At 32.9% G+C, this 72089-nt stretch overlaps 4 protein-coding genes across 4 annotated transcripts; all 4 read right to left on the bottom strand.

The window, feature by feature from the left end:
- Positions 1 to 12864: 12864 nt before the first annotated feature.
- LOC100810924 (shaggy-related protein kinase eta) lies at positions 12865 to 18233 on the bottom strand. Its single transcript, XM_003539953.5, has 12 exons — positions 17852 to 18233; positions 16553 to 16645; positions 15811 to 15870; positions 15425 to 15697; positions 15265 to 15339; positions 15127 to 15183; positions 14601 to 14741; positions 14439 to 14489; positions 14263 to 14358; positions 13907 to 13990; positions 13617 to 13718; positions 12865 to 13386 (listed from the first exon to the last, which is right to left on the bottom strand). Exons 1-12 carry the CDS (start codon positions 17984 to 17986, stop codon positions 13291 to 13293), a joined length of 1263 nt encoding a protein of 420 aa, XP_003540001.1. The 5' UTR covers positions 17987 to 18233; the 3' UTR covers positions 12865 to 13290.
- A 4026-nt stretch (positions 18234 to 22259) lies between these two features.
- On the bottom strand, positions 22260 to 25778 carry LOC100810392 (peroxidase P7). Its single transcript, XM_003539952.4, has 3 exons — positions 25468 to 25778; positions 24711 to 24902; positions 22260 to 23042 (listed from the first exon to the last, which is right to left on the bottom strand). The coding sequence occupies exons 1-3, from the start codon at positions 25681 to 25683 to the stop codon at positions 22491 to 22493; spliced, it is 960 nt and encodes a 319-aa protein (XP_003540000.1). The 5' UTR covers positions 25684 to 25778; the 3' UTR covers positions 22260 to 22490.
- An 8480-nt stretch (positions 25779 to 34258) lies between these two features.
- On the bottom strand, positions 34259 to 43479 carry LOC100809322 (50S ribosomal protein L1). Its single transcript, XM_003539950.5, has 10 exons — positions 42762 to 43479; positions 40760 to 40837; positions 39936 to 39977; positions 39766 to 39868; positions 39346 to 39413; positions 39185 to 39229; positions 38980 to 39087; positions 38798 to 38885; positions 38474 to 38520; positions 34259 to 34607 (listed from the first exon to the last, which is right to left on the bottom strand). The coding sequence occupies exons 1-10, from the start codon at positions 43329 to 43331 to the stop codon at positions 34530 to 34532; spliced, it is 1227 nt and encodes a 408-aa protein (XP_003539998.1). The 5' UTR covers positions 43332 to 43479; the 3' UTR covers positions 34259 to 34529.
- A 1600-nt stretch (positions 43480 to 45079) lies between these two features.
- Positions 45080 to 52793, bottom strand: LOC100808775 (sec1 family domain-containing protein MIP3). Its single transcript, XM_003539949.5, has 7 exons — positions 52476 to 52793; positions 51393 to 51536; positions 49266 to 49415; positions 47695 to 48183; positions 45721 to 47238; positions 45530 to 45598; positions 45080 to 45335 (listed from the first exon to the last, which is right to left on the bottom strand). The coding sequence occupies exons 1-7, from the start codon at positions 52521 to 52523 to the stop codon at positions 45207 to 45209; spliced, it is 2547 nt and encodes an 848-aa protein (XP_003539997.1). The 5' UTR covers positions 52524 to 52793; the 3' UTR covers positions 45080 to 45206.
- Between the last annotated feature and the right edge of the window lie 19296 nt (positions 52794 to 72089).

Genomic DNA, 72089 nt, shown 5'->3' with positions numbered 1-72089 from the left:
TCAAGATAAACATGATAAGCAAGAAGAAAGTATTACGAAATAACAAGATAAGCTAGGTGTGACTAGTAAAGAAAATAAGCTATGAAAGTAAGCAACAAATTAAAGTGAAAGAAATGTAAAGTAGGCGGTTCCTAAGAGTGTTTGGATGACCTCATTTAAGGTTTCCAACAAAACACTCACTAGCCTAAGAAAAAATTGCCTAAAATTATTACACACAAATGGAAGTAGGGTGACCTATTGGAGGCTCCCAACTTACTTCCAATGAAAGACCTTTTTGTTACAAAATTTGAAAGCAATGAAGGTAAGTAAATTGTCAATTACAAAATTACAAAAAAGTCCTCAATTTTGGTGGTTGTTCTCTCTTTGGTGATTCACTCAATTTGGAGTGCTTCTTAGTCCAATATCTCTTAAGGTGTTTGGCCCCTTGCTTCTTGACTCAAATTCTTAAAGGGATGGTACCAATCCTCCTTTGCAATTCCCTATATGACAACTCACAAACAAGGAAGCAAAGAGACAAGCATTAACCAAAGACAAAAAAAAAATAATTGAAAGTTAAACTAATAGAGTTATATCAAGACAAATTTGCAAGAATTATTCAACAATTAAAGCAATGGCAAGAACATAAAAGCAAGCTAGGACTCAAAGAGAAACCTAGAATGACTCTAGAGTAGAGTAAAAAAAACTAAAAAAATAAGACTCAAAAAACCTCTAGTTTTGGAACTTGTTTCCAGACTAATTTTAAATTAAAATTCCAGAACTATGATTGGTATAAAATAGGCACAAATTATATAACAAATTTCGAGCCAAAACAACAAGCACACTTCCTTTTCACTTTTTTTTTCTGAACACTGATTTTCCTGCCAATTTGTGTGATTTTTCGTATTTTTTACTTTTATCCAAATCACTTGGTTCTTCTTTTTTAATTTGTTTCCAGATGCCTTGAAAATTCAGTAAAAATTTCAGCTCAAAATTCCTAGTGACCAATTCCCAGTAATTTTTACAAGTACGTATGTTCAAGCTGCCAGCACCAGCGATTTCAACCTAGAAATCAAGAGTAGTGTTTATGTTGCTTAAGGTTTGGATAATTACAATTTGTGTTTGCCTATGCTCAAATGTCTTGAGTAACCCAATTCAATAGAGCTTAAGACTTATTTTGATTCACATATCCAGCCACAACTCAACTTCTTCATAGGCATCATGTAGGAAACTTAGAAAACAAAAAAAAAGTTCAATAAGACTACTTCTAGAAATTGATTTAGAATATGTTATGAACTAAATAACATGCATGAATTAGACTCAAAATTCAAAAGATATGCTAATAATTATAAGAATACATGAACAAATATATCTAGAATTCAATCAACAAAATCAAAATTCAACACAAACTTCAAACATAATGTGATAATTATTATGACTAAACATGACTCTAAGACAACATGGATTAAGTGATTTACACTTATATTTTTGTGTTTTTTTTTCTAATCAATATTTTGAAATAAAACATAGATCTAAAGGTTCAGCACAAGAAGATTATGACTGAAAAATGATAGAACCTAAAATCAACACAAAAATATGATTCAAGAGTAGATCTATAAAATTTCAACCATTGAAATGCAATAACAAGTGTAGATCTAAGATTTAATTAGTTTATTTTTTGAATCTACTTTTAACAACACCAAACCACAAGATAATGGAGGATATACATGGAGAATAAAATGAAGAACAAGGAATTAAAATGAATTGACGGAACAAAAAGATAGAGGAAGCAAAAGGGTAGAAGCAAGCTTCATGATGATGAATCAAGATTGATTCAAGGAGTTTTGATGATAACAAAGATGATGACAAAAAGCCCAAGAGAATGAGTTCAAGATTGAGTCAAGAACAAATTCAAGAATCAAGAGAAATTTATTTCAAGATTCAAGAATCAAGTTTCAAGTTTCAAGAATCAAGAATAATCAAGATCAAGATTCAAGAATCAAGAAAAGACTCAATCAAGATAAGTATTAAAATGTTTTTCAAAACATTGAGTAGCACATGAAGTTTTCACAAAATCTTTTACCAAAAAGTTTTTACTCTCTGATAATCGATTACCAGTAGCAAAATTTGTTTTCAAGAACTTTCAACTGAATTTACAACGTTCCAATTAATTTCAAAATGGTGTAATCGATTACAATATATTGGTAATCGATTACCAGTGTGTTTGAACGTTGAAATTCAAGTTCAATTGTGAAGAGTCACATCCTTTCACAAAAATGCTTTGTATAATCGATTACAATGATTTGATAATCGATTACCAGTGACAAGTTTTTAACAAAAATCAAAAGATGTAACTCTTCCAATGGTTTTCAAGTTTTTTTAAAGGTTATAACTCTTCCAATGGTTTTCAGGTTTTTTTAATGGTTTTCATTGACCAGACATGAAGAGTCTATAAAAGCAACAGCTTGACTTGCATTTTTAATAACTTTTTAAAAATTCTTTAGAACCACTTTTGAGAAACCTTTGCTACTTATTCATCTTCTTCTTCTTCCTTTGTCAAAAGCTTTCTTAAGTTTTCTGGTTTTCCAAACCTTGAAAACAAAAGTGTGCTATTCATTTTTCTTTCTCTTCTCACTTTGCCAAAAAGAATTTGCCAAGGACTAACCGCCTGAATTCTTTTTGTGTCTCTCTTCTCCCTTTTCCAAAAGAACAAAGGACTAACTGCCTAAATTCTTTTGTGTCTCCCTTCTCCCTTGTCAAAGAATTCAAAACGACATAGTCTGAGAATTCTTTTGATTCTTTTCTTTCCCATAAACAAAAGACTTCAAAGGACTAACCGCCTGAGAATTCTTTTGTTTCCCCATTCACAAAGTTTCAAAGGACTAACCGCCTAAGAAATTTGTCTTAACACATTGGAGGATACATCCTTTGTGGTACAAGTAGATGATACATCTACTTGAGTTGTTGTAACTGAGAACAAGAGAGGGTACATCTCTTGTGGATCAGTTCTAGTGGAGGGTACATCCACTAGGTTGTTCAAAGAGAAAAGGGGAGGATACATCCCTTGTGGATCTTTGCTTGTAAAGGAATTTACAAGGTTGAAAAGAAATCTCAAGGATCGTATGTCGCTTGGGGACTGGATGTAGGCACGGGTTGTTGCTGAACCAGTATAAAACTCTTGTGTGTTTATCTTTTTCTTCCCTACTCTTTTAATTTCCACTGTGCACTTTAATTACCGCTTTTACTTTTGGTTAAGTTTATATTTTTGTTCTTTACTTTCTTAACAACCTAGTAAAAGCCTAAGAAGGATTAGATTTTTTAAATAGTAAAGGTTCGTTAATAATTAATTCAACCCCCCCTTCTTAATTATTCCGAGGCCACTTGATCCAACAAAAAGAAGATCACCTAGATGAAGATGCTCTGATACCACATGACATAGCTCCATGTGGAGCTTGTAAGCCTTGGATCTTTTTCATCAATGAAGTCTTTTGCTTCTTGAAGATGAATAGTGGTGGAATGGAGAAGGAAGAAAGATGATTGGAGACGCCACTTCAAGGAAAAGATGAGTCAAAAAGAATTTCACCACCATAGGAAGCCATGGATAAGAGCTTGAAGGTAGGAGAAGATGAGTGGAGGGAGAGGAAGAGAAGGAGTACAAAATTTTGTGCCTCAAATGAGGTCTGAACTTTGAAGTGTAATTCTCAAATGATCAAAGTTGAAAAAATGCACACACATGACCTCTATTTATAGCCTAAGTGTCACACAAAATTGGAGGAAAATTTGAATTTCTCTATTCAAATTTCACTTGAATTTGAAATTGAATTTGTGGAGCCAAAATTTCACTAATTATGATTAATAAATTTTAGCTATGGTTCAACTCACTAATCCAAGATCAAGTCCAAGATTCTCCACCAAGTGTGCTTAGGTGTCATGAGACATGTAAAGCACGAAGGACATGCACAAAGTGTGACTATATGAGTGGCAATGGGGTGTAGCAAGCAAATGCTCACCTCCCCCTCTAAAATTTAATTGGATTGGGCTTATCCCAATTCAATTGAATTTATTTTCCAACACACACATCAAATATTCACTTTATGCATGTGAAATTACAAAACTACCCCTAATACAAAAACTAGTCTAGGTGCCCTAAAATATAAGGGCTAAAAAATCCTACATTTCTAAGGTACCCTACCTACATTATGGAGCCCTAAATACAAGGCTAAAAAATAATGACATCCTAATCTAATATGTACAAAGATAAGTGGACTCAACCTTGGCCCATGTGCTCATAAATCTACAATGAGGTTCATGAGAACCCTAGGGCTTTCTTCAACAGCTCTAGTGCAATCCTCTTGGAGCCTCTTGTTCATGGCTCTGGTGACTGGTTCCATCCTAGGGAGGATTACATCACTATTTATCGGAGCTCTTCTATTGTACCTCTATGCAAGTTTGATGTAATTGAATGTAATTGATTTTCAAATGTCATCAAAAATAATTTCTTTAAACTAATCCATTTAGTTGGTAATAGGTAATAATTTGGCATTTTAACATGTTACCGATGGGAGATCAAGGCTCATAGAAAAACATCCAAGAGTCGTTGAGGTGTATTTTGCAGGTAAAAAATTTGAGAAAGAATATAATATGTTTTTATTACCCCTTTGGCCAAGATCAAGCACCTTTTCCGCCATGATATTATGAGAATGATGCTTAAAAAGTAGCAAAACAATCATTAATATTCTATTAACAATTAATAACATAGGGAATTGTTGTTTCCACTTCCCCGTATTACTAATACATTTCCCTTTCAATTTTTCTCCCAGCAATACCCTACAAAATACCGTCCCTTTTTATTTATCAATGTTTTTTCTTCACCACCAGAATTATACACTCTCACATGGTCACATCCTTTTGTTACTTCGCAATCTACATTAAGTGGTGCCAATTGGCAAATGCACATTTAATCACAACATCACCAATCCTTTTCAATAGCACAAAGAGGGATTCACAACAACAACAACAACTGTAGCACCCTCTACCCCGACATATAAATAAATAAAATATATAAAAAATATCGGTAACCAAATTCACACGGGTAAAAGGTTCACATTCACTTCACTATTATCAATTAAAACTTATTAAAAATATATTCGGCTCGAAACAAGGCCGTCAAAATTTACAAAAATATTTTGTTAAATAAGTTAGATAAAATAAAATAGACTAACATTATGCAATTAATATAAAACTTATGCCCCACTGTCACATCTTATCAGAGCATTGTGTCCCGACGTCCTTCAGCACAAGGTTCCTTTAAGCACTTCACCTAGCCATCTGCTCCCCCGAACACAAGGTTCAAGATCATCACAGGATCCAAACACAAACAGCAAACCGGGAGTGAGTTATCACATTCCTAACTACTAGAGAGAAACAAAACAACATATAGTAGTCAAATACAATTTACTTAGCATATCTCACATTATTTCATCACTTTGTCATTCAAAATTCACTTTTCATCCATCAATCACACTTTTCAATCATCAATCACATTATACAAGAATCACACGTTCTGATCAAGACATAATAACACCTCAATTTCATGATAAACAATTAGTAAGCGCATGAGACAATTATGCTAAGACTCAAGCCTACATGCAATGTGGTACCATGTCAGTGAAAAACCACCCTGGGGCGCTTAGGAGTACATAACAAGACACACCACACAATGGATTTGCCAGGTCACTCTCACTAAGTAAGATCATAAGGAGACCAGTCAGGGTCACGATGTTTTGCGAGAATGCTCCAACCATATGGGATCAACATAAGCTTAAAGGAGCACTCAAACCCGGTGACCCCCAAGGCCTACACTCCGAAGAGTCCGTCAAGGCCTCTCCCTTCTAATTCAGGTCCAACCCCTAAAATCATTTTAGCACACAGACACTACTAGTGAATTATACAATACCCACGACCTCACACTCGTGTCTTAAGCACGTACAACATATTGCGCTACAATTTAACACTGGTTCCTAAATAGGAACCTACACTTTCTCTTTAACACTGATTCCTAAATAGGAAACCTACACTTTCTCTTTAACACTGCGCATTTACACTTTTCTCAAGATAACACTGGTCGGGTTATTGTACAATTCACAGCTTACAACACAAATAATGTCACATCAAGAGTTAATCACACACTTATTCACAACCAAAAATCATTCATAATTTCACATCTCATAATGTCACAATCCACCATCACATGTTTTCACGTATTTCACAATTCAACACCTGTTCTACTTTACATTTTTACTCAATCTCAATAACAATATTATAATCTCAAGGGAACATATCATTCCATAATTCATCACATATTTCATTTATAAGCACTGCTCATGAATTATACAATACCATGACCTCACACTCATGTTGCAAACATGTTTAACACAATTACGCTACAATTTAACATTGGTTCCTAACTAGGAACCTATACTTTCTCTTTAACACTGCGCATAAACACTGGTCGGGTTATTGTATAATTCATAGCTCACGATATAATTAATGTAACATCAAGTGTTAACACATCTACTTATTCACAATCGAATATCATGTCCACACTTTAACATCTCATAACATCACATCAACCATCTCATAACATTTCCAATGATATTCATAAGGTACAACATACACATGTTCATCAAATTTAACCATAATATTCTCAAACTCCAACACTTAATAATTTTTGGAATCATACTATAACACTCTACAATATTATTTACATAAATTGTTAATATAAATAACTACCTCTATATATATATAAACTAGCATACATCATATTGAATTACAAGTTACAAAGTAAGCTTTCAATGCACAAATTCTAAATAATTATATGAACACTTTGGTCAATTTCAATTATGATATTAATTTTTTAAATTATATATAAAAACCTAAACAGCAAGAAAAAGAGAAAATACAAAATCAATATCTCTCTAAATTTCTCCTTACTTTATTTCATCAATTCATATTAATTAGAAAAAAATACTCGATTTATAGGGTTCACGCTCAACACAATAGCATATCAATTTCACAACAATTGGTCTGTCAAACATATATAATTCACTGTAATAATTATAAGGATAAAATGAAAATTGCAAAAACACCCCAAAACCCATTCCAATTGATATCTCTAAGGATCCCTACACATGTTCTCACTAATTCCCAATTGTGAATAATTCATCCCTTACCTCTAAGCGAGCTCACGTGTCTTCAGCCAGAGATAGTAGCATCTCTAGCGGTTCCCTGAGATTCCTCCAATTTTTTTCCTCTAACTGTTCTGATAGAGTTCCCAAACGTCAAAGAAACAAAGAAGGGATTGAAGCCTCCACTTGTATTGTCATCATGCGATTTATTTTTCTCCATTCACAAATATTATCTCAAAAATCCCAACGGTGAAATCGTGCTAAACTGAATTTCGAACAACATATCCAAATTTCATGAAAATCCAACGGTTAACGAAACCGAGATCGTAGTTTTTCCGAGACAGCTCTGGGTTTCTTCGGGAAAGAAAAATGTTACAATGTGAGGGGCATTTCTCTTAACTCAGACAAAATATCGAAATTTCCAACGATTAAAATTCTCGAAATTTGGTTGCGAACGTGGTGCTCAAATTTCATGACGATCGAACGGTGAATGATTCCGAGATCGTCATTTTTCTGAGACATGTTAGGTGGCCTACAGGAAAAAGAGAGGATTTTGGGAGAAGAGAGAAAAAACGAAATTGTGAGGCAGAGGAGGCTGAGGAGTCAGAAAACTGACCTATCATGTTGCTATTTATAGCTAGGGGCATTTTTGACCTATTATTTACTCTATTTATTTATTATTTTATAAAAATAAACTTTATTTTATTCTCTATCAAACAAATAAATAAAATACCTTTTTTATTTTCTCTCAAATCATTATTTTAATTAATAATTATATCTCCTTATTTATTTATTTATAAAATCTCATCATTATTTTTTAAATTCTATTTATTTATAAATAACAATTCTTTTTAATCTAGTTTACGAAAATTGGAAAGTTACAACAACAACTACCATCTCTCGTCCACAGAGAACTAATTGAATCAAACAACGCCACAACGGGTTTTAAGCAATGGTTAGCTATTTAGATGTTTAATTATTTGGTTCTTCCTTTCTTAAGTGTGTCACTTTTTTTGGGTAAAATGATTATGTTTTGGGTTGGGTTATTGAGTCTTTTTATGATGAGGATAAATGTATTTATGATGATGACGACCTTTGCTCCGAGGTTGACTATATGTCACGATAGGTAGTAGGTAAAGATAGAGATTGAAGGTTTTTTTTATATGACTATTGTGACATATCTATTGGAATGGAGCCTATATGGGGGTTTGCTTTATATTTTTATCTTCTTTGTATCACATTGATGTCAGAGGGGCACATCATGGATCCAGGCTATTTTTGTAAAATACAAATTAAAAGGGAGTGTAATAGAAATATAGGGAGTAGAAATAGAAATTCCCATAACATATTAGTACTATCATTAGCCACAAAGGTAAGGCCCACAAAATTCAAGCCCATCAATATATGTATATAAAAGGTGAAATTCTCGAGATAAAAAACTATTTGTTCTCATTTATTACTTTCATTTCCTATATTAGGGAAAGTCCTGACTTAACTCTCGGATTCCCTTTGCATGAGTCCCACCACCGCTGCATTGAAGGAGTCCACATAGTAGAGTTTAAAAGAGACACCACATCTGAAAGGAGGAGATCATTCTAGTATGCTCATGTAATACACTTATAAAAACTACTAAAAAATCCATATGAAACTAAGTGAAGCCCAAGCGTGATTTCTTAAAATCAAAGATATATTTTCATTTATATTAACATGTGTTAACAAAATGTAATTAGATAACAAAACATTTAGTAGTGGATAATTGTAATTTAATAAAGAAAAATGCTTAATATTTTTATAGTTTTTCATAAAGGTACTCAATCATTAATTCAAACTACCATAATTGAGAAAAACTAATTAACTATTAATGCTAAATTTGTTAATATATTATCAACAACTAATTTAATATGTTTTTACAATTTTTAACTAATTGTTTTTTATTTGGGTTATCTTGTCATAATAAAATGTATTGTAGGTTATTATGAATTCATATAATAATATAAAAATAATATAATTATTTTGTTAAATTGTATACATTTCATGCTACAACAACCACAATGTGTAATACACATAACTACAAAAACCTTAACATGACAATGACTATAACCCCAATTTAAAATTGGAAGGAATATTATTCTCAATGTGTTTGACTTTGGAGATTGCTTAGAATTCATCTTCTAATGTATGCTCAATTGTATATGTTTGGAATGGTTTTGAAATTATGCTTCCATTTAAGAGTTTTGTTCACTGCCTCCAACACAAGGCATGGTCAAAGGAGAAAAAAAATGAAAAGGGTTTGGATGTTATTATCACATGTGATAGGTTGGACAAAATGGAGTAAGAGAAATAATATTATTTTATTTTTTACTACACTCATTTTAACATTTTAACTTTGCAATGTTGATAGATTATGTTAAAGCTATCATGTAGGGGTGTACACGTAGGGGTGTTCGCGAGCTAGTTTTGATCAAATTTAGGACTCAATCCAATCAAATTTGATCAGTTTGGTTTGGTTTGGTTTTCACAATTTTTTTTGAAACCCAATTCATTCATGAACGGTTTGGTTTAGTTCGGTCCAACAGGTTATCCATTTAAATTTGATCTTTTTTTTCTTAGAACTATTATTTTACATCACGATTCATCCAAATATCCAATACAATTAATTTAATATTATTAAATGTCTGAAAGTAATAAAATTGATTCATTCAATATCATCAACATAATTTTTTAAAATAGACTAATACAAATTAAAACATAACATTCTTCAACAAGATTTACCATAATAGTATGAATCACCGTTATTTCCTACAAACTAATTTCTAGCAATAAGTTTTGCTGCAACCATATTTGCTAAAACAAATGAACAAAATATGATCCATTAATATTATAAACATGGCAGAAAAAAAAAATATGAAAAAAGGTGAAACAAATAATAATGTACCTGACATTAATACCTTAAGAAGTTTCAACACTAGTAGTCCCAACACTTACAGTTCCAACACTTGGAGTCTCAATATTAGCAATATTTAAAGTCAAACCAAACAACTCTAAAAAATTTGATCGATTTTGATCGGTTCAGTTCGATTTTGATCGAATCTATAAATCTAAACCCATGACCAAACCCATACATGAACGATTTTGATCAGTTTGGTTCGATTTTGATCTAAATAAATAAATGATGATCCAACCCAAACTGTTCAGATCGGTTTTGGTCAATTCGGATTTGTGGGTGACCCGTACCTGTGAACACCCCTATGCACACGGTTGAGTTTGACTAAACCTGTCACCGAATCCTATAAAAAAAATTCAGGTTGGGTTGGATTTTAGAAATTTTCTATCATACTAACAACATAAGAGTCACCCTGACATCCTTTCCCAAGAGTAATAGTTTTTTGTTTCTTATCAATATACCTCTTAGGGTTTTTTCCTATTAATCTCTCGTATGTTTTATCAAATTAGTTGTTCCATATTTAGAACTATTAGCCTTATATGATTTGCGACAATAAATGTAAAAAACATCCTATCAAAGTGAACCCAAACACAATGGGTTTTCTTCTTAGCACCTTTGCTTGTGAAGATGGAGCTGGCATCTCAATCAAACAGAGATATAATCCAAAATCTTATAGGGTTATTATTGTTATAACACCAAAACAAATGTGAATACAACCAAAACTCTATAATATAATCTTTATGGAATATATTTAGTCAATTTTTTGATTGGTACAATAACACATTAAAGGCTCATGACCCATGGTATAACGAAAATCATTTAGTAGTGTTCATTGTCTCGAAAGATTTAAAATACAAAACTTGTTATCCAATCCATTTAGTAGCAGGATTAATTGGATTTGTCCCAAACACTTAAAAACCCAACCCAATTTGTTTGGGTCAAGTTGGTTTAGTGGGTCACCGAACACCCCTACTATCATGGACATGGTTAGAGTAAAAACACGGAATGTGAATATCTTACTATTGAATTTGTATGCTAATCCCTTGGAATAGGGACAAATCCAAAAACTTACTAAAGGAGTTGATTTTTTTAATTGTTTAAATGTGTCTTTTAATAAATATATTTTTAAAAAAAATATTTACTATTTTTATACATAAAATGATACTAATTTTTATTTTAAATGATAATAACCTTAACAATTATCAATACACAATTAGTTTTACAAAATTTTAGACTAGTTAACAACTTAATCATTGTAGTAATAACAACAAACATAGCTAACTTTACACACTAGCTAACCTTAACCATTATTGTAATAACAACATACATACTTAATTTTACACTAGTTTACATTAACCAAGTTTTATATATATATATATATATATATATATATATATAATGCCAAGGGAGGGAGGCTAGGGCTCTTGCCAGTCCCAACAACATGTGTCCCTAACCATGGAGAATGATGTCATGTAATCCTATGTGAGTGACCTCGTTTAGTGGAACGATACTTTATTATTGTTATTGTTAGTTTCTTAAATTACCAAAAGTTATGTGATTTTTGTCTATCATGAGAGACTAAAACATGTTTATGTTAAAATATAGAGACTAGAAGCATATTAAATTTTTATAGACAAATCGATATTCAAGTTATTTTTTGAGAAAAAAAAATCATTTTATCCATAAACAAAACACCAAAATCAATTATGAGGCAGGGGATGTGAATGCTAACATGACATACCCAAAAACTGAAAAACTGAAAATTGTCACCAGCCTACAAAAGAGGAAAAGAACACTACCAAGTACTAATTTGAGCATATGACTCACTAATGTGACAGTTCATTTTTATGTTGTGTTTGTTATTTTGCAGGGCAGTACCATGTTTTTCATGTTTAGTATAGTAGTTATATCGCGGGTTCCATATTTTGCTATAGGTTTGTGTTACAAGAAGTCATGTAAAACATATGTATTCATTTTCTTTGTGGTGCATGGATGAACACTCCTTCTGAGTCTTTTGTTAGCATCTTTGTAAATAAATTTAGTTACTTGAGAAAAAAGGTTAATTAATTGAAATTTAATTTAAAATCAAATCAAACCAATTTAATCAGTTTTTTTTCTAAATTCAAACTAAATCAACTCATAATTATGTTAATACCCTAGTATCTTTGATTGATAGTAATTTTATTTCGTTGATTACATTATATTATACGTTCAGAAACAACATTGTTTAACAGAATTTACCATTAGAGCGGATAACATAGCATTTAAGAATTGCTGCTTAACCAAATTTTTTTATAAAAAAAAAAAAACATCTTTTAAGTTCATTTAAACAATTCATTTAATGTTATCATCGGAGGAAAAAAAAACTTTTAAATCTGAGGTGAAGTGTAGGACCACCGAAAAAGCTTCTAAACAATTCAATATGCATAGTGGATGATCTTAAAGCGTTAGGTTTGTGATTCTTTTTCACTTATATATTTTGCTCCCAAGTCCTAACCATATGTGACTTCAAATTCTGACTTAGACTTCAACACAAATAGAAATGAAATATAATTGAATATATAGCAACGAAGTATATTAACCCTCATCTCAACGTATGTTGTTAACAAGTCACCCTAAGTGCACACACCCTTGTCATCAACATAAAGAATTCATATTTTTTTCTTCCGTAACCAACTTTTTGATTGAATCCTTTCTTCTTGTCCACATATGACAAACAAAATCTTCTTGGGTAGAAGGAACGGGGTTACTAGAGTATTAAACAACGAGAAAATTTCTTGTTTTGAATCAAGAGATTGTTATAAACATAATATAAACGACATCCTGAATTTAATCTCATAAAAAGCAAGCCAAACTACTATAGGGGCCCCTCAATTCAGCTGGGCCCCTCTACCTATGAAGACATGATTGCTATCATTTTATACTCCTAGCTTTCTGAAATCTGACCAAAACAATATACAGATGCAGGGATAAGTATGCTTTAACTTGAATGAAATACTACACAGAATCACCAACTTTCAAGCTTTACCGAGCAACCAACACATGTATACATCTTCACAAGGGGGAGGAAAAACTGCATATTATGTTGGGACTCCCAGTTATACATAGGCCTCAAACAGCCCTTCTGTTGATTCACATCGATCACTATGTAGGTTGACTCATCGTTTCATTATCCCTTTACATCTATGTACCGGCAGAATGCGGGAAGCTGAGACCCATCTGCCGCCTAATATGCTCTGGGATGAGCCTATTGATCAGTTCAGGTGATGCTCCAGCTAACTGTAGTTAAGTTTTCATTGCAGAATGATTAAGATAATATTCTGGTGTTAAATACTGTTCACAATTTTGATATAAGAGAAATTGTTAATTGGATTCCCTTGTGTTTGGTTTGGATCATGCAGAACAGATGGTAAAGTAAGTAGTCATACAGATATACATAATGAACAGTGGACAAAGCAACAGCCTTGACACGTCACATTTAATAAAAAAAATACGACTAAGATATATACCTCCTGTTTGAAGTTGAAAAGTGGGGGCAGTGGACGGCCATTAGGTAGCCGGGCATTTGGTTCGCGAAGCTCATCAAAGAAAGGATGTGCACATGCTTCCAGCTGAAATAATAAAAGCCACCAGTGAAAATTAAGCCAATTGAGTTAACTAAATTAAAAAACATGCCATAAGGAATATAGATATAATATCACAGCAAGAAGGTTAAAATAAGCAAACTTTTTCCTGTGTATGTTTTCCTTTTATTTAAAGGGGAAAAGTGAAGGGAGGTATCATAGTTCATCCTACTCACCGCAGTGCAGCGGAGACTAGGTGAATATTGGAGAAGCCTTGATGCAAGGTCAATTGCTTCAGGAGGCATTCGCTTGTGGAAAACCTGAAACATAGAGCACCAAAATAAATGCATAATTCACTAGCCAATGCTTTATCCTATTAGTGAGGTAGTAGGTTACATCAATCAATGCTATCATGCTCATCAATTACAAAACAAAGAATATGGAAAGCAACCTCAAAAACCTAGTTGTAACTTGTAACGCATGCTATTGAATTTGATTTTGACAACTATTTTTTCATCTTTTTAATCCCCATTTTAAAGTCCAATGGCAAGTGATGAATATCAAAAGGAGGATGGATGAGAAATGTCATTACCTTGTGCCAAGGATGAGCTTTAATCTGAGGGAATCTAAACTCTGTATAATTTGGGTTCATACAACGGATTTCCTCGCGTGTTGGAGTACCAAGAACCTACAAGAAGACATCTAAATAATTATCTCTGCAGATATATTCTGCAATCCATGGAGACACTCATATAGAAGGGACATCACCTTGATAATTTCCACAAGTTGGTCCACTTGGTTTTCTCCAGGAAATAATGGCTATACAAACATTAGAAACTACGTGAAGTCAATATAACATATCCCAGAAAGAAAGCAAAAAAATCTTAAGTATCAACAACATTAATGCATAGATTTCCAGAAATTTATAACCTGTCCTAGAAGAAGTTCAGCAAGAACACAACCAGCTGACCAGATATCAATAGAAGCTGTGTATTCTGTTGCACCAAATATTAGTTCTGGAGCCCGATAGTAACGTGAACATATGTATGAAATGTTTGATTCACCCTTGACCTGATATAAATTTTTTGTGGAAAAATAATATCATAACTATATCCTACCAAGTGGTGAACATGAGAAGCTTCATGAAATTGATAATTGAATAAAAAATCCACATGATGCCAATCGATAACTTTTCTTCTATTTATTTTTCATATAATAGGAAAAAATGGGTCAGAGTCAAGATTCTTGGCATCATTTTCACTTCAATTGCTATTTACTAATAACAAATCATCACATAAACAGGTTAAATCAATATTGCATTTATGGAAAGATCTTATACAAGTTTTAGCATAGCTATGTCCGGTAGGAAGAATTTGATTTTAGTAGTCCTCCATTATCATGGTGGCATATGTACATGAAGCAATGATGTGTACAAGAACAATGCAGACCAACATACCAGAACTTTGGCACTCCCAAAATCACATAGCTTAACTTGGTGAGTAAGAGGATGAACCTGTAGTCATATATGCAAAAGGTTAAGATTTAGAATAAATGAATACAACTCATAGAGGAAAAGCATTGAAAGAAAGCATACCAAAAGATTTTGAGGCTTCACATCCCTATGGCAAACTCCCAGTGCGGTATGGATATATGCTAATCCCCTAAAGATCTAAACATCATATCCAAACTCGATTGTTACAATGTTATAAAACAACACATGAGCTAAATTCCAAACAGAATAGAAAAGTTCATACTTGATATGTATACAGTTTCACATAGATGAGAGGCATTCTCTGGTTCATAGTAGTGTAGTGCTTTATAACTCGGTACATTGATTCGGGAACATATTCCATTACCAAGTTTAGAAAAAGTTCATCTCTGCTTGTTGTGGAGAAGAAACAGTGCTTCAGGGAAATTACATTAGGGTGATCCATTAAGCGCATTAACTGCAATTCACGATTTTTGTACCGCCTGTCTTGCAAGACCTTTTTAATAGCCACTGCTTCTCCAGTCTCCAAGCACTTTGCCTATATTTTAGGTAAAAGAGGAATGCCATCCAGGGGTGGAAAACAATGAGATATGTGACAGCAGAGAAAGCTTAATAGGAATATTTGTCATCTAGGTGATTGTTCATCCATACCTGAAAAACAACTCCAAATGATCCAGTGCCAACAACACGTTCTGCCATGTAACTGATGGTCTGCAGGTGGTATCATGGAAGTAATCATAACAAATAAGTTATTTACGAAGAATAAATTTTATTTTTTTTTGGACTCCAAAGATAATATATATTAATGCATGAAAAGTACCAGTAGTACTAAAAGATACATAGAATATAATACTTCTGTAAAAACATAACAAACATCTCAAGAACAAACCACAAACCCTGCCCTTCCAAGAAGCATTAAATAAAAGCTAAGGACATTGCTGAGGACCACTGGAGAAAAGGGACATTGAAATCCCTTTCCCACCCCTTCAACCAAGCCCACATAAGGAAACTCAGATAAATATCACCAATTTTAAGCATAAATTTATTGAACCATCATAATTAAATTCTTCAAAATTATACATCTTGTAAGAGCTAATATATTGTTGGCGAATAAAAATTATCAGATGAGGTAAGCACTGGGGAAATAAGCCAAACTCTGATTGACAACCAGTATTATATCTTTGGAAGGCCTTGAATATAATAGGCAATTTATTAATTTAGATTCCCCAACCACTAACTCTACTTCCACTCTATCCCCATAAGGAAGTGAACCATTATCAAAACAATAATCAGTATATACAATAACATATATTTATGAGGGTATGAAATGAATTTTTTAATAAAAATTGTAAGTTCAGGAGGAAAGGGGTTGGGAGTTAGAACACATTCTCACCTCTTTAGGTTCCCCATTTTTGCCTCCAATTGTGGTGGAGATTATGTGGCCAGTGACAGCATCATTCCCCTCAATGACAGTAGCTGACATATCCTGCAACTTATAACAAGAATTAGATATTTAATGCAGTAAAGCAAATCTCCTAATACAGTACTTGAATGTCAGATTTTTATTGATACAATATCAATCATATTTAAATTTAGCTTTACAGATATTGTCATCAATAATTTTGTTTAGCAACGTCCACAAAATATGGCAACAACATGTGCCTATCAACTATCAAACGCATGCCGTGCCAGACATGGCAACAAACATGCATATAGACAGTGAAGTTAATTTGAGAAGATGCAAATATAAGGAAAGGGGGTATCTCATGACAGTTTACTGGTTGAAACAAGTGTTATGAGAAGAAAATTGCATGGCAATGAAACATATGAACCAGAGGGTTACCAGAAGAAATCAGACAAAGTTCAGAATGTGAAGTTGAAGAAAGGCAAAGTGTAAAGAGCTCAAAGAGCACACACATAAACTAAAGTTAAATCAGGTAACCGCAGCTCACAAGAAAGCATAAAGAAAAACTTCAACGCTATAACTTAAGACACAATACAGAGAGAATCTAAGGACACTAATTCCCTGAAGCAAAGCAAATTATAACCGTTTGAACTTTTGAACAACAATCCACCACAAGGGAAGTAAAGGAAATCACACACACAAACCCCAAAAAATGTAAACAAAAACTATACCCCCATAATAGACCATATAATAGCACAGAATTAACATAGCTAAAGAAAATTAACAGTAGATTAGAGATAAGTGAAAGAAACATAAAAATGTTAGAATGTGAAATAAGAATGTTAACTCAGGTCAGCTAAGTACACCTAATCAGAATCTCTCTCCTTGAATTAAAGGAAACAAAAAATCAAAGCACAGGATTCCACATTTTCACATTGATTCCTTTCCTTTTCTCCGACACCTAAAACAGAAAATTCTAATTTTTTCTTCAGTGTTAAGATCCCTACCAAAAAAGCATCAACCAAAACACACTCCAAAAAAGTAAAACCTAATTTTCTTTTCTATTTTTGGAGTTCGTCAACGAGAATCAACATCGCTCTCGAAGAAAACAATAACCATTCCGATCAGCGGCGTCGCCGGAGAAAATCTCTGGCGAGCACGGAAAACCGGTAGATCGGTCGAAACTCCGGCGACGCCGGAGCTTCGAGGCGAATCGACGGAGATCGGAGCTCCGGAAAGTCGGAAACCACTCCGAGGGTTCGTGAAGAGTACAATGAGCGGAAGTACCTTATCTGTCTCCATATCGGAGCTCCGGCGAGGAACTTCGGGTTGCGGCTGAGACTGCGGCGGTTGCGACGGATGTATAGCCGCCGCCGCCGGTTTGTGGTGGTGGTGGTGGTGCCCCAAGGGCAAGGAGGCCATGTGATGTGAGAAACACTCTTCTTCTTCGTTTCTCTCTCCTCTTCCCTTTCTCTCTCTATTACCTTTCTTCGTTTTTCTTCTCTCTCTCTTGCCCTGTTTTTGTTCAAGAAGAGAGAAAGAGTGAGTTCACGCGAGTTTAGGGAGATTGAGAGCACGCGCGAATCAGGGTCGTGATGAAAGGGAGCAGTGATCTGGTGCCGTAAGGGGCAGGAGAACCGAAGCAAATTCGATGTTCGTATAATGTTACGTACTTGCATGCAATATTTTGTAAAACAGTTTATCTAGAGAATTTAAAACGAAAGGTAGTGCTTCATAACTCAAGTCCAAATTGATGATAAATTTACATTTTTATATTTAATCTTCTTAATAAATATTTTGATTTTTTATGATAAATATATATATATATATATATATATATATATATTTAACGTTTGATGACGTTAAAAGACATTTTGATATTTTCTTTATTTATTAATTAAATATTCATTAAAAATCATTGTGAACACGAAACATCCGATGCATGGTTCACGCAGTTAATATAGTATGAACATCTTTGAAAACCTCTTACAAAAGAAAGAAAGAAATGTAATTAAAATAAACACATCTTAAAGAAAATTGATTCATTCAAAATGAAAACGCTGTCCTACATATATGCATTTATGACTTTGTTATGAATTGTCAACTTAAGAAATAAAATAAGAATGAACATTAAATCAAATGTACAGTTTGATCTATTTAAAATTGAATGAGTCTTTTTAACAAGTGATCATAAGATTATATGTATATTATACAGTTATATTAAATATTTTAATTAGTTGAAAAATAAAATATTTCATAACAATATACTAAGTACTTTTTAACCAAAATTTTTAAAATATTCACTAATAAAACTCATGCATACTATTTTTTTCAATTAATTAATCTTTTACTTAGATATTTATTTATTGGGAAATACTTTGAAAATAAAATAAAAAATTACAGCTCCTTCTCATAAGTACTTTCCATTGGGTTTAATAAATTATATTACTGATATATATATATATATATATATATATATATATATATATATATATATATATATATATATAAGTATATAATTTCTATATGCATATCCAAATAATGTAAAAAATATTTTAATTTTCATTTATTATAATTGTAACTATGTAGTATATTCTAATAATTTGCTCGGTTTCATCTCATTAGTGCACAGCACTCCGTAACTTCATGAAAAATAATATTTTTTAAAATTTAATTGGAATATATTTGAGTGTAGGATTTTTGACACTACTATTTAATTAGTACTAATTATAAGACTATATTTGAATAAAGGTTGAGAATAAATTTTAAAAATTTTAATGTACGAAATAATGAAGAAAAAAAAACTACTACTTTGAGACAAAATATTTTAAACTCTTCCAACTGCAATCTAAACATACATTAAATTTATAGATTAGAAATTAACCTCTTTTATTTTTAACCTGGCCAATTTTCCAATTTTAGATTTTATTTTATTTTTCAGCATTAGTTGTTTTCAGTTTTTACCCGATTCAATAGTTAAAACCTAAAACAGGTAGTTATATATTGTATTCTAAACTATCCTTTATGTTATAGAAAAAGAAATATCCTAAAGGAAGAGAAGGGACGTTCAATTGAATTTATTATCACTTCACATAAGCCCCAAAATGTAACATTTGGCAATCATATATATATATATATATATATAGAGAGAGAGAGAGAGAGAGAGAGAAGCTGGGAATTCCAGAAACCTCTGGTAACTGCTTTTGCTTCTTGCTAGCTATGGATGCGATTAAGAATCATAATCTTGACCTTGACGTGATCATGTAAAAGTAATTGAACAGTGTAAACTCCCCCTTATGGAAGGAGTGGTGTTCAAAACATGCATAACAAACAATTATGAAATATTTTATATTTAAATTATATTAAATCAGACTAGCTAGAATCCAAAACATATTAAATGTGTATAATGAGCTCTTAAAGTCACAAATTTTTTTCTTCAGTAATGTAAAAATTATACACTGAAACTAATTTTTTACTATCAATTTTGTGATAAGTGAAACTCTGAGTAAATTTTCTTTTTTACTTTTCAAATTTAAAATTAGACATTCTAAATTGTTTAACACTTTATGTTCAGGTAGATAATTCTATTTATAATGTTTAAAAAATGTGAATTTGGACCTAATTTATAAATAGATATCTTACTTAAAATAATTTCATATTTTTTATCTTTATATTTGAAAATAAAAATTATTTTATATCTATTTATTTTAAGAAACTTTATGATATAAGATCAAGATAATTTTCAAATAATCACATGATCTGATGTAACAATAGATCTTATTCTTATTTTATGGATAACTTTTACATTTATAAAATAATATTCTGTTTGATATTAATTATATTCTTGGTGCTATCAAAGAATATAATAATATTTCATTAAAATATTTATTTGATTGAATTAAAGTCTTTAACTTAATTATCAAATAAATTATTTTCTTTTGCAAAGATTTGAGCACTTGTTTATGTGTGACCTCATAGGTTCAATACTAAACCGGTAATAATTAATCATGATTAAATTACTAATCAAGGTAAGTGTCTATATAGCAACACTTCTTAACGTCGAATCAACATCTTCTACCTTCAAGAACCAATAAGAATAATGTAATATTTTCTTCCATCATTCATAGCTCAAGGTTAACTCTAGAGTATAGTATCATTGTTAAACTCTAATAACTTAACACATTATATTTAATCAATGAATGACTTCCATTGCTTTATCAAAATCTTAATTTTATCATAGAACTTAAACTCATTACCTAGAGATGATGTACTCTTTCTTGATTAATCATTAATTTTATAAGTATTTAATCATATCAAATATTCATTCAACTAGTCCCCTAAGGTATTAGGTGCCCAAAATCAATATATAACAAATAACTTGCTAATTAATATGATAGTCTCATGTAAAAAGAAATTATTATTATTATTTTTTGAAAACTTCTTATTGACATATTAAGGTAATATTAACTATTAGAAATTCTCAATTGAGTCAGCTTAAGGATGACATTCACATATATATCATTTATGTAATTTAATAAATGAAATATATTAATTTTTATTCAATAAAAAATATTACACATATATTAATATATTTGGATTATTAATGTCTTATTCACAATAATTCTACAATCAAGAATAATTTAGATTAAAATTATAAAAAAATTGTTTCTTATTATCATAATCTTTATCATGATAATAAATCTTTAATTTTAATTAAAAATTTATTAAATTAATAATTTAATAAAATAATAAATATGATAATAAAATAAAACAACAATTCTTTAGTATGATAATATGATAAATTAGATCTTACATATTTATCAACCAACAAATATATCATTTAAAAGCAACCAAAGTGAAAAGCATTTACTTTGAAATCATATGAAGTCAACAAAGTACGAATTGAAAGCTGACCGTAACCTGTATTATAACTTAGTCTTGGAGGGAGTCTTCTATGGTCACAATTTGAAGCGAATACTATTAACGTTGCAAAATTTGCGCTGTGTAGTTCAAAATAATATTGAAGCGAATACCATTCAGAGTTGAATTTTGATATATTATTGGTACTGAATTTTTTACATTGTATATCAATCAAATGTCACTTCAAATATATATAACTTCTAAAGGTGATTAATACAAAATTTAACAATTTTACTATACATATGTATATAGCAGCTTCTGGGTCTTTTAGTTATTTGATGTTATTTGTTGAGCAGGAAGTGTGTTTCCAAACACCTTTAATGAGACGTTTTATATTAAAGAAGTGTCCATCAACATTATTCAAAACAAAGTTCTACCATAATTATATTATTTTTCAAAGCAAATTAATTCTTTTAGTTCTTTAATTTTCAATAAAATAACACATACACACGCAACTCATGGACTACATATATGTCTCTTACTAGAAATCAACATGCTGATAGGATGTGCTAGCTAGGTTCAAAACTTTTATAAAGTAGGTAATTTAAATATTATTTAGTTTTATTTTAATTTCCTAATATACTGGATAATGATAAATGTATGATTGTTATCCATTAGGATAATTATATTTTATAAAATTTAGTTTTATTAAATGTATGATAATTTAAAAATAAAATTTACTTTTATTAGTTTCAATGGTAGATTTTAGGAGTGTAATGATAGAATAGTCGCTTTGAGTCTATCACATGCCCTAAAACTAGAAAGCAACACAAAATTACCAACTGAAAAATACTAACATTAATATAACCCAAGATCTAGTCAAACTTATATGACCATGACCTTGCAATACACTAATCTCTCATGAGTCATGACCTCTAACACGTCGCTACTACTACCACCTGCTGATACTCTTGTTATTATTGCCATCACCAGCTACACAAAAAGCCAACACACAAACATGAATTAAATGCCAATGCATGCATCATTATTACAAAATACATCATGATCAATTCACAACCCTGCAATTCCTTCTGATCTCCCCACTGGACCCAGTGAGGGGACTAATGTTGCCCAACTTCACCATGGCAGCAGCAAAGTCCCTAAAGAATGCAGCATTGTTGCCACTGTAGGTCCTCACAAGGGCATCCTGAGACCCACCATTGAAGAGAACTTGGTCGGAGTGGAGAAGGCCGCGGCCGTTAACGAGGTCGGAGAAGTAATTGTTGTCGAAGCGGTTGGGGGTGAGGGTGTCGAGAGGGGCCAGGTTGGTGTTCCCACCGGTGGCAGGGCAATTGGCTTTTCTGGTGGTGGCGAAGTTGGTGTCTATGTTGGTTTCGTTGTATATGCGGTTCCTGAAGAACTGGCATTGTGCTTGGCCTATTGTGTGGCCTCCAGAGAGCACGGTTAAGTCACTTGAGGTTAGGCCTTTGGCTGCAAACATTGATGTTAGGGTTGAGAGGTCCGAGGATGGTCCTGGGATTTGGCTGTTGGCTGCACTCTGGCTTGCTGTTCTTGCATCTCTTCTTCCAAGTGGGACGCTCCACGAGGGTCCTCCTAGCTGCAAATCACAATGGGTTAAATAAATTTTTAGTCATAAAGTAGTGAAAACAAGACATAATTATTGTAACAAATTTTTAATGTATTATAAATATTTATAGTTTTTTATTTATTTATCGATGTTTGTTGTTAATTATTATTTTTTTATTAACGAGAAAAATTGAATCTATCAACTTTTTTCTCCTTCTCTTCTCCTCCAATTTACTAAAAAATACTTATAGTTTCAATCAATTAAAAACTATCATCAGTAGTGTCAGCGTGTTTGGCTTATCATATCGGGTGTTTTTGTAAAAAAAAAAAAAAAAAAAAAACCCACGCACATCAATTTTATAAAACAACGTGAAAGAAATATATATCTTTTACTAAGATAATTATAATAAAAATTAATAAATTTATTATATATATATATATATATATATATATATATATATATATATATATATATATATATGAGTTTATGATTAGATGATAATATAGAAGGTTTTTACATTGTTAAGCAAATAGTTTATTTTGTGTGCGCGAAGATAGATGAAAAAAAAAGTTTCAATATCAAAATCTTTAAATTTCTTAGGTATACCATTAAATTTCTCTTGATTATCTTATTTGTTTATGTAGAGATGCATGATAATGTGGAATTTTCTTCATAAAGAGATAAGATATAGGCATGACACATGAACCTTGGTGTGTGTGTGCTTTTTTTTAATTATTTTTTAAAATTATTTTGTTTAATGTGTGTGTTTTGCGTGATATTATTGGATACCCCACTACATTGCATGATGGTCGATTATGCTAGAAAAGTGAAACCGAAAGTGGGGGACAAGGTTTGAAAATAGGATATATTCATGCCGAAGAAAATGGAAATAAAGAAAGCAACATCAAGTTAGCTACTTTCTGAGAGTGACTTTTAGCTACTTTCTGAGAGTGACTTCACGTTGAAATCTCAGTGAGAACAGCACACGGTCTCAATGGGAGAAGGAAAAAGCCTGCACACTACTTCTTATTTTTTATTTTATTTTAATTTAATGTTATAAAAAATATTTTATTTTAATTTTCATTTTATGTGCACAGTAACGGTGAGTATGGATTCGCTAATTACTGATGCTAAATACATTATTCTAATTGATCAATTCCTTACTCAATGTAATCGATTATTTACAATGTTAAAACTTCAAAAGTTTTATGCATCCTAAATGCCCTTCTTATTAGAATACTGTCCCTAAAATCTTGTGCCTAACTTTTCCACACTGAGATCTACTTCCCCACACGGGAAAGAATTTAGACTCATTCCCCTACGTGACGTGAGTATGTGCAAATTTGACCACCAATAATGCCTTCCACCCCCTTTTAATTCCCTTATTATTCCTTCTCTTTCTTTTTCTTGTAAGACCTATAATAAAAAACATCTTGACCCATTTTTAAGCCTCTTTAATTAGACCCCTACTTAAGTGTATTCTAGACCCATTTTATTATTGTTTAAAATTCATTAAACTTATAAAATAAAAAAAATAGGACATGTAATATTTTATAGTTTCTAATAAATTTCAATCAATAATAAAAAATAAATTAAAAAAGTAGTTAGATATTGCTAATTCTTGTGATACACTATGCATATCATTCAGTTTGTTATAGATGAAGAATTTGCCAAAGAAATTATGGATAGTTGGCTCACCAGCACAACTCCGTCTCTTGTGGCAAGTGCTAGGATATCAGCACAAGAAACGGTGGCATTGCAAGAAGCTTCAACGTTGGTTTTAATGGTATCAATAACTTCGAAGCCCCTCGCTGAATTTCTGTTAGGTCCTGCATTTTTCTCGCCAGTGAAGGTGGCAGTGTCGTCCAATAAGATTGATCCATCACAGCCCTGCGCATATGATTCAAAGAAATAATTAAAATTAAAAATAGAATCTTTTGAGGGCACCTTCAAAAAAATTGATAACTTGAACCTAAAACCCTTTGTGCAAATTGCTAAGATCAGGTCTTGGCTAGTTATGAACTGAAAATAAAATACTTAATTATAATAACTTAGACAATCCAGTTAACAACTTAAAACTAATTTTTGGGTTGAATGAAGCTATTTTCTTACTCCTAACCACCTATACAAACTTGCATTTTACAATGCCATACATGCTTCGAGGTCATACTAGTTTACATAACAATATTACAAAATAATTCAAATGAAATCCATTTTTTAATGTATTAAAAAGTTTTGAGATGCAACCAAAAAAAAATTGAAAAGGTAAACAAAAGAAGGTATGAGATTGAAAATCCAGAGGTTAAAAGTGTAAATTTGGTTTCCATTTGGACATAGTTGATCCTAGCTAGCTAGCCTATATTATACGGAATAAGATGTGAGCTTATTAGCTTAATTTAGTATCTAAGAATTTTGTGAGCCATAGATGCAAAGAGGGGGTAGCTAGAGGCTTTACATTTACAAAGCAATCATGAAAGAACAAGCGAAGAATAGAGGCACCAATCCTGGCTTCTTTAGCAACAGCTTGCCTCATTGCACTGCGCACAATGGTTTGAAGGTTGGGGCAAGTTTTGGCATAGAAGGTGGGAGATAGTTGTGCATTGCTAGAAAAGGCTAAGAGAGAAAGAATAGATACTACAACAAACAGGTGGTTATTAAGGGAATTGGCCATATCTATAGCTAGTTTCAATTTGAGGCACAAATTGACACACTAACTAATTAAGACTATTTTTTGTGTTGAGTAGTGGATGTGTGAGTTGTGAAGTTGCTTTTAGAAGAATCGAACATGCATGGTATTTATAAAAGGGTTTAGGGCAAAGGTGCTTATCCACGCAAGACAGATAAGGGTACGTAGGGACAGAGTTAGATATCAAAAAGAAATATAGAAAGTAGAAAATTATATTTGCTCAAATTTTCAAACTTGTCTGCTGCTACTACTAACGCGCTTTTCTTTTCTTTTTGGGAAGAAAATTTGCAAAATAAAGACAAAAAAGAGCAGTGTTGACTTGCTCTAAATTAAATAAATCATGCAAAACAAAGGGAAAAAAGATGGTAAGGAACTAGTTCTGGGTAAATGCTTTAAGGGGAAAAGCATATGGTTTTCAGTATAACATCGAGATGCCATCTCCCTTGAACATGTTAGAGATGTGACTAGAAGTTCAATTTTCATGTCCGTGTTTATTATGGTAATTGTTAAGAGAGATTAACTTTTTAAATAAATTTTAGTAACTCAAAATCATCTTTAACTTTTAATTAAGGGATATATATATATATATATATATATATATATATATATATATATATATAGAATTTTTAAAAAAAAAGTATAACATTATTTAATTTGGCTAGAGAGGATTTAATGTGATTCTAAGCGTTAGATTATGTGGTTTTAGCTAATAATGATGTATATAAAAGTTTAATATAATTTAAGCATTTGTAATTATGTAATTTAACAGGAATTGTTTATTTTTATTTTAAATAAAAATTTAAACATTTAAATATAGTGATAGTAATAAAATAATTTTGAAATTTTATGAAATTTTATGAATATGATTTATTTCATAAATAATTTAATATTAATGGAAGTATATTTATAAAATTTATTTTCTTAAAATATCATTGAAGTTATAATTTTAGAATTTAATATTAAATTATTTTAAGATAATTATTTTAAAAGTTAAAAAATTTATTATAGATGATAAATTGTGGTGAGATCACTTGTTAAAATTTTTACAGTATAACCTTTTTCTCATAATTTTATAAAAATTATATTAATCTTATATATGTTACTCTTGATTTTACACACAACCTGTCTCATTAATTAAAGAGTTAGATGACGTGCTGTTCCAAGTGTCTCAGAAGAAGTTTCGTGTTCAAATACTATTTAAGCTGTCATTCTTCGCCATATAATAAGTAAAGGAGATCACTTTGAACCCTTCACTTCAGAACAAATCATTTTCAGGGGAACTTTTCTACACTCCTATTAATTTTTAAATTATTGACATGATTAACAATAAATAAATAAATAACAGTTTAATTGCATGGAAGTGACAATAAAACGCATGTCAGTCACAGAAACGTACACTCCCCAATATTAGAGATTCACAATTTATTTATTTCAATACGAGAAAAATACTTCGATTGAGTGCTAGGTGTCTTCAATATCTTTTCAACCAAGAAAAAAAGAAAGAGGATTTCAACCTCTTCGATCTTAGAACGAGAAAATGTTAAAAGTAAAATAAGATTTAATTTTATGCCAGTACATATGTGAAAATTTTATTAATTTAACCCAGAAAAAATCATTTATCTCATTTAAAGTTTACTTTTCATTAATTAACTACTGATTAATTTAAATGATTTATATATTTATTTTAAATAAAATTTCAAGTTTAAACTAAAGATATAGTATATTTTTTTCTTGACCAAAATACCTTAACTTTTAATATTTTGAAAGAAAAAAAAAAAAAGAAACATATTACATGAGTTGGAGATAAGATAAATGTATATATCTATCGTACAAGTAATAAAGAGTAAATATGACTATATATATGAGTATCATCTTTATAAGAATTGCGGTTTAATAACTTATGTATTCAATTAATTACACTTTTGAATAAGAAAACAAGAAATAAATGATTATTATTTTGGTTTTAAATTTTAATTAAGATAAAAAGAGATCAATAAAAAAATGGGTAGGCTAAAATCTTCTCAACCATCTCATTCAATCCTAAATTTCTTTTAATCATGCAATAAAACTATTAGATACTTTTAATTTGATTCAATGTAACTTTTAGATACTAAAATAAAAAAAAATTATATACATAATAAAAACTTTTAATTCAGCAGTAAATTATAAGGCAAATAAAAATTATATTATTATATTCAATATAAAAATATTTAATATTTTTAAATAATTTAAACTTTTTAAATAAATGTATTTAATATTTTATATTATGTATTCATGAACAAATAATAAAAGTTACATTATTATTTTAAAATACTAATAATATCTTTAAATACTTTAAAATTAAAAATCTATAAAACTATTATTAATATATTTTTATTGTAGTTTTTAATACAATCGTATCGTAATTTTAGATGCAAAAGTAGACTTCTACCAAACTAACGAAAATTGCTGACTTTTAATCATTAACTATCGTTTCTTTTTAAACAGCCCATGTGGTGATCAGTTTGACTTGCTTTTACCATGCAAGTTGCATGCTCAGGGATGTGACAACTTCTTCAATATAAGAGGACTTAGATTGGTATAAAATGAATTTTAAACTAATTAAAATAAAAAGAAAGACAAAAAAAATGATTTTAGTATATATATTTTTTTGACATAGGTTTTGAGATCATTATGAATGACAAATTCTTCCTTCAAGTATTTAACCTAATTATATATTCAAGACTTAAACTCAAGATCATATTAAGGGATATGACAACTTCTACCATATTAAAAGAATTTAGATTTGTATAAAAGGAACTTCAAACGAATTAAAATAAAAAAGAAGACAAGAAAAAAATGATTTTAATATATATTGAAGTTTTTTTGTATAGGTTGTGGGATCACTATGGTCGAAAAACTCTCCCTCCGAGTATTTAAGGCAGATGTATACTTAAGACTCAAACTCAAGATTATGTCGAGAGATGTGACAACTTCTACTGTATTAGAGGAACTTAGATTGGTATAAAAGGAATTTCAAACAAATTAAAATAAAAAGGAAGACAAGAAAAAAATGATTTTCACATATGTTGAAGTTTTTTTGGTATAAGTTGTGGGACCATTATCGATGTCAAAACAAGCTTTCTACATGGAAGATTGGAGGAATACATTTTGATGCAACAACCTAAAGGTTTTGAGGTGCAAGGGAAGGAAAATTATGTCTGTAAGTTGTTGAAAATGTCTCTTATGGGTTAAAGCAATCTCTAAGACAGTGGTACAAGAGATTTGATGAGTTCATTGTTTTTTATGTGTACAACAAAAGTTCCTATAAGTGGAAGATGGTTCCCACATCTATATGCTACTATATGCAAGCAACATGCTTATAGCATCTAAAGATAAGTCTGAAATTCAAAATCTGAAGTCATTACTCAATAATGAATTTGAGATGAAAGATATAGGAGCTCCAGGAAATATTTTGGGCATGGAGATTAAGAGGGATTGAGTCTAGAATACATTTTTCTTATGTTAGAAGGAATACATTCATAAAGTATTGAATTGTTTTGGGATCACATCCACAAAATCAATTTGTAATCCTTTGACAACGTCCATTCGTCTCACTAAACTCAATGTCACTTAGTCAAAATCAAAAAGGGAATACATGTATTGTGTTCCTTATGCAAGTGTTTTAGGTAGTCTCATGTATGTAATGGTGTGCAAAAGATCAGACCTAGTACAAGTAGTCAGCGTGGTGAGTAGGTACATGGGTAATCCTGGGGAGGAACATTAACATACTATGAAATGTATATTCAGACACCTTAAGGATACAATTGATATTGGACTAATCTATCAAGGTGACATATCTAGTGTCCTTGTTGGATATTTAGATTTGACTACGCTGTAGATTTGGATGCAAGACGATCTATGATAGGGTATGCATTCACAATTGACAATTCTCTTGTTAGTTGGAAGGCTACACTTCAACCCACAATTGCCTCGTCCACTACAAAAGCATAGTACATGGCTCTAGTAGAAGCAACAAAGGAATCAAAGGTATTTGATTGAAAGGTCTTATTAGAAACCTCGAGTTTTCACGGGATAAAGCTACCATTTTTTGTGACAGATTGAGTGCAATTTGTTTAGCCAAGGATTAAGTCCATCATGAGATGACTAAACATATTGACATTAGATATCACTTCATTCATACTAAGAAGAGGATTGCAGTCCCGAAAATTAATACGAAAGAGAATCCGATTGATATGTTCACAAAACTTGTTCCTCGAAGCAAGTTCATACACTTCCTGGATCTACTTAATGTAGATTGTTGGGAACAAAAAAATTTACATCTGATTTAAAATTATTATTAGACCAAGATGGAGATGGTTGGAAGATGGAATAGACAACATTAAAAGAGATGACTAGACGACAATGCTCTGTATGGTTCAGTCTAGTTCTTTATGTTGGAATTTATCTTTTGTCTAGTGGAACGTCCAAGAGAGTCTATCAATGTATCATCCAGCCGTTTAGTTAGTCTGTTAGATGATTTATTAACAATTTTCTATGATGTAAATGTTTTATTCTTTCTTCTGAATCAATCTTCATTGTAGTTTTATTCTGTTTAATGTAACAAAACTTTCATTGTTGTATTATCTATTTTCTCCCTCTATCATATGCTTCTCTATCTGTTTTTTAATTTTTCAGTCTTAAATCAAATAGGACACAAATCTTTATCTATTATGCGAATCAATGTCGGTTATTCTCTCCCACACATAGTAACCTAGAGATCGACATCTTAATCATATCTTAAAAACACTCGTTTTCATTTAGTCTAGATAGATTGACTTTGTAGAACGTTTAGGGAGCGGTATAGTTTATATGTGAGAATTTTGTTTCCGGAAATGCGGATCCAATTTGATTAGATTGAATTGGTTTAGTCAAAGACATAGTTGGCATAAACAGTTGCCTTAAAAGTTTGCTGCGTCCTTTTGCTTTTATCATCAATAACTTGATTTGATGAGAATTGCATTATCCACGTTCTTTGAATTTAGTCGTGACCCGACAAAGGAATTGATGAAAATTTAATTATTTGATTCTATATATCTTATATTTTATTTTAAAATAATTGCCATTACAAAATTAAACACAAGAAAAAAAAAGACTTAAAGTTAAATAGGTTTTTTTAGTCTTTTAAAGGTTTTTTAGTCGATTAATTTTTTTTAGTATTTATTATCAAGTAATAACGTTAATTAATAATATAATAATCACGTTTGCAATTCATTGACTTATTAAATTGTAATTTTAAATATTTCATCAGTCTGAAATCAATTATTTCATGAAGATTTAAAAACACATTTTATTAGTAAAAAAATACACATAATTATCATATAAGACTCTTTGATCTTACAAGTTAATGAACAATCAGTATTATTGCGTTGTTATTGATATATGATACAGACTGAAACAAAAAATAATCTTTACGAAATAAAATCAAAAGAGAAATCTTTAAAGAAATAAAATAATTTTATTTTATTTTATAGGGACTAAGATTATTTAAGCCAAAAAAAATATCAGAGATTTTTTTTGGCTACAAAATAAATGTATCTTTTGATATTTTTTTAGGCTACAAAATACATGTATCTTTTAAGGGGCAGTATTTTTGTTTAAGTTTAGACTACTAGTCTATATACGATATATTGCTGAGTTTTTTTTTTTTAAATAAAGCATAACTTTTTTTTACAGAAAAAATAAAATATAACTGTTCCTTGCCCTATTAGTTTTTTTAACAACCCTTGCCCTATTAGTTAATATGAAAAAAATGAATAAAGTTAGAAAAAATAATATTTCCTTAAATTTTTCAACCATAAATAAAATGAAACAAATTACAGATTCCAAGGTGATAAGTATTAATTTTTTTTTAAAAAAAAGGATATATTTTTTTTATATGCAATAAGGGTATATTTCACAAACAAAAACTAACTCTTTCAAATTATAGAAATTAATCACCAAAAAAAAAAAAAAAGATTTATCGTTCTTAATAAAATCTTTCTTATATACATTACTAAAAATTAAAGTCTGATTAACATGTTTGAAGAATTCAATTATTTATCAACTGTCTCTAGACTTTAATAAAAGATTACATGATTTGACAAAAAACTTTCAACCCCGATTATAGTGGTTGATAATAAAGCAATATGTAGCACTTGGATAAGGATACGTCATGGTCGTGGCTCCCATGCATGCCTGGGATTAATTAATGACTTTGAAGATTTGGTTTAATGACAAAAAGAAAAAGGTATATACTACTCACAGAAAAAATAAAAATCTTATCATGCTTTGCTCCCTTGGATATTTTTATTAAATAAAAATAATCTTTTTAATATAAATATTATGGTTTTATGATGCCAAATAGGAAAATACTATAAGCTTTAAATATATATCATAAGTATTTTATTCTGGAAACAATCCTACACAAATTGAATAAAATTAGTATAAGTGATAAGTTTTTTCTTTCTAATTTTTAATATAATTGTGTAGTTAAATTAAAACAATTTTATATTAATTAATCTATCGACTGAATAATATATTATTACACTATATAATAATAATAATAATAATAATAATAATAATAATAATAATAATATGATACGTTAATCGTATACAAATCATGAAAACAAGTTCAATGATTGACATTTTCTTTTTTCTGTTGGTATATATTATTTTCTTAGGGAACACATATGAACTTGTCAGCGGCCAAAAGCGATAAATTAACAATTGAAATTTGAAACATGCGTGGATCCTCCTCATTGACTTACGTTAATCCGAAATGGGATTTAATATTTAAGATTCTCATACATTTTTCATGAGATTTCACCGATCACATATATTTGCGTATTTAAACAAGCATTATAGTTAACTATCATCTGCATGGTTGTGAATCATGATATGCTTAGTTGAGTACCAAAGGTAGAATAGTCTCCTTCCGCGTTTTATTCGGTCGCGGACCTTTAATCAGTAATAGTCACGTTGACTAACAACATGAAGCTTGCAGAGAAAAAGGTATGCACCAACCAAAAATTGGAGGGAAATAATCGATTCAGTATAAAATCATTAATGGGACGATGCCGAAATACAATAAGGTGGCGTTATTGAAATTGAATTGGGTACTTTTTGCGAATATTTTTCTTTGCCATTTGCCTTGAGGAATTCAATAATTGAATTTTTAGAACCGTAATTGCTGCATGTAGGAGTGGGGCATGGACTTGGTGCTGGGTATTTTTTCCTCATTTTTATTAAAAAATAAAATCAATTTTTGAAATTAAAAGTCAACCACTACAACAAGTCTCTTAAAACATCTTTAGTATCAGATCTTGAGTAAAGATTTTAACCTCAAGATCTAGTATTGTATAAATCTTACAATAAAAGTGTTGCAGAGATCTCTAAGGTGGAAAATGTGTTCTTGCATAATAACTCTAAAGATATCTGCATGAACTTAAAAAAATATAAAAATTACTTAAAAAAACCAAACCCATGGGAAGGGAGAGGACAAAAGAAAGAAGAGGATGGAGAAAAAATTGAAAAAAAGAGGGAAAGTGAACCTTGGAAAAAGGAAGAAGTGGGATGTTGGGAAAGAAAAAAGTGATCACTATGTACAAAGTCATGTTCGAAAAATTAAACGAACGAAACGTGAACAGTCAGAAAGAATTGAAAAGCACACTACAACGGATCTAAAAAAAATCAATTTTCTTATTTTTTAATATTTATAAAAAAATTCAATGTTGCATGAAATTAATTATATTTAATTTAATAAATAATTAAATAAAATATTTAAAAGTAAGATTCATGTGAGACTTATAAAAAATTATCTAAAATCTCAAAATGAGATCTACCACTACAAAAATAAAACAGATCTTAAGAGATCTTTAATCTTAACATGACACTTAAAATCTACCAAAATAATCTAAAATCTCATTTTGTGATCTACCTTACTCTTACAATCTTATTTCACGGAGCTTGTTTTGCAACCTAATATAACAAGTCTCTTAAATTAATCTTATCTTTTTTTTTATATATATATATCAAATTAGTCTTATTCTACCTAGCTTGTTTTGCGACCTAATCTTACCATCAACCCACTTTGATAGTTTCAACTCTTGAGCATGTCTGACTCAAACGCTTCAGTACTAACAAAACATACAATCAACAATAAAAATTGATTAGATGTATTTGCATTTATATATATTCATCTCATGATCAAATTCTAGAAATATCTATCAGTAATTACATGCAAGTGAATCAACATTCTTCACTTGTTAATTGTTAGTCAATTATTTTCTTTGCATAATTCTTTTTAAAAATTGTTTAAAATCAATGACAATCGTTTTCCATAAATTATTTAAAAATAAAAAATAAAACTTCACGAGTGTTTAAAAAATCACATGCACTGACCACTGCAAATTATATACGCAAAGAAGCAACCCCAAAAAGCATTGGCATATACATTTTAACACATCAACCCCAAAAGATCATTGTCATATAAAATCAGTTTGCAGGTGATCAGTAAACAATAAACCATTAAATCCAGATATCAAAAGGTTAGTATCTATTGCTTTAAAATAATAAACTTAGTAATGGCATAATTTTCTGTGGTGCAATGAGGAACATGATACACCATTAAGGTGACCAGAAAATTCAACAAGCTTACACAAAAAAATGTCAAAACTTTCGCTTATTGCCACATATATCACTAAACAAAGCTTACATAATCAATGACAATGAACAAAAACCTACGACAACAACATATGTTCATCTAAGCTTGGATTCATGTTGAAAGCCCACATTTGCCATATCCACATGATTCATACCACATGCATTTTCTTGTAGTTATCTGCTGCTTTGGATATTGATTGTATTGATACAGGTAATCCTGGGCCCATCTGCATCAATACGATAGAACCAAATAACTTGAAACGTTACAAGAGTGAGACATAATGCACCATACTGCAATTAATGATATTAGCAAATTTAAGTCTTCGCTTCTCCCATTTTACAACTCCCTCCCTTTTGTTTCACTTGCCCTGTCATTGCTCACTCTTAATAAATAATAATCTCAAACAAGATTACGCTTAAGTTAACTGCTTATCCCGACCCTATTCTTCACATTTTCTTAATAATCTCAAACAAGATTAAACTATACCTTTTTTCTACACAGCTTATATTCTTATGTATCCCTTCATCCTATACCATGTGTTATTCATATAGTCTATCAGATGCTATAAATCAGAGCAACTACATGCATCCTGAACGAGCCAACAATGAGAGACTCATAAATGACTTGGGAGAAACAATTTACAAATCAAATTCCATGATGTTATATTCACATGCAATATTAACAACTAAGCCGTAGTAGGTGGAGATGATGTTAAATTCCATGATTCATTTTTACAAAAATGAAACCCGATCAATGATCATCATTATCACATTGATTATATTAAATTAAGAGAATAAGAGAATTATGCTTGCATGATTCTTCTTCAATGATTCAAGAATTTACACTGATGTGATTATACCCAAAGCTCATCCAAGGTAAAGTTAATAAAAAAAAAAAAAAATCTGCCTATCCTATTATCCACCCTACCTTGAAATAATATTAATAAGGAATAAAAGTAACTAGACCATAAAAGATTGTAGTGAGAAGTTCATTCCTTTTGCCAATATGAGATACTTAGTGCACAAGGTGGCAACAAGAAAAACACAGCCATCATTTTCTAAATTCATGATTCCTCACAAGTATTGAATAGACTGATGTCAAGAAGACATCAGAAAAAAGGTGTATCATTTATGTTCATATATTCTACAGATATATAAAAGACCAAAACATGGTTGCAATTATGTATTTTGTGTGCTTTATTATCAGTGTACTTTTTACTCTTTTTCTCCCTTTTTGTACTTGTTGACCCTTGGTCTGTATATATATAAAATGTCTTCAGCCGAGCGAATAACTCAGTTAAGTATTATCCCCAAATATTGTGTCTCAACTTGGTATCAGAGCGGGTCAATCCCGCTCTGTGCTTCCGTCAACTATTTGTCACAAGCGCCACGGTCTGCCATCACCGGTCTTTTCACTGATGACACCTAGATCTGGTGCGTTTTCCGAATCGCGATTGACCCCTGCAAGTTTCGAGGTCAGAATCCTGCTCACGCTCTCAAGCATCACTTCTTCACATGACCCAGTCAGACACGTTCTGTCCACACGTTGGTCTCCGATGATCGGAAAGTCACTTGACCACCACAGAACGGTTTTTCGACACTTCCTGGACCCATTCCAAGCCTTTTTCTTATTTTGTTGCCCACATTCGAGTAGTGGGTCAGTTCTCTCAAAGGTTTCATCCCGGTTTTTCATTGTGGTCCTAGTTAGTTTTGGTCCTCTTTTCTTCAGATATGACTTATTTTGGAAACCGAGTAAGAAATGGAAGTTGTGGCCGCCCTTGGTGTTCACATTGTAAAAGGAAAGGTCATACTCAACTATCCTATTAGAACTTGCATGGCTTCCCTTAGAAAACAACAAATGTCTCCAAGGAAGGAATTTCTAAACGACTGTTATCTGAAGCTGAGTATCAGGAATATCTTTGGTTGAAGTCCAACAGCCAGACCCAATCATCTTCAACCTCTAGTTTTTCAATTGCTTGATTTTCTCAATACATGTACAGTCAAGGTCCATGGGTGATTGATTCAGGTGCTTCTGACCATATTTCTGGTAATGCCTCTTTGTTTACCTCTATGTCTTCCCAAAAATTCCCTCACCTCATAACCTTAGCCAATGACTCCAAGGTAGGTTCCAAAGGTGTTGGTCAAATTCCACTACCTTCTTCCTTAAACTTAGAATCTGTCCTTTTTGTTCCTAATTGTCCCTTTAATCTAATCTCTCTAAGTCAATTAACCAAGTCTCTAAATTGTTCTGTAACATTCTGTGCTGATTCTTTTGTTATACAGGAACATGGTACAAGACGAACAATTGGAGTAGGACATAAATCAAGAGGACTCTACTATCTAGAAACTAATTCCTCTGTCCTGTTTGGCAACCCCATCTCCCAAACTTATTCGTGATCACTTAGGTCATCCAAATTTGTCAAAGTTGAACCAAATGGTTCCTAGTCTTGGTAAATTACAAGCGTTAGAATGTGAATCATGTCAATTAGGTAAACATGTTAGGTCTTCCTTTCCTAAGCAAACTGAAACAAGATGTAATTCTCCTTTTTCCACTATTCATTTAGATATTTGGGATCCAAGTTGTGTCACATCCTTTGGATTCAGATATTGTCACCTTTATTGATGAGTATTCTTGGTGTACTTGGGTTTATTTGATGAAAGATAGATCTGAACTTTCACCTATCTTTGTATCCTTCCTCAATGAAATCAAGAACCAATTTGGTAAAATAATTGAAGTCCTCAAGAATGACAATGCTAAAGAATACTTTTCTTCTGCTCTCTCTTCCTTTTTATCCTCACAAGGCATTTTGCAACAATCTACTTGCTCCATACACCACAACAAAATGGAATAGCAGAAAGGAAAAATAGACATCTAGTTGAGACTGCATACACCTTATTGCTTAATGCAAATGTCCCTGTTCATCATTAGGGTGATGCAGTTCTCACTACTTGTTTTCTAATAAACAAAATGCCTTCTTCCACACTTGATAATAGAATTCCCCTTCCCATTATCTCTCCACATGAACCTTTATATCATGTTTCTCCTCGTGTATTTGGTTGCACTTGTTTTGTCCATGATGTTACTCCAGGTTTGGACAAGCTCACTGCAAAGGCAATCAAATGTGTTTTTCTTGGGTATTCTCATCTTCAGAAAGGGTATAGGTGTTATTCTTCAGCTACTAGAAGGTACTACATGTCTGTTGATGTTATCTTTTTTGAAGATATCCCCTTCTTCTCATCATCCATTCAAGATTTCAACTCTATCCAATAGGTCTTACCTATCTCATCCTTCAGTCTAGTTGTGTCTTCTACCTATAAGACTTCCCACCAAGAAGAAAATTTGTCTCTCTCTCGAACCAATAGTTTAGCTGAACTATCTTCACCTCCTTCTATGGCATGCCAACACAGGATGCAAGGAACTAGTCCAACATGACATGAAGATTCTTCTGGTTCATGTCCTTTTCCATTGGCTTCCCCTACATCACATCCTTCTCCTTCATCACCTCCTCATATATTCTACAGATATATAAAAGACCAAAACATGGTTGCAATTATGTATTTTGTGTGCTTTATTATCAGTGTACAGTTTACTCTTTTTCTCCCTTTTTGTACTTGTTGACCCTTGGTCTGTATATGTATAAAATGTCTTTAGCTGAGTGAATAATTCAGTTAAGTATTATCCCCAAATATTGTCCCAACTGTTTACAATATCTAATATGCCATTTAACCAATAAATAATCATAAATAACTATCCTCCACAGAAGATTATTACCAAACAGAAGTCCTTTCTAATAATTTCCTCCTTTTTCTCTGTCATAATGGAGTGTTTTGATAGTTAAAACTTGTCCCCTAAACTAATTTTTGCCAGCAAACTGTTTACAGATGTTCCATCATTTCAAAATTCAATGTCCATTAACATCTTTCTGTTTTTCGAAGAGAATAAGAATAGGGGAGGAAGGAGGAATTGTATGTACACCTAAAGTTTGTTTTAGTATCATTAATGTGAAATGCAAGAATAAAATGGTAACTTTCAATCTTAAATACATTTAATGGACATAAAAGAATGAAACAAGAATGAGATGTAAGAGCTTACCGTGCTGCTTACATGGACAGACAGCACATACCCAGCATATTTGGAAGCTAACAACAAAGAAGAGAATTGTAAGATAATAGAAGTAACCTTAGCACATAAAATTTGTGATCATGGTACACCAAGTGAAAGGGGAAATTGAGCCCCCAAAATTGCACCTCCAAAGCTTTTGTTGTAAATAAGATTTCGTGTTATGGCATTTGTTGTAAATATAGGTCGAGGGGGAGGGGAGGGGAAGGGAGGGAAGGTTATCAGCTGTGATCTGACATTTCATCTATTTTTTTCTCCAAACAGAGAGGAGAGCATAAGGATTTGTGTGCTACTTACTCTTCTTTAAGCCAGCAGGCTTTGCAAGCAATACAGCATTCATAAACGCACTAATATTCTCCCGTAAAGCCTCCTCTTTGTAGCTTACCTGTGGATATTATTGAAAGCATAGAACATCTCATGCAACACACTTATTACTTTTAATGAAGTCTATAAAGAGTTGGAAGGGAACACCCCGGTACCTTTCCAAGTCCCACATGCAAAATTGATTTACTTTCCATTTTAAACTCTACACGGCCTTGTCTTAGCTCTTTCAACTGCCCAGCAATATCACTAGTAAGAGTACCTAGCTGTAAAACATAAATGCAACCAAACAAGAGTTACATACAATCCACTTATGCCCAGACTTCAAAATTAAAAAATGCCAACAAATGTTGATAAACTAACCTTCTTATCTGGCATCAGTCTTCGCTTTCTAAGATATTGTGCTATCTGCATAAAAGTTCATATAAGCTTTAGAAGATAAAACTATTAATCTGATAAAAAAAACTATTAATTCAGATGATTTTACAAGTATAAGACTATTCAAGTAAAAAATAAAAAAATACCTTTCCAAGATGAGGTGCCATTCCAGGAGTTGAGAAGCATTTGTCAACTTTAAGCTTATTTTTACCACCTATAAGTGTATATATATATATATATATTAGATAAGGATAATGTAGTTTAGAAACTTTATATTCTTGGCATGAAAAGGAAAAATTATAGTTGCTAAGGCACCAAAGACATGTTTAAAATATCCCCTGCACAGTTGAGTGACACTCAAAGTGTCTCTTGAGCACATTAACAACAAAACTAATGTCACAGAAGGAGACGAATATGCAGCTAACAAAATAAGAAAAGCAAGAATAAAACCAAGAAGGCAAGGGGCAATATGCATATGCACCTTTGCTTTTCACAAATTTTAGTAGGGGGAAAATCTATAAAAATGATGTACAAAATTACTTGGGAGAAAGAGATCAGTTCATTACTAGCAATCTCCTCAATAAGCTCTTTACCACCAACTATATCAGCTCCTGCAGCTTTTGCTTCCTCTGCCTCAGCCCCTTCTGCAAAAACAGCCACACTGACGGCCTGGAAGGTATGAATAATTAGATGACAAACCTACCATTATTCCAATTGCTTAACGTTCATAATTTACCTTCGGAGCACCATGAGGCAGAATCACAGTACCACGAACTGCCTGCCAGAGTTGAAATCATTATCACCTAAAGCAAAGGATTAATGAAACAGAAAAGAACATTTTTTTTTATCCACACAGAAAAGGCATATAACAGTGATGTGGGATGTATAAGCACAAAAAGTTTACAGAAAACAAAATTACAAAATTTTGTAGATTCTGTTTGATAGTCTTTGAAGAAATTTTCCAAGATAGTTCATTCATAATAATAATAATAATAATAGTAATAATAATAATAATTATTATTATTAATTATTATTATTATTTCACAGCATAATGCTTAGGGAAGTTAAAAAAAAGCTGTGCTTTTAAAGATATTATTAAATTTATTATATATTTTTTTAAAAAAACACGTCCTCAGCAAAATTAATAATACTCAGCATGTTTCAAGAAAGAACATAGAAATGTCCATATTTGCTGAATATATCAAATAATAGGACCCATTTCTCTAACCATCAATTGAAAGCATATATAAATATATAGGATAGGTAATTTGAAGTCTTTGTAGACAGGGCAAGTCTTTGAGAACACAGGAGCTATATAGATCCAACTTCCAAGAGAATCAATTTGTTTAGCCAGCAGAAATAACTGGACATTCATCTTTGAAAAGCATATGCCACCAAGTATTAAGACTAAAGTATCACTTTATGCAACTTCTTGAACATGACAAACCCACAGAGCCTTAAGTCAGCATGTCAAATTCAAAATATATATGATGTTCAAAGAATCACTCAAGCACATAAACACATCCAAGACAGGGAAAAGGGAAAAAAATTTATACATACCATTTCTGTTCGCTTTGAATCAACACCCAATCTTATATGTGCTTCAACAGTTTCATCAAACTTTGCCTTGGCATTGGTCTGAACAATATGTAACTATATTAAATGACAGCAACTGATGGAACATTCAAGGTAAAATGCAAAGATCACTACTAAGGATATACTAATCCAATCAATAGCACCACCAGTTAGATATAATGAATATATTTAGCATATTAGATATCCTAACAATTCATTAATTTAGAGGTACTTGTTATTGAGAAAAGGGAACAGGTTAGAGAGAGTGTATGTGTCAATACTGTTGTCACAAATAATAAATATTTGAAATTAAAAACTCAACAGGGGGATGTGCTATACACAATACTTTTGTAAGTGCATACTGCATGCAAACTCATTTACAGCTATAAGTACACAAATACAGAATCACACAAAAAAAAGAAAAAAAAAGCAGCTGGTATTATTAAAATCTCATCATGATTTTTATACTCTGTAAATTGGTCTCCCTAACAAGGAGCAAAGTAGCATAAGTAAACAACACATAGTTTTCTATCTATGTATCTAAATTTTGAGGCCATAGCTTGTAGAAACTTATTGCAATAGGTACTCATTTTTTTTCCCAAGACAATCATATGTATTACATATATACCTAATAACAGACTTCAAGTAGTATTCAGTTTCAGTCCCCTAAAACAATGTGAGTGTGTGTTTGGGAAGTAGTTGAATCCAACACCAATGGGGTTGCAGATGAAAATACAACATAGTTGCTTTGAAATTTTTGCATTTGAGCATGCAATTTCTCCATTCAACGCTAATCCAAACACACCCTTTAACAGTCTCAAGATGCATTTTACAAAAAATATTAAATGAGACACAGCTTACAAACTCTTTCACCAAAGTAACAGCTTAGACATTCCGTTGAAATTACTAAGCAGGCCACAAATATCCCAGTAATTTTTATATAAATTTTGTGCCTAGATTTCTCATTGGAGGATCCAAGACTCTTTGTTTGACATATAATTTCTCATACAGTAACATATTTCTAATAACCAATAATCCCACCATGGCATTACCCAAAGCTCTAACAAAACTCCTACGCAGTATACACATATGGTCTACAAATTAAGCTAGCAAGAATTATCAGCCAAAAACAGTTAACATACAACAAAAGTCTTATTCTACTAGGGCCCTGATTGAATAAGTCTATCCATAAGTACTTATAGAAGAAGAAAAAATTAAATAAGCTTCTCTTGAATGCTAAAAATAGCTTATGCATAAGTTAAAATCAGCTTTTGGAGAAGCTACACATGTTAAAATCAACTTTTGCAGATGCTAAATTAAAGCTGATTTTTTAAACTTATGCATAAGCTATTTTTAGCATATAAGAAGCTTATTTCATTTTTGTTTTCTTTAAGCTTATCCAAGAAGAGCTACATGAATCATTTGACAATATTCAGCTTGGTTAAAGACCAAAGTTTCAGGTATATTACTTTGCACGAGTTCCCTGATTAATAGTACGTTAGTCAACATAAAATTAAAGACATAGAAATAAAATAAATTCATCATTTTACACACATCACTCTTGCACCATTAGCACCAACAACCTAATCCCATGTTCAGCCCCGGAACTAACCACTTCATTCCAGTGAACAAAAACGAGCAAGACAAGCCAACAACCAACACTGAATTCATTACCATCCCAAAGCACTTCTAAAAGAAGAAAATAAGAAGAAAACAATGAAATGGACTTCTACATAAGCTAAAATAAGCTTATGCATAAGTTAAAAATCATCTTTTAGAGAAGTTATATGAGAGAGCTTTTAAAGATCATCATCAACCTAATACTAAATTTGGTCCCTGAACTAAACGAACCACTTCATTCACTGAACAAAAACGGGCAACACAAGTCAATCGCCACCACTTCATTCATTGAAACCAAAAAACAGCACAAACTCTAAACTATCTATAATGTGAAAAATGTTCTTTCTTTTTTTTTTTTTTTTTGCACCTTAACTTGGCGAATGGCTTCGTTCAAATCAAGCGGAGGCGGCTTCTCGTTTTTCTTGGGCTTAATCAGCAGCGGGAAAGGCACCTTCATTCTTTCATCCTCGGCGGCCTTGGCCATTCGCATCCTCATTTCATTCTCCGCCTCGATCATCCTTCTCTCGCTCTCCACCGCGTCCTCCGCCGCCACAGGCGCCCTGTCGTCGGGGAGCGGCGCCACGCCGCGCGAGGAGTACGACACCGGTGCGATCGACGGCCCGTCTTTCACGTACCGGATGTCCTCGCGCGTCCACGCGCGTTGCGAGTCCGGCGGCGGAGGGCGGTGGGATTGTGGTTCGGGTGAAGGTTCAAGTTCGGGTTGAGGTTCGGGCGGCGGGGGTTTGGGTTTGACAGGGTAGGAGACGGGTTGGATGGGGATTGGTTCGAAGGGTCTGCGGGGAGGGTTTGAGTTTGATTCGGAGGAAGAGCAGAGGGATCTGTGAGAGGAGAGAGAGATAGGAGAGTGGAAGTGAGAAGCGCGTTTGGGGAAGGAATGGCGGCGAGCTTGGGAGAGGAGAAGCTTAAGTGCCGCCATGGTGGAAGTGTGTGAGAGTGTTAGAGGGAGAGAGAGACAGAGAGGGGTTTTGGTTTTTGGGAAATGAGGTTTTGCTGGGGAAGAAGGAGGCCACGTTGGTTCGGGTTTTGAAACACCCCGAATTCTAATACGGATTGTGAAAGGCGCTCGATCGGGTTAAATTCAAACATATGAATTATTTTTATAGTCTTCTAATGATAAAACTTGTATTTTTTAATCTTTAAATTTTCCAAATGTTTTTCTAATCTCTCCTTTCGTAAAAATCGCTATAAATTGGTCATTTAAATAATAAAAAATAAGTCAAGAGGACTAAAAAAATATTTTATAAATTTAAAAAACTAAATAAATACATTTTAATTTGAGTAATTAAAAAAGACAAATCTCAAATTTGAGGGATGTAGAATATATTTAAACCTTAAAATATCTATGAAGATCGGATAGACCTTAAGTAGAATTTTTCAACTTTCAATCATCGTTGGTTGATTTAAATTTAAGCTTACAAAATAAGAAAGTTAAACATTTTCGTTGGACAGGTGATACCCATTTAAAAATTAATCTTTTGTATGAAAAAAATTATATTTTAATTGTTATAATAGGCCTTTATCCATTCTATTAATTTTACAATGGGAAAAGTTTTCATATAACTTTTTATGTACAATGGTTATATTTGATATAACTAATTGGAAGTTAAAAAAATAATTGAAAGTTGAAAAGTTGGCTGATAATAAAAAATTTAAATTAACTTATTAAATTATAAGGGCTTGATGAAACTAGTTGTTAAAATAACTAAAATATATAAAATGATAAAAAAATAAAATTATGATTTATTTAAAAATAAAAAAAATAACTAAAACATTAAATAAAAAGAAAATATAAAAAGTTAAAAACTAACATTTTAGAAAATGTTAGTTCAAGTAACATTTCAAAAAACACAAAAAACTACTAAAAATTTTGTTTATCAAACAATCAAATAAGTTTTTTAGTTAGTAAAAAAAACTAAAAAATATCTTATAAAACATAATATATATATATATATATATATATATATATATATATATATATATATATATATATATATATATATGCTCGTGCAGTATGCATCTATTGTTTATCTAATTCACACCATTCCGTTTTTGTTTTAATTCAACGGATATGTTTTAAAATATTTTATTATATAATTTTTCTTTTTTGATATAATTGTGTTTCCTCTTCAAAAAAAAAGTAGAGAAGAAGCTGATATAATAATATTTCTCAAACATAGATTTATGGGTAGATTTGTCAACCTAAAAGTTAAAACACATACTATATGGTCCATCATTTTTTTACTGAATTAAACCACGTAGCAAACCGTGTCCACATCATGTCTTATGCTGTAACAGTGAGAACAAAATGAAAGTAAGACTCGACACTGTCTAGACACATTCAATTTTGGCCAAGATATACATAGTATGTATGGTTTCCAGTCCAACTTGTTGAACATGAATTTCAAGAAGTTGGATCATGAATTTCTAGACTAAATCCAATAGTCTACCGCTTACTAAACACAAAAGAAAGGGTGGTTATGTTTTTGCTAACTTCATTTTGACATCAACTTCTGTTTGTAACAGATATCCAAACATGCACATACTCGTATCGAAAGTATATTGGACAATAATCATGCGCTTGCCCTTCTGGAGTATCCATTCATGCTTCCATGAATGGCCACCCATCCAAATTCTTGAACTGTGATTTATATTTTTGAAAGCCAATTTTGACTGCAGAAAAAAGTTATTATTTTCTCTATTTGAACTGCCTATTCAACAGTTAAAGTTACAACGTACAGGAAAACCAATTCAATTTAATTTCTATCTCCTATTTTTCTAATTGATGAACGAATTAAATGTAACTCGAGTCCCCTAACAGTAAGTCGAGCATGTCATTGGAAGTGAGGAGAGTTGTTCCACCAACAAGCAACTCTATATCAGGTCTTCCACTTTCACCCAATGCCTTATGAGCTTCACGCACCTATGTGACAGTGACAGAAATCAAGGAGCGTGTTTTAAATTAAACACAGAAGGTTATGTATACAGAAAAAAGACAACCAATGTCTCATCATTTGTAAAACATGCATCATGTTTATAAAACTTTCATGGCAATACCATGTCCATATTGTTATTCACAGACAAAGGGAGAGGAAACAAAGGTAATCAGAATTTCACCTCGAGTCCATTAATGCCCCCAATAACAAACACCAAAATGACATTTTGATCGGCAAGACTTGGTTTGGCCTGCAGCATTCGTAATGAGAGGAAGAATAGACCAAAGGATAAAAAAGAAATTATTAGCATATTTGAACTGGACTACTGAAGCAATGTCCTGCATAGCCAGAGGTTAAGAAACCATAATTTACCTGACCAAGGCCAAATCTTCCAAACCCACTTTTAAACAAGCGCCCCACAGTGGAAGAATGATATTCTAACCCAGGCACATCGTACTTGCCCAACACCCTTGTTAGTAGCTTATAAAGTAATCCTTTTCTATCCTCATCAAAATTAGCTTCCGTAGTCAATGATCCATCCCTCAATGGTATATTCTTTCTTTTCAGATCAGATAACTTATGAAGAAATTTGAAAAAGTTATCCACCCTATCACGCAACTCCAACTTCAGTTGCACGTCACCATACACTTTTTCATTTTTATTGTCACCATCTTCGTCACCCCATTTACCCCACTGATCATCATCAAAATCATCAATATCTAATTTTGAAGGTTCTTCAGCTGTTTCCTCTGATTTTGATTTGCTTACATTAGTTTCAAGATCTTCCCTTAGTCCATGTAGAAACTTGAGATTTGCTACTGATGGATTTTCAAGAAGAGCATCTACAACAGCTTCCTTTAACAAATGTTCCTCTTGCCAAGAAAATGGCCCATCAGAACCAGATGTTGGAAAATTCTCACCAGCCAATATATATCCAATGATCATCAACAGCAAAGCATCTTGCAAAGAAAGTAACCCCTTTGAGATCTCCCTTTTCCCTTCATTTACATGTGATCCCAAAAAAGCAGTCTTATTGATGAGATCACCAATTTGAATGGCAAGACTTTGACTTGTTTCTCCAGAACTAACACCCAGAATTTTCTCTGCACTGCTAAATGCATCCCATTTAGCATAATTTGATTCCTCAAGGGCAAACAATGTGGCTGAAGCTAATTGGATAATTCCTTTGTTCCTTAGCAAAGACGATTGGCTCCTGGACAAAGCTTTGATCATAGCTTGCAACTCTGGCTTTGTAACAAGACCAGGACGAGACTTCACATTCACAGTAACATTTTCCCTGCGCAGAGTTTCTTGTAGCCATTTCTTGACCAGTAGGGCCCCATCTTTTGTTTTTCTATCTAGAATAGCCTCCAATAATGGCATTCCACGGAAATTTTCCGAGGAGACAAAGGACCCAGTAAGTATCTCTACATCAGACTGACTAGGCTTGTCATGAATTTTCTGGCTTAGGTTAATCAAGCCTTCAATCTGAGAATCAGAATTACCAGAATTCCAACCACACAAAAAAGCTTCAACAGTTTCTAAAAGTCGAAAATTGTCTATTTGCCAATCTTCCTCATCCAGGATCTTTGCAAGTGGTATCTGAACATCTAAAGGAGCACGGTGCAGGTAGGAAGAACTAAGTTTGAGTTGGCTTCCTGAACCATGGGAAAATGTTCTATTTCTACGGGGCAAAGAAGAAAACATACGGTCAACAAGTGAGTCCCCATGACAGCAAGGAGTGAGAAGATCAAGTGTACGATCAATGAGTAACAGCCCTGCTGATCGTTTACGGCGACCTACGTCATAAAGACTTGACATGTCTGTCAATATTTTTCCCACAGTTTTTGATATATCACCAAGGGAGAAAATTTCCATTTTCAAGTCCATCTATATCTTAAACAAAAAGAATTAATGGTCAAAGAAACAAATTAAAGAAGAAACAAAAAAAAAAAACAAAAGGTATTGTCACTACTGGAAAATCAGATATACTCTCAATAAAACAACAAAGCCTCTCCCCCCTTAAGTGGGGTTGGCTACATGCATCAAACAACACTATTGTGTTTTCATTAAATACCATGTTTTTGCTAAGGACATTCAGAGAAAGATCTATTTAATAGGGAACACTCTTACTAGCAAAGTTTTATTCAAGTAAATCTTTTTCAAAATGGAATTATGTGCACCCTAGTAAAACAGTATGATTTTGCATGCAGCAGTTCTATCAGAGATCTATTTTGATGTTCGAGATTGAACACTGACATTCTGAGAAATTAAAAAAATAATCCTGAAAAAAAATCACCAGAAATATGCACACATTTCAGCTAAAGAATGCATGTCACTTGTTACCTTGGCAGCCAAATGGTAGAGAAAGTGTGCCGTAAGAGTAGCTCCAGGAGGCACATCATCAGCATCAGAGAGCAAGCCAGTACTTAAGGGAGGCAAACCAGGACTAATAGAATCTTCATGCTCAGCTGATAAGTATGCTTCAGCCACCAACCCTTCTGAAGGTAGGACAAATACTCGTGGTGAAATGGGACATAAAATCATGGGAAAATGATGAACAGAAACAACCAATTTCTGCACAGCATCTTCTATGCAGTCTAATTGATTGTGCTCGTAAAAATCTCTTCCACTAGAACTAGCTTCAAGATTAAGAACATCCTCTCCGCTGGAAGGAAACTCTGAACGTCCTCCATCTTCAAAGTTATGTTTTGCCTGTCCAGGTTTTGTCCATGATTTCTTAACTAGTTCTTCATAATCTTGAACCAGTAAGGATTCATATTCATGATATGCATCTGGCCCCAGAGGTGAATCAGGAAATGCTGAGTGTGCTGTCTGTATTTTAATTAGTATTAGAAAAACCAACAAAAAAGGATAAAAAGAAAGGCAATCATGTAGGAAATGGGTATTAGAACGAAATAACTGTAAACTTGCTACCACAATTCATATTTATAGATAAAATAATTTCATCCTTGTGTTGATCATTGGTGATAAATAATGAGTTTGTCCCTTTACTCTAGCAAAAACAACTCTACTATCCAGACTGACAATTTTAGAAGAACTGGAGAAATTATTGCTACTTAAATAAGTCACCTCATCTGCTTTTGACTTATTGATTTATTCCTAAGACATTTTATAAGTCTAAATAAACTAGAGACAGCCCAAACTGTTTTGCAATAGCTAATAACTTCTGTTTCTATTTCTACTATAACAATATTACCTTTTTTACAGCTTGAAAACCGTATCAATTTGGGCCACCACTAATACAATCAGTTTATTGCAACTTGCCAACTACCCATGTAATACTAAGATTTTCATGCTAATGAACAAACAATGAATTATGGTGCAACCATAACTCATTCTTCAAAAACTAATAGCTTATTTTACTATTGTAAGAGACAAAAAGAAAAGGAGTAAATGCGGTACAAGCCAAGTTAGTAATGTTATTGTTTAAAACTGTCACCAATGTTATGAAAAAGAAATTGATACTAAAATGACATGCTTAACACATAATAATAATAATAATAATTATTATTATTATTATTATTATTATTATTATTATTATTATTATAAAGATGATTGAGCTCCATTCCTAATTTGCATATAAAACTAATCTGTTTCTGAGAAAGCACTATGCTTTCATCCAGGTCAAGTTATTACAAAAAAAAATGTGTAGTAAGGCTTGTAAGTAGTAGCAGCTAAACTATTATTTCAGGCATCTAAAAGAATAAAAATTGACTCATTCAAATCCATAGGTAAAAGTAAAACCATATTTTTTTCAATAGATAGGTAAGCCAACATTAATGTATGAAACATGGAACAATAATACACACACACACACACAGAGAGAGAGAGAGAGAGAGAGAGCCAAGCATTGAAATTAGAAAAAGAGAAGAGATGTAATTACAAATAAGCACCTCTGAGATAGATGTAAATATAATGCAATGACGAACAACTTGATGTGCGCTCAGGCAACGTAAAATATACCGGTGTGCATCACTTAGTAGACTTGATGTGATAACCACAAGTTTCCTCCCAGGATCAGAATTTGAGTTCCAATCAACCACCTTGACAAGGAACCATCAATATAAGTAGATCGTGATACATGTGGCTTACCTAAAAGCAGTCTATTATAGTACAAACACATTGGAAACATGCAGAAATCTGTGCCAGCAGATGAAAAGATTACTCACACCTGGTTATATACAGCGTCAACTATAAATTTACTAAGCAGAAGGATGGAATCATGGAAAGGACAGAGAACAAATAGAGTAATGCTATCCTCCTACTACCTTTTATGGTAAGTATTTATATTTCCAACACATTAAATATATACAGGATTAAGAATTATTCAATTCTTTAACATCATTATCTGCAAACATTAAAACTTACAACTTTTGTATGTTCAAACAAGATGTATTGGAATTTCGAGAGAATAAGATAATCAGAGGTAAAGCTATAACTTTGCCTCAAGGGTGGCCTAAAACACGACTTAGTAAAAGAAAATTTAAGTTTTCACAAGCATAACATATGCAAGAAATTTAATATATTGAATTGACTATTGAGTACAAAAACAGTATAATAAAAGAAATAGATTAGATAGATAAAGTATACACACACACACACACACTATAGGAGGATCACAAAATAATCTCTATAGTAATTTAAATAAATATAAAAAAAATACGGGTGACCATGGCCCCACCAGGTCACCCCCTCCCTCTGCCTCTGCCTGAGTCTGAAGATAAGATTAAGAAAATAAGGTCTCAAGAGGAAACGTGAAATATGACCTTCCATATTTTGGCATTAAGAGTTCACATCTCTTATAGAGATAAATAATTTATGTATCATACAGGCTCCATTCAGCAAGCACGCATTATACTGGTTCCATTCACTCACAATGAAAACACTACAGCTGCAACACGTGACCATTTCTGGATTACAGTATTTTATACAATACAAGAAAATAGTTGTAAATTAAAGTAGAGAGGCTAATCTGAGGCAGTATAAGGAATCAAAGTGGTTCAAAGCCTTAAATATGCAAAAAAAGCAATCCAATCTCCTTGTATATCATTATCCTCAAAGCAACCATAATAGTTTTATGGTTAAAAGACACCATTGAACGCAGGCATTTCTCTCCATACAAATACACCATAGCCATTGAGCTGCCAAAGCCATGATTCTGCATATTAGATTATCAGACAGGACTCAATCCACCCTTCAATCAAGGTTTGAAACAAACCTTCCAACTGATGAAATGGGCTCTACTACTTTGCTTGGCTATGCAAGACTTCAAAGTATGGTAAAGGGAATGAAAGGGAATACTGGACAAGTATGTCTGAGTCAGAGTAATCCAATGACTCAAAAGACTAAGAACCCTTCCTATTATTCTAGCACTTGGAGACAGTCAGACCATTTGATCCCAAAAGGACTTGACCCATGAAATGCAGGAATACAATATCGACAAATGACAATAGGGTATTAACATGTTCCCTATAACAAGGAGAAGAGGCGCGGATGATGTTAAAATTCAAGTTGAGAAAGCCTCAGACGAGTTTACTGCCAACTCAGTGAGTAACAGTTATCTTATGATTAAATAAAGGAATTCAGGATTATTAATTTAAGAATATTTTGAGTTCTTCTGTATATAAAAAATTCAAATCAAAATTCTAAAAATTACACATATTGATAATTATTACTAGGTTAATTATAGATATCCATCATCAGACTACACTCAAACTTGACTGAAGCTGACATATGCCCTTCCTCTATTGACTGATATAACATACTTAGCAATTAATGGGCTACAAAGTTTGGCAAGAGGAAAGTATCCTTAAAGTGAAAATCCACACTCGAATCACCAGCAAATATTCATTCCATGTAAAAGCATGTGATATAATCATTTTCAAAAACAGAAAAATAGTAATATCCTCAAAAAAATTCATAAGCAAATCACTCAATGAGATGATAATCAAATCTTGGTAGCTTACTGAAAGTACAGAAAGACAACTCGAGCAACAATCTAATATGATACCAGCACTTACCAAATCAAGTGGGCACATGTTTTCCAAACTGCAAATAGCTCGTGCCCCAAGTTCAAGAAGTATTGGATATGCCGCAATAAATTGGAAACTTTCTGTAGACCCAGCATCTAAATAAACAATAGCATCTTGAATATGCTCTGATATCTGAAAAAAAAAAAAAAAAGAGCACACCAATTCATGAAAAACTTAAATGAAAAGGATCACATAGTAACAGTTGTAAGCTAGGTAATGTTTTTAGAAGAAAATTTAAATTCTTAGGCGCAGCATAAGATGCCTAACTGTAACTATAATGGCCACAAACCTACAAAAGAATAACTTCACTCAATGTTAAAGAGAAGAAAAACAAAGAGTTACTTATAAGTACAAAATAAAATAAAATAAAATTATAGATTCAAATGAAAATGAAACTCAACAGTAAATCATTCTTGAAGCTATCTTCCCTGGAGCTATACAAACATACCAAGATTACCTCTTCCAATCTCAATATCAGAAGGTGAAAACTTCTTTCCTTTTGGGACACAAATTCTAGCTAATGGAGGGTCCACTGATACAGCTCCCAAACAAGGTTTTAAAAATCAATTTGCAACCATGATTTCTGCTGCAATGTCGTGGTTTTTGGGGTCACCACAACCACCATGCAACCTCAATTGTATCAGCAATATCGAGGATAGCAACAAAACCACAAAACGCAATTTAAAACCTTGCTACCCAATTCATACCATGACTCTTAAGTTAAACTGCATTAAACTGAATCAGATTCATTGTTCTTAATCTAAAAATGGTTGCACAAGTTTTATCTAGATGTCCAGGGACACTAATGTAGACCAATATACATCCAATCTCTCCCATTGTTGAATTTGGCTAATGAAGTACAGAAAACTTCCCATTCAAAACGATACATGCAACAAAACATGTATTAAGCATTCCTTTCTTATAACTATATCCAATTGATTCTTAATTTTGCAAAATTACGAGAATTAAAATTATAATCATTGCAGACCCCAGTGGAATCATTCCACGAAAACAAAATCAGACATGAAATTGAACTTAATTGAACATTCTACTTCAGAAGGCTTGTGCTACCTGTCTTATTGAATCGATGCAGGATTTAATAACATCAACCGTAGCCATTTCCTGTTCTCTTTAGTCGCTTCAGCGGAAGATGCAAACGAAGTGACTTTCTTCGAACGCGAATCCAGAATCCCGCACGAGCGAGCGAATGTGCGTTGAATTGAGCTAAAATTTCATTCGTTTCGAACGAATAGCGCACTTTTGGAGTTTTTGAGAAAACGCGGTTTGCAATCAGAAATTACGATTAGAGGCGGGTCTTACTGCTCCTCCCTCACTCTTCCACTTCTTCCCAGTTCCCACTCCTCCCCTACCGTTCACCCACTCTGTTTTTCTTTTCTGTTTTATTTTTGTAATAAAATTAAAATATAATTTTTGTCATTAATATTGGTTTAATGACATTTTTTTCCATTATGTTTTTTAGTTGATTCACTTTACTACTAGTTTTAAAAAGTTTCATAGATTCTTTATGTTTTCAATTTATCTCATTTTGATTCTTTTTTAATTTGTTGTTATAAACTTTAATGCTTGATTAACTTTTCAAAATTTAAAATGATTTAATATCATTTTTAATTCATTATATTTTGTTTTAGTATATTATATTTTAAAAATTTTATTCTAATTTTTTATGTTTTTAAAATATATTATTTTGATCATTTTTTCAATGTTTCATTCAAAAATTTGGTGTCAGTTAGTATTTTAAATTTTATAACAGTGAGTTAACATAGTGGGCGACAAGAAATTATCACTACCTTACTTATTTAAAAAATAAAAAATTATTAAATAAATGAAAAAAAGAGATATGATATTACGAACAACAATCTTTACTCTCATGTTATTATTAATATTATTATCTTCATTCAAATTTATTGTTTAATAACGATAATAATTCTATTCCCCAATTATTTTCAATCACAATGGATAGTGGTTCATTCTTTTTACGCCGCTTCATCTCTCACTACCGACCCAAAAAGATTGTTGTCTCGCTCCCATTTCCATCTCTGCCGCAATCTCCCTATGCAATCAATTTTTTTGGTGGTTCGTTAATGTTGTTTGATATATATGTGGTGCTGCATTTTTTACCTTTTCAAATCTAAAAGAGGTTGGAGGAGATGATAATTTTTTTAATTGTTTATTTTTTTTGGAAATAAAATAAAGATAGTGGTGGATTTTAGTTGTCACTATTTAAAGTTAATTATTTTAAAAAGCTTAATGTTATTTTTGGTCCATTATATTTCGCAGTTGTAATTAGGGTATTTGGCTCCCTAGTGGGACTGTGAGATATTCCTACAAGCTCTTGTCTTTTAGATCGACTATGAGATTAATTTTTGGTCTGGGACATAGTCACACTTAAAGCTTCTTACCCTTCCCTAAGAATTTATTATGCGAAGATCGAACTCAGGTCCTCCCCCATAAACTCAGTGTGTTGTCAATTGAGTTACATTCATTGAGTTCTAACACATTTATCTAAGGTACTATCAAGAAAAAAATTAATAAAATATAAAAATTAAAAGAAATAAAATAAAATGAATAAATAGGATTGGACAAAATTGCAAAAGAGAGAGAGAGACCAAAATCATGGATGGAGAATTAAATGGGAGTCAAAATTACAATTTAACATTTGAATAATTTGGTGATGAAGTATTTAAAAGATTGGAGGATAAAAGACAATTTTGACCCTCTAAGTATATAGTGTTGTCATGTTAATCCATGAAATTAAGCTTATTTAAAAAAAAACATTGAAAGTATGCCATCAATAACTATACAAAGTTAACAAAAGAGTGGGGGTAAATTGGGTAAATCGTGGCAAATGAGATTGATAAGGTGACTCTCCTATACAACAGTCATGTGGACTCAACTTAATGGTGTTAGCTGGAATGGATGGCAAGGATTAAATTGAACCATTTTAATAAATTAAAAGATTGAATTGAATCCGAAAAAGATTAGAAGACCAAATTGAATCAAAATAACAAATTAAAGGACAAAAAAAACTAATTTAACTTGTTTTTTATCTGCACACTCGAGTACTCCCATTATATAATCTTTTATTGTAAAACTTGATTTGTAAAATTAAAATAAAAACCTTTGGTTGTAATGCTAAATTGTTTAAAGACCTATTGAATGGAGAAATTGGTAAGCAACATACATAGCATAGTGCATATACACCAACCCTAGAGTAGCATTGGTGTGAAATTAAATTCTCTGTTAGTAAATTCAAAAGGGTAAAATATGTTTTTGGTCCCTCAACAATCACGCATTTTTGTATTTAGTCCCTCGAGTATTTGTTGACTGATCTTGGTCCTCCAACAATATTTTCGTTTCAGTTTTCATCCCTACTGTCCATCTCCTTTGTTACGTTTTGCCACGTGGGTCAAGATGGCGAATTATAGGTTGACACTTGGAAATTTTAATTGATGTGAATTTTTTTTCAGAATTTAAGATATTTTGTATTTATTTTATTAATTATGTTTTTTAAATGTTAATTTGTAATTATCTTTTTGGAAAGAGACTGAAAAGGGTTGTAAATACACTTACGCTTATTTTCACGTTCTCCATCAAATGAATTTCCATGAGACCAAAACCCTAGCGAAGACCACAATGAAGATTCTAGTAGCATTGCAGCAAATCTTTTGTCCATATAGTATTGGGAAACGTTGGTGGACCCAAGAGAGCATAAGGCGACAATTTCAAACCTATTTTGAGGTTGGTGTTTTCTACCTCAAACTCATTTTTTGCTTTATGGTGTGCATCATGTGTGTGTGTTGTTGTTGTTGGTGTATGTATTGAAGGGATTGACTGGTTTGGTGCATATAGTAAAAGCATGGTGGGTGGGGTTAAAAACATAAATAAAGCTTGACTAAAAGTCATTGGATTATTTACCTTTTTGGTAGTGAAAGGGAAAGCATTTGCATCATTGGGTGTTTTATTTTGTTTGGTTGTATGAGCTATACCCGATTACATAGTCAAAGCATGTGCAAGTTGAATTAAAAAATTTAAAAATAATATAAAAATTAGTTATATAATAAAATATTTTAAATAATTAATTTTTAATTTTGTTGTATGAACTTATGTATTGTTTGTTGTAGGGACATGTCTTTTACTTTGGTTATACACCACGAGAGTTCCTTTGTGAAAGACAATTGTTGGAATATAATAAATAAGATGTTGATGCATTTAAGAAAATGCAAGACATTGACACTTGGTCATATTTCAAAGGAGTTGATCTATTGAAAGAATTGGGCTACGACTTTAGTAACTATAGGTTGTGGTGGAAGCATAGAGATGCTAATTTTGAACAAGGGTTAAAGGAGTTTGCTAATGACAATGATGCATTGCAGTTATGCAATTATGCACTGATTAATGAGGATCATGAAGTTGGTTTGTATATTGATCATCTGTCATTAATGATAAGGAATTAATAATAGCTTTAGAAAGAGGGAGTGAGAATGATGGAGAGGGTGAGGATTTTGAAAGTGATGAAGAAGCATTTTCTGCAAGTGAGGATTCTAAAGATGGTGATGAAGATATGGATTTGGATAATGAGTCTTTACATCACCTGAGTAGTGTTGACAATACTACACCTTGGGGGAGCATTTTGCATTTGATATCCCAAATATGGATGATGTTGGAGATGATATTGATGTTGACTATATGTCTGAGGAGTTGGACAGTGGGAATGAATCAGATGGGGATGACAACATCTGGCTTAAAAAAGTTTAGAGCACATGAAATGTGCAAGGATTTCGAGTTTAAGATTGTCATGCAATTAAGTTCATTGACCCAATTCAAGGAAGCTATGATGAAACATTCAGTGTTAAATAGTAAAGAAGTCACATTCATTAAGAATGATAAGAAAAAAGCTAGGGTTGTTTGCTCACAAAATTATGGTTTTTTTATGTTTGTGTAGCAAAGATGGGAATGATGAAATATATAGCATTAAGACTCTTTGAATAACATAAATGCCCTAGAGTATTTGATAACAAGAATGCTAAGTCCAAATGGGTAGCAATGCAAATTCTTGACAAGCTAAAGTCTAATTCTAGTATGATTGTGAATGATGTTGTTAATTATACTAGGAGTAGGTTTACAGCTAGAATTACATCATCCACAACTTACAAGGCTAGAAAAATTGCATTAGCAATTGTGGAAGGGGATGCTGTAAAACAATATGCAATATGAAGAGTTGATAAGAGCATGTGAGGGGAATAAATGTATAATACCAATCAAGAGACCAACTCCTACAATGCAACCAAGATTTGAAAGATTATATGTTTGTCTTGATGGGTGCAAAAAAGCATTTTAGCAAACTTGCAAGCCTTTTACAGGCATTGATAGATGTCATCTTAAGAATAAATATGGTGGACAATTTTTGGTGGTTGTTGGGGGAGACCCTAATGACTAGAATTTGCCAATAACTTTTGTTGTTGTGGAGATTGAGACCAAGGATACATGGACCTAGTTTTTGAATTAACTATTTGAGGACATATGGCACTCTAGTAACAATTCTTGGGTTATATTATCTGACCAACATAAGGTATTAAATTATACTCTTGAAAATTTTCTAGTCTTGTACTTGCCATAGTCTTTTCATATTATATTTGACATTTGTTTTTCATACAAGGATTTTGCCAATCATTGCAAGGTATGGTAGGAATTAACGAACATAGATTCTACCTTAGACATATATACAAAAACTTTAAAAAAGATATTTAGAGGTGGCTTAATGATAAGGTACCTAATGATGGGTGCAACAAAAGCAACTTATCATTCAACATGGGAGGAAAAGATGCTCCAACTTAAACAGATCAATAGAGATGCATATGATTAGTTAATGGGGCACAACAAACAAGCAGATGCAAGCTTGCTTTCAAACAAACTAAGTGTGATGTTCAAATTAACAACCTGGCTGAGTCTTTTAACTCTACCTTGTTAGCTGCTAAAGATATGCCAATACTAACAATGGTTGAGTGGATAAGAATACATATAATGAAAAAGGTTTTCTACATAAAGAGAGAAGGTCAAAGAGTGTCATGGGGATGTGATACCAGAACCTAAAAGATTAGATAGAGAAGTACATCTTAGTGTAAACTGGTTTGCGGCTTGGCCTAATGGGCAAGTATTTGAAGTGACACATTGTGTCATAGGTGAAAAATATGTGGTTAACCTGGAAAAGCAATCATGTACATGTAATTTCTGGGATCTTGTTGGTATCCCATGTTGCCATGTTGTGTGTGCTATAAGGTATGCTAACGGTAAATTTGAGACATATGTGCCCAAGTACTGTAGTTGCATCTCAGCCTAAACCATCATTTGCAACACAAAACTCAACACAATCTACACTAATAGTTGCCACACAGTTTGCACCAATAGCAGTAAAAAACTTGTAAGAAAAGCTGCAAAACAACCCGTAAGAAAAGCTGCAATTAAACCTCTAACAATAGTTGAACACCAATGAAGAATGTTCCAGTCAACAAACATAAAGGTGGAGGCTCTAAAATTAATGCACTAGCTGCAAAACAAGACAAAGGTAAAAGTAAATAAATAGTTGGTACATCTTAGATGTACATTGGATGATATTTGGAGAACGTTAAATGTTTGCCTTATTGTGTATTGCAGGGTAAATCAATGGCTCCTGACCTAGTTGCCAATATGGCAACACAAAGCATTAAGATAGCAAGAATAAAATTTTTTTAAAAAAATATTCCTTGTTTTTTCTTTCATACAAATTAAATTTGATTTACACACAAACTAAGATTATTTTTACACCAAGGTGACATTTTAAAGGAGAAAAAAGGTCAACATGGGCAATCTAAATATGACCTTGAAGCAAATATTGAAAATTGGAAAGCATTACAACAAGCTTATGTAAGTAGTTACTGGTTTATGAAAACACTTTATGTGATTGGTAAACAAAATTAATATATGTTGAATATTTGTTTTTGTTCAGGAAGCAATATCAAAGTCAAAGATCATGAAGAAGCAATTGAGACAAAAGTGAACTTACTAGGACTTATAGTCTACTTATATTTTGGATTCATATGCCATATGAAGTTGGAGTGCAAAAGCTGATTCATATTTAGTTCATAGGGGTTTAGTTGTACTATGTTGGTCTTTTTGGCTATGATGGCACATGTATTTAATTACATTTGTGTCATTTGTTGGGGATGTAATGCTAGTGTCATTATTTCACTTTGTAGTATTAGACAAGTGGATGACACTGGACTAACTTTTGGCTTCAATACTTATAGTGTTAATGATATTTCAGTTAGGTTCAGTTTACAATTGTCTTTACTCTGTGTAATTTTCATTACAATATTGACTTTTATAATCATCACCAATTTGATGAGTTGCAAACTTATTTTTGTAAGTAAAAATAAAACACTAGATTATTGTTATCAATGAAATAATTGTAGCTAAACTAGCTATCAATAAATTAAAAGAAACTTAACATTTGTCTTCAATTAAGTCATCATAAAGAACAACCATTTTTCACCATAAAACACCAATTACAAATATCATGCTTGTTCCCCTTAACCATCACTAACAAGCCAACAAGCACAATTAAAACCTTCCAAAATGGAATATTCAACTTCCAAAACATAACTATGACCTTCCAAATTAATGTATTTCAAATGACTACAAGCAATTCTTACAAAAACAAAAATTATTGACATATACATCATTGATTGAGGTCGTACCCGAATCAAATAAACATTAAAAATGCAATATCTAGGAAGTGATCCTAGGTCGTCTCCCAACGAGCAATGGTCAACCAAACGTTCATAACAGATAGTAATAAAACAATAACGAATTGGAGGAGGGGTTTGTTTGTTTTGTAAATTAAACCGCAAGAAAATTCAAATTAAAGAAATAATAGAATTAAAACATGTTGTTTCCCCTTGATTCACAAGCAAGTCTCTTATCCTAGGTTACGAGGATTTATCCCTAATCAGTTCAACCACTTAATCCAACCCTAAATTAAATTACTAAGCGAAAATTAACATAAGGTTGTCATTATGTGATTAAGCAACACATACACCAATTAATCATGAATGAAACTGATCATTAAGCATGAACGTAAATTAAGCGCAGAGACAATTAATCAAGCATTAAGCATGCATGGATTAATAGCAACAATTACAGAGCAATTGGTGAAGAGGAAAATCTGATCAGAATTCAATAGTAATAACAAAACCTCAAAGAGAGTTGTGCTTGATCCTCAAGAGAAAACAACGCTGGAGACTTAGCCTTCCATTAATCAGCAAAGAACGAAATTGCAATTGGGAGCAGAAAACGAAATTGTAGATTGAAGCAGAAAACGAAATTGCAGAAAATGAATTTTTATTGCTACGTGAACAGTGTGCATAAACAGTAAAAACTGGAATTGCATAACCCTAAAATTATTCTCCTCTCAAAAAACTCTCTCTAAACTAAAACTCTGGTGCTGTTATATAGGTCCTCAGCCCCAAAGCTTACAAATCTCTTTTAAGTCCAAGCCCATAAACAAAATAAAATAAAATCTGGACAAGATAAGATAAGATTGAACGAAATAAAATCTAGACGAAGTAAAATCTAGATGAAATAAAATCCGGATAAGATAAGATTTGATAAAATAAAATTGTCTGCTCTCTTCAAGTCCAAGCTCAATTCCGGATTCGAGCCCAATTGCTTATAATTCTCCTGAAATTAAATTAAAAACACAAAATTAGTCAAGTAGGCCCAAATGATAAAACTGCATAATTAATTTGACAATTAAGGCTAATCAGTAATTAAAATGGTGACAAAAAGGGTTAAGAAATAGGAGAAAATAATGACACATCAAATCCCCCCACACTTAGCCTTTTGCACTCTTGGGCAAAATTAAAAAGCAAAGCAAGGAACAAATCGAGAGACATTAAAGAGAAACAAACACACACAAAAACAATTACATATTTCTCAATGAATCTCAAGGAATGAAAGGAATGGGCAACATCCAACACGTAGAGAGTTAAAGAATCAAGACACTCATGAAAATCATCCAAGCATCTCAAGAATGAAAAGTGATAAAGCCTCATAAGATATGCACTCTATCTCTCAAGTGTCTAGGCTACTGTTTACTCTCAGAGCACCCATGAAAACAAACACCACATAGACTTGGCAAGACTCTAAAATTGACAACCACACCACAAACACATGCACATGAGGATCAAAAGGTCTTTTAAGGTTGTAATAGGGCCAAGGATAAGGTAGAGGAAAGTATGGGATAAGTAGCTAAAACCCAAAGGAATAGAGGAGCAATGGGAATAAGTGGGAACTAAGAAAGAGTAGTAAACCCCAAAACCAAAATTAAAAATTAAGCTTAAAAAGTAAACCCAAAACAAAATCTACCAAGTCCTCAAACCAATCCAAGTCTTCAAACCAAGACCTCATTTATTCAACTTCATTCTTTTTCTGTTTTCTTTTTTTTTTTTCATTTTTTTGTTTTTTTTGTTTTTTTTAACGTGAACAGTAGCATTTGAAAGCATTTGAAAAATATAGTAACAAATAGGCAATATATGTAGGCAATATATGTATATACATCAAGCATGGACAAAATACATCATCAAGCATAGCCAACAAAAACATATCATCCAATGAAACATACCCCCCCCCCCCCCCACACTTATTCCCAAAATAATTCCAAAGCTCCAAAATTCCTTAAAGGTAGGGTGAGATCATGGTTTTTCACTTAAGGCTTGTAATGAGCTTCAAAACAAAGACCGGGGAACATAGGCTCAAAGGGGCTATCAAAGGAATTAATTCAAGGTAGGCTCATTTGACTAGAGGCTTATAAGAACAAAATACCTAAATCATCTCCCAACATGCATGTGAAGCAAAAAGTATCAACAAGAGTCAAGCCAAGGCTATTGTGCAAGCAATCAATGGGGCAAAACACATCGAATAAAATAGATGATGATGGCTCAAATTCTCACCAAGGGTAAATCTATCACTTTCAATTCGAACTTTCAAAACTAACTTGACATGTAGAGAAAAACAAGGATTTCAATTCACAAAATGCCAAGAAACTCCTATTTCAAAAAAAATTACCCATTACCTGTAAATAACCCAAAATTCAAAGAGAAACATGCAATGTTGTACACAAAACATAAAACCAAAATAACAAAATTAACCTAGAAAACCTAACAAAATTAAACTAGAAAACCCAACAAAATTAGAAAACAATCTCCCCCCCCCCCCCCACACTTAAACAACACATTGTCCTCAATGTAGCACAATCATAAGATCAAGAGCAATCAAAACAATCAATAAATTTGGAAAAGTGCCATAAAAGTAAAGAAGAAGATAGAAAAAGAAAACTCCCTAAGTCATGGCGGAAGAGAAGTAGGATGAAGTAAAGAGGTCTCCTCCACCACTACATCCACTAAGGAGGGATTTGTGAGGAATGGTTTCATCCGGTGTCCATTGACCTTGAAGCTCTTATCTATGGATTCCCTTTTGATCTCAACTGTATCATAAGGAAAAACATTAGTCACCACAAAAGGACCAATCCACTTTGACCTCAACTTACCACTCATGAGTCTGAGCCTAGAGTTATACAATAAAACTTTCTGTCCAACCACGAAGTCCTTCTTAGCTATCAAGTTGTCATGGAACTTCTTGGTCTTTTCCTTGTAGAATTTGGAATTCTCATTGGCTTCCAAACGGATCTCATCTAGCTCACTTAGTTGCAACTTCCTTTCCTCTCCAGCCTGATCAATAGAGAAGTTGCAGGTCTTTACAGCCTAATAGGCTTTGTGCTCTATCTCTACAGGAAGATGACATGCCTTGCCAAAGACAACCCGATAAGGAGACATTCCTATGGGTGCTTTGTAGGCAGTCCTATGCGCCTAAAGAGCATCATCCAGCCTGATGCTCCAATCTTTTCTATTCGCCTGCACAATCTTCTCCAAGATCCTTTTTATCTTCCTGTTTGAAATCTCAGCCTACCCATTAGTTTGGGGGTGGTAAGGTGTGAAAATTTTTTGCACGACCCCATACTTTTTGAGCAGGGAATACATGGATCTGTTACAAAAATGGGTGCCTTGATCACTAACGATGGCTCTAGGGACTCCAAACCTGCAAAACAAATTTGATCTAACAAAATCCACAACAACCTTAGCATCGTTAGTTCTGGTGGGTTTGGATTCCACCTATTTTGAAACATAATCAACAGCAAGGAGAATATAAACAAAACCAAAAGAGACAGGGAAAGGCCCCATAAAATCTATACCCCAGACATCAAACACCTCACAGAACAACATGGGTTGTTGAGGCATTTGCTGTCTCCATGAAAGTGAGTCGCCTGCTCTCTAACAAGGCTCACAAGTGCTACAGATTCTCCATGCATCCTTGAAGTTGATGGGCCAATAGAAACCGTAGTCAAGCACGTTGCAAGCTGTCCTTTGTATGCCAAGATGGCCACCTGGTGCGGAAGAATGGCAGAATTGCAGGATCGAGCCAATCTCATGGTTTGGAATGCATCTCCTAATAACCTGGTCACTGCACAACTTCCATAAATAGGGGTCATCCCAAATATAATGCTTAGCATCGCTCTTAATTTTATCAAGGGAGTACAAACAGAAGCAACCAAATAATTCATAATATTAGCAAACCAAGGAGTGGGGAAGGAATCAGAAATACTATACAGAATGTATCAAAATTCAGCACAAGGTTAGTTTCAATGCATTTATTAAAAACTCTATCCAAACATGCATCAAAAGAGGATCCATAAACAATAAAATCATCCATAAATACCTCTATGCAACTCTCTAAAAAATCACTAAAAATGCTAAGCATACACCGCTGGAAGGTTTCAGGGGCGTTGCATAGGCCAAAGAACATCCTCCTATAGGCAAAAGTGCCAATGGGACAGGTGAATGTGGTCTTTTCTTGATCCTCAAGAGCAATATGAATTTGTAAATAACCAGAAAACCATCGAGAAAATAGTAATAAGACTTACTTGCCAAGCGCTCAAGCATTTGATCAATGAATGGCAGGGGAAAATGATCTTTTCTAGTTACCTGGTTCAACCTCCTATAATCAATGCAGACTCGCTAATTGTTCTGCACTCTTGTGGGAATAAGCTCATCCCTCTCATTCTTGATCACTGTGAGGCCTGTCTTCTTAGGAACCACTTGGACTGGACTCACCCACTGGCTGTCAGAAATAGGCTAGATGATTCCAGCTTGTAAGAGTTTGGTCACTTCTTTTTTCACCACATCTAGAATGATGGGGTTGAGTTGCTGCTGTGGCTGCCTCACTGGCTTAGCTCAATCCTCTAAAAGTATCCTATGCATGCAGGTAGATGGGCTAATACCAGGAATGTCTGCTAAAGTCCATCCAATGGCTTTCTTGTGCTTCTTGAGAACTAGCAACAACTTCTCCTCTTGCTCAACATCAAGGGAGACAGAGATGATCACTGGAAAATTTTCCTTGTCCTCCAAGTAAACATATTTGTGGGTTGCTGGTAAGGGCTTCAACTCTGATGTGGTTGGTGGCTGAACAGTGGGAGGAACCAGGGTAGGAGAAGAAGAAGAAGGTTCCTTAGCCTGTACCTCATAAAGCAAGTCAGAAGTGTATGTACTTCCTGCAACATGGTTAGTGCATTTTGACTCTAAAAAATCAACATCAAGAGGTACAACACCCAGAAAATCATAACCAGAATCAAATTCAAATTCACTCTCAGCATAAAAATCAGATACAGGATCAAATTCAAACTCATATTCAGATTCAATGCATAAGGAATGACAAGTATACAGATCAGATAAAAATGGATGTTTCATACCATGAAGAACAAAATCAAAATCAAACATATAATCATCAACAATCTGATCAATTATCTCAGCACAAAAAGCATAATGATCCTCAGATGAATGTTTCATGGCATTAAGAATGTTAAAATGAATAACAATATCACCAAATTCCATAGACAATGTGCCAGCATAAACATCTATCTTGGTTCGGGCTGTTTTCATAAATGGCCTGCCTAAAATAATTGGAACTGAACCATGGGAAAATCCCTCTTCCATATTAAGAACGTAAAAATCAATAGGAAAAATAAGTTCACCAACCCGAACCAACACATCCTCTATGAAACCTGCGGGGTAAGCAACACTTCTATTTGCTAAATGAATCACCACATCTATAGATTGCAACGGTCCAAGAGATAAAGAATTGAAAATGGACAAAGGCATGACACTAACTGATGCTCTTAGATTTAGCATGGCATTCTCAAATTTACTGTTCCCAATAATGCAAGGTATACAGAAAGTACCTGGGTCCTTACATTTCTTAGGAATGTGAGGAACAGATTTACCTATCAATGCTGATACATTTCTGCCCATGCTAATCCTTTCATTGCCTTTGAGCTTCCTTTTGTGGGTGCACAGCTCCTTTAGAAACTTGGCATATCTTGGAATCTGCTTGATGGCATCTAGTAGAGGTATGTTCACCTCTACTTTCCTGAAGGTCTCCAAGATCTCCTTTTCCACTTCTTCCATCTTTTTGTTTGGAATTGCTCTAGGTGGGAATGGAAGAGGGATAGGAGGCTGTTGCAAGTGAGAATTACTAGAAGAAGGTCCACCTGCATGAAAATTTTTGTTAGCTCCCTCATGATCAGGAAGCTTTCTCTTTTGTGCAACTATCTCATCCTCTTTTTCAGGTGCAAAATGAAGCTTGACAGGTTCAGGTCCAGGTGCTGCTACTGGTGGAGGCACTTCAAATTGCTTGCCAGACCTCAAGGTGATGGCACTCACATTTTTCAGATTATGCACAGTTTGTGAAGGCAATTTGTCAGAATTTTAGGACTGAGCTTGGTTCAACTGAGTAGCCATCTGCCCCATCTGATTTGTCAGACTCTGAATGGAGGCTCTTGTCTCTTGTTGAAATTGCATATTCTGGATGGTCATTTGCCTCACTAACTCTTCTAAGGAAGGTTGAGGAGGGGCCTCAATTACTAGTTGTCTTTGTTGTTGCTGCATTGGAGGAGGAACATATGGCTTGCTTGGACCAGCAACATTCTAGAAGGGAGGGACAAACTGTTGTTGTTGTGGAGGACTTGCCCATCTCAGATTTGGATGATTCCTCCAACCTGGATTGTATCTGTTACTTGAAAGGTCATAATTATTTTGTTGTTGTTGATTTTGCTGCTGAGGGGGTCTATTATAAATGTTTGCAACATAAGCTTCAGGTTGCTCATTGACTCCAGATTGCTGCAAAGAAGGACAGAGATCTGTATGGTGATCTGCAGAAGAATATAGACCACACACTCTTGCAACAGGTGCATATGCAGATTTCTGATTCATGGCAAGCTGAGTTACTAGGTTGACCAAGGCATCCAATTTTACCTCAAGCTTTTTATTTTCAGCAGATGAAGATGAATCCATGGCCACCTTATGGACTCCTCTAAGGACAATAGCATCATTTCTTGCAATGAATTGTTGGGAGTTGGAAGCCATCTTCTCAATCAAATTCCTGGCCTCAGTAGGGGTCATATCACCAAGGGTTCCACCACTGGCAGCATCAATCATACTCCTCTCCATGTTGCTAAGTCCCTCATAGAAATACTATAGAAGGAGTTGCTCAGAAATCTGGTGGTGAAGACAGCTTGCACACAATTTCTTGAATCTTTCCCAGTACTCATACAAGCTCTCTCCACTAAGTTGCCTGATGCCTGAAATGTCTTTTCTGATGGCAGTGGTCCTAGATGAAGGGAAGAATTTCTCAAGGAACACCCTCTTAAGGTCATCCCAGCTGAAATGGACTTGGGAGCAAGTTAGTATAGCCAATCTTTTACCACTCCCTTCAGAGAATGAGGAAAAGCCTTTAGAAAGATATGATCTTCCTGGACATCAGGGGGCTTCATGGTGGAACAAACAATATGGAACTCCTTAAGATGCTTATGAGGATCTTCACCTGCAAGACCATGAAACTTGGGCAACAAATGTATTAGTCCAGTCTTGAGAACATATGGAACACCCTCATCAGGATATTGAATGCATAAACTTTCATAAGTGAAATCAGGTGCAGCCATCTCCCTAAGATTCCTCTCACGAGGTGGAGGTTGAGCCATGTTCTCAGTATGAAAATTAGTAGTCGAATGCTCAAAATCAGAATATTCAGAATCACCAGCAACAAAATACTCAAAATGCTCAAAATACACAGAATGATCAGGATGCACACTATGCCTAACTAATCTATGAAAGGTTCTATCTATTTTAGGATCAAAGGGTTTTAAATCACCTGGATTGCCCCTAGTCATGCACTATATGCAACAAATAATGTATCTCTCAAACAAGCACCAGGGGAGGGTTAAAACTACAACTATAGTCAAATGATATCCAAATGAGTTGAAAATTTGTGAGCAACACCCTAAAATCATGAAAAGATAGCACAAAAAATTTCAAACAAAAATTCGAAGTCTAACTATGAAAATTACCTAAGCAAAATTTAGAAAAATAGGACAATAATACTTGAAAAAAAAAACTTAGTAAACGGCTAATTTTTCGAGTTTGGGAGACCCCAAAAAGCCGGTTGTCACAGTATGGGAAACTTTTTCTATCCCAAATGCATATATAATAATAGTCATTTTGATACCCGGAGCAAAAGTAATGCCCGTTTTAAGTTTTGCTAAAACCAAGTTCCCAAAATTTTTGTCTCTCTCAAATACTACCACACCAAGTGCTCCTGGTATTTTTCACACAAAATATGGATCAAAAGAAACTACCACACAAAAAATCAGCCAAAAATAACAACTCTAACTATCAAAACAAAAATCGCTAATTAAATTGCAAAATCAGTCGCTAGTTCCTAGTCGCTAATCACTGTTCACAGCAAAACACAAAGCTGAAACAGTCGCTAAACAGGGAACACGATTGAAATGCAAAACAGAACGCTACACAAAACAAAACAACACACACTCACAACCTAAACAACAGAGCTACACACAAAAAAACTAAATACTATTATAAACCTTTGGCCCACTGCTCCCCGGCAACGGCACCAAATTTGATCGAGGTCGTACCCGAATCAAATAAACATTAAAAATGCAGTATCTAGGAAGTGATCCTAGGTCGTCTCCCAATGAGTAATGGTCAACCAAATATTCATAACAAATAGTAATAAGACAATAACGAATTGGGGGGGTTGTTTCTTTTGTAAATTAAACTGCAAGCAAATTCAAATTAAAGAAATAACAGAATTAAAACATGTTTTTTCCCCTTGATTCACAAACAAGTCTCTTATCCTAGGTTACAAGGATTCATCCCTAATCAGTTCAACCACTTAATCCAACCCTAAATTAAATTACTAAGCGAAAATTAACATAAGGTTGTCATTATGTGATTAAGCAACACATACACCAATTAATCATGAACGAAACGGATCATTCAGCATGAACGTAAATTAAGCGCAGAGACAATTAATCAAGCACTAAGCATGCATGGATTAATAGCAACAATTACAGAGCAATTGGTGAAAAGGAAAATCTGATCAGAATTCAATAGTAATAACAAAACTTCAAAGAGAGTTGTGCTTGATCCTCAAGAGAAAACAACGCTGGAGACTTAGCCTTCCATTAATCAGCAGAAAACAAAATTGCAATTGGGAGCAAAAAACGAAATTGCAGATTGAAGCAGAAAATGAAATTATAGAAAACGAATTTTTATTGCTACGTGAACAGTGTGCATGAACAGTAAAAACTGGAATTGCATAATCCTAAAATTATTCTCCTCTCAAAAAAACTCTCTCTAAACTAAAACCCTGGTGCTGTTATATAGGTCCTCAGCCCCAAAGCTTACAAATCTCTTTTAAGTCCAAGCCCATAAACAAAATAAAATAAAATCTGGACAAGATAAGATAAGATTGGATGAAATAAAATCTGGACGAAAAAAAATCTAGATGAAATAAAATCCGGATAAGATAAGATTTGATAAAATAAAATTGTCTGCTCTCTTCAAGTCCAAGCCCAATTCCGGATTCAAGCCCAATTGCTTATAATTCTCCTGAAATTAAATTAAAAATACAAAATTAGTCAAGTAGGCCCAAATGATAAAACTGCATAATTAATTTGACAATTAAGGCTAATCAGTAATTAAAATGGTGACAAAAAGGGTTAAGAAATATGAGAAAATAATGACACATAAATCATTGTCAACATACATTAACTTGTCCTTATTTCTATCCTACACCGTAACTAACTAAACACAACCAAGAATTTCACGTTCTCATTCTTTGAAGAAGCTGCATTTCACAACACATATCATGCCTCCAAACAACGTTATCATCCATGCAAGCAAAGCAACAAAACCATAACAATTTCTTCTTTTCTTTTCAGCATCAAGATTCTTCTACAACTTGTTGATCTTCTTGTTATGCTCCACAACCGGTTTAGCAACCATTTGCTCAACCACATCAATCTCACCATGGTCCTCGTTAGTCCACCTAAAATGTGAACAATGGAGTCACCTCTAAAATTTTCCAAAAAAAAAAAAATATACTAACCACAAAAGCAAAAAACCAAAAATTTACCTTCCAATTTGGGCAACCCCAAAATAGCCTTCATGGGTTCCATGAAGTATGAGAAGTTACAAGCACCTTTCTACTTCTACAATTGCATTTCATCCAATCCACAAAAAAGGAGGTCAATGACGAGGATGACTGCACACCCCTCGAGGACCCTAATGATTCCTCTCGATCACCTTCTTTGAAACGACATTCTACAACAATAGAGAATTATGACTATAACAACGGAGCTATGAGCATGGCGATGAGTTGCAACCACCTCTTCTACTATGTCTCTGTGTTAGGGTTAAAAAAAAAAAAGCTATCAAGGATAGGTTTCTATTAAACGAAGACCATTTACCCTTTATTATTAATTTAGTTTAAATGTTTTAAAAATTAAAATTGATATAATTTTTAATTAAATTTTAATATTAATTATGATGTGTCAATTAAAATACCCACGTGGCATAACTTAACAGAGGAGATGGACAACGAGGATGAAAACTAAAACAAAAATATTGTTGGAGGACCAAGACTAATCAACAAATACTTGGAGGGTCTAAAAACAAAACTGGGTGATAGTTGAAGGACCAAAAACATATTTTACCCAATTCAAAAAAATAGAAGTCACAATGTTTTTTTGTTCACAGTTTCGTAGTTCTTTTTTTTATTTTAAGAATATGAGATTTCCAATCCCAAAATGAAAGACTTCCTTAAGGCTTCACCATAAGCATCTAGACCACAACAAAGACTTCCTCTTCCTTCTTAGGTGAAGTGAAACTTCGATGGGGCCTCTTGCGAAAATCTTGGTCAAGCTACAACTAATGGGATTTTTAGAGATTGCAACAGTGCCACTCTTGGTAGTTTTGCTATCTACCTTGGTGTTCAAACCTCCCTTGATACTTAACTTTTTGGTGCAATTATGTTCATAGAAATGGCCTTATCTAAGGGATGGTAGAAGCTTTGGCTAGAGTGTGACTCCCTTTTGACTGTTTAGGTTTTCAACAACTTAAATATTGTCCCCTTCAAAATTAGAAATAGGTGGTTAAATTTCTTGTATAGGATCGATTTTATTCAATTTATAATTTCTCATATTTTTAGGGAAGACAACTTTTGTGTAGATAAATTAGCTAACTATGCAGTTCATACCTGTAGATCTTTTTGGTGGGATTTAGTCCTTTCTTTTTTCCTAGGGGACTTTTATAGAAATAGATTTAGTTTTCCTTCCTATAGGTTTAAGCATTTTGGGAGTTTTGTTTTTCCTCCCTAGATGTTGTTATTGTCTTCTTATTTTTATTATCAATGATATTTAAGGTTGGGTTTGGGTGCAAGGGTAGTTAGGTGCCAACTAATTAGGATGTATCTATCCTTGTAGACCCTTCCTGCCTTTTCTAAAAAAAAATGTTATCAAGTTGAATAAGTTTGTATTCATGATAAAATTCTTTTCGTGCAAGAAAATAATTTAAGCAAACAATTTTAAACCAAAACCGTTATTTGTTCATAGAATTTGGAGTTTCGAAATGCACAAAGGAGACTTGATCTCAAAAATGAGAAAACAAAAACAACTTCTCTTGACTATTGTATGTTCTTTAACAATAGCTATGAACTTTGGCCATTCATGCCTTCAATTTTGTCTTCCATCTCTGAATACAACTTCCTAAGCCTCTCAATAGTCTATTTTGATCATTCCCATTAACCATGTCTATTGGCTTCCAAGAATGTCTGCACCAACTTTCTAAAAGATTTTGGATCAATGTTCATGAGCTTGTTTAACATTAGCTCATCTTCAATGAAAGTTGTGTTGGCTTTTTCATACACCAATTTGTCAACTTGGCCTGAAGTTGCAGACCACCCCCATTGTATTGGTGAGTCTTTTTTGGATATTAAAAACACCCTCTTATCCACTACGCAACATGCCTTCATAATTCATACCACTTTGGGTTCAACAAGTTGGTACTTGAATTTAATCTAAATTGTCTCAAGAAGGTCAAAACTTAAAAGAAATTCATTTATCTATAATTCAAATTGGAATATCTTTTCTGGTTTGGAGAATGTCACAACCTACCCTTTAGTGGGGGTGCAAAAAGGACAAAATAATAGGCCAAAATGTTTGTCTCTAAGGGAGAAAACGAGCGGAGTTGCCACCAACGTTTATTTGAAGAAAATTTTAGAAAAACCAAAAAGACGAAGGTCTGCGGATTTTGAAAATGAGGGTTCGGGAGTTGTTAATCCATGGGGAAGGTATTAGCCCCCCACGCGCTCGTCATAAGGGACGACAACCTTTAATCGAGTGTGTAAAACATGACTTCAAAATTATGTATTTTCCCTTTTTTATGTTTATTATTTTTTTGGGGTCAACAAGAGTGTTGCCCTTGCTCCTACGTATCCTCAGGTGCAATGAGGAAATCAGACCTACGTAGTTCTTTAAGTCTAAAAGTTTGTATGTTAAATTATTTTTATGTTTTTAAAAGATTGATTTTAATTATGAACAAAAGTCGTTTAAGGCATTGGACCTTGAAACAATGTTTTAAACTTCGAAAAATGGAGAGAGTCTTTTAAGGCGTTGGACCTTGAAACGATCTTTTGATTTTTTTGAGAAGATGAGAGAATCGTTAAGGCATTGGACCTTCAAACAATCACAAGCGATATTAGATGAAATGAAGAAGTTTATGAGTTGGTTTTAGTTTGTTTTTTGCTTATCAACCTTCAATTTTTTTAAAGATAACTTGCGGCACCAATTATCGGTTAAAACTTACTTTACAAAAGAAAAGTGATTACCGATGATAGGAGAAGGAGATGAAGATGCACAAAACAATAAAGAGGGTCCCATAAGGGTCCATAAATCATGTCCAAATCCTTAAAGACAAACACTAACCGGATGAAGAACAAAGAATGAGGTAGAAGTCGATCACGATCGCAATTCGGTAGCGCCTTGACCTTGTTTTTCTCTTCTTTCTTCTTCTTCTCTCTAATTTCATTCAATTCTTTCAATATGTGAAGGTTGAACCCCTTCCTTTAACCCACTCACGCTTATTTATAGGAATAAGGGGACTTGGTTGATCTGTAACTCACCGAGGCGAGCTGTTGCTTCAACCTAAAGTAACCTTGCTC

This window comes from Glycine max, chromosome 12, assembly GCF_000004515.6.
Source record: "Glycine max cultivar Williams 82 chromosome 12, Glycine_max_v4.0, whole genome shotgun sequence".
Lineage (NCBI taxonomy): Eukaryota > Viridiplantae > Streptophyta > Magnoliopsida > Fabales > Fabaceae > Glycine > Glycine max.
This window is presented reverse-complemented; position numbering and strand designations above follow the sequence as displayed.

What these genes read in the sequence shown, in the direction of transcription:
- LOC100810924 (XM_003539953.5), bottom strand. Translation starts at nt 17,986, where the DNA reads ATGGCCTCCTTGCCCTTGGGGCACCACCACCACCACCACAAACCGGCG. An exon ending in AAAATGGGGAACCTAAAGAG is followed by an intron (nt 15,871 to 16,552) that starts GTGAGAATGTGT and finishes TACCACCTGCAG; the next exon opens with ACCATCAGTTACATGGCAGA. An exon ending in AACTTGTGGAAATTATCAAG is followed by an intron (nt 14,359 to 14,438) that starts GTGATGTCCCTT and finishes GTCTTCTTGTAG; the next exon opens with GTTCTTGGTACTCCAACACG.
- LOC100808775 (XM_003539949.5), bottom strand. Translation starts at nt 52,523, where the DNA reads ATGGCTACGGTTGATGTTATTAAATCCTGCATCGATTCAATAAGACAG. An exon ending in GCATCGATTCAATAAGACAG is followed by an intron (nt 51,537 to 52,475) that starts GTAGCACAAGCC and finishes TTTTTTTTTCAG; the next exon opens with ATATCAGAGCATATTCAAGA. An exon ending in GAAGATTTGGCCTTGGTCAG is followed by an intron (nt 45,599 to 45,720) that starts GTAAATTATGGT and finishes CGAATGCTGCAG; the next exon opens with GCCAAACCAAGTCTTGCCGA.
- LOC100809322 (XM_003539950.5), bottom strand. Translation starts at nt 43,331, where the DNA reads ATGGCGGCACTTAAGCTTCTCCTCTCCCAAGCTCGCCGCCATTCCTTC. An exon ending in GACTGATGCCAGATAAGAAG is followed by an intron (nt 39,088 to 39,184) that starts GTTAGTTTATCA and finishes TATGTTTTACAG; the next exon opens with CTAGGTACTCTTACTAGTGA. An exon ending in TGCATGTGGGACTTGGAAAG is followed by an intron (nt 38,886 to 38,979) that starts GTACCGGGGTGT and finishes TAATATCCACAG; the next exon opens with GTAAGCTACAAAGAGGAGGC.
- LOC100810392 (XM_003539952.4), bottom strand. Translation starts at nt 25,683, where the DNA reads ATGGCCAATTCCCTTAATAACCACCTGTTTGTTGTAGTATCTATTCTT. An exon ending in TTCATGATTGCTTTGTAAAT is followed by an intron (nt 24,903 to 25,467) that starts GTAAAGCCTCTA and finishes TCATATGCGCAG; the next exon opens with GGCTGTGATGGATCAATCTT. An exon ending in CAAGAGACGGAGTTGTGCTG is followed by an intron (nt 23,043 to 24,710) that starts GTGAGCCAACTA and finishes TGTGATTTGCAG; the next exon opens with CTAGGAGGACCCTCGTGGAG.